Source organism: Palaemon carinicauda, chromosome 43, assembly GCF_036898095.1.
Source record: "Palaemon carinicauda isolate YSFRI2023 chromosome 43, ASM3689809v2, whole genome shotgun sequence".
Taxonomy (NCBI): Eukaryota; Metazoa; Arthropoda; class Malacostraca; order Decapoda; family Palaemonidae; genus Palaemon; species Palaemon carinicauda.
Genome location: NC_090767.1, coordinates 60441775 through 60513863, shown reverse-complemented (window position 1 = coordinate 60513863; position 72089 = coordinate 60441775). Strand labels below are relative to the sequence as shown.

The 72089-nt window shown below is 40.0% G+C and overlaps 1 pseudogene; it reads right to left on the bottom strand.

The window, feature by feature from the left end:
• Positions 1-42403: 42403 nt before the first annotated feature.
• Positions 42404-43326, bottom strand: LOC137633913 (uncharacterized; annotated as a pseudogene).
• Between the last annotated feature and the right edge of the window lie 28763 nt (positions 43327-72089).

Below are 72089 nucleotides of genomic sequence, written 5' to 3'. Positions count from 1 at the left end.
AGATCTCAAAATACGGAATTATCCTATTATAGCCTTTAAAATTAAAACTACTTTGGTATGTTAAGCAAAAAGTTTACGGTACTGGAGATTATAACCCTTTTACCCCCAGGCTCTTTGGAAATTTCCAACCCTTAACCCCCAAGGGGTTATTTTTTCCCCCAGCACATTTTTTTTAAATTGCTCTAACAGCCTTAATTTTTGTCATAGAGAGGTCAGGTTGGTCTCATTCTCTTGGAAAATGCCTGAATTTTTTCAAAAATTTATCAAAAATATGAAAAAAAAAATTCTTATAGCATTTTTTTGCAAGGGGGTAAAGGGATGAGTTTTGTGAAACGTACCAGTACGTCTTTTGGGGGTAAAAGGGTTCCTAAGGAGATCTCAATCTACCAATATTGGGAGAAGAAATAAACGACTAAAATAAGATATTTTAAAAACAGTAACACCATTAAAGTAGATATTTCATATATAAAATATAAAACAAAAGAGGAAGAGAAATAAGAGTCTATTGCACCCGAGTGTACCTTCAAGATAGATGTATTATAGTTGTTTATGCAGTACATATTTAATTTCTCATAATAACTTTTTCTTAATTTTGAGTGAAAAATATATATAAAATACTACCTATCCAAAGCTTTTATAATCATTTTGTAGAAGAAATTCAGAATATATTGTATTCTTGTTTCTTTCTCTAGTAGTTATATTTATAATTCTGACTAGTAATAAAAATTTTCCAAGTCTACGCAATATGCTTGTGTAGTAAATTGATATCACTTTTTGTGGAGGACAGAGTCAGTTCTGCTCCTGATAAGTCTTTGCGGGCAAGTCCAAAACAGAAGGATGACCTATAAGGTGTTCGTGTGGGTGACGGTGGCGTGGTACAAGTGTGGTTTCTGTGGTCTTTGTTACGGCCCTTCCCTTTGATGAAGGAGTTATCTAATTGGAAGACAGCCTGTGAATAGTGGTTTTCACACGCCCCTGATGTATACACGACACCCACAAGGTGCTCGCGCGAGGGTAGTAACCTCTGCATTCCATGCTTTTATTTTTCTCTGGTATATTTGGAAGATTTATATCAGAAAAGGTAGAAAGAAGGCCTTTTCACCGGCCGTTACAGGTCTCTCCCCAGAAATAGATTTTTCCTTCGTCAAAATCCCCTTATTAATTCACCTCTTGTATGACTTACCAGCTTTCCTTATTTCATTGATACTTAACAGAAAGAACACGATGTGCTTCCTTACTCAATTAAAATCAGTTCCAAGACTGACTTTAGTCCTGAAGGAGGGCCACAAAGTGATCCGAAACACGTATTGACACCAAACAATAAATGGGAAAAAAAATAGTCACAGAGCAGTTGGTGTGAAGGAAATACAGGACTTCCCAACAGCATAGATGTAACATAATAAAACATGTTATCATAACATTACTGGGTATTATCCCTAAGTTATTTAGTGATGAAGATTTGGCATAGCCACACTATTAAATATTAATGAATAAAATTCATTGTACTGACGCTTCCTTATTCCAGGTTTCCCACATTTTGGATTTTATTCTCGCTGCACTTGCAAGCAAATTTTGAATTGGGGGATTTTCACTAAATCGCAGGGGGGAGGTGAGACTTTCTATAGAGCGTTGAATGATGGTTTTTAGGTTATCCAGTCTATTTTCAACAAACATCGCTGAAGCTGAATGGTGCCTCGGGGTATTGGTGAGGCGCCTTAGGATATCATTGTGAATGACTGTGATACGTCTCATCGATTCACACGTATAGTTTGCCCATAGCGAGCAGTCGTATACGTTATAGCAGGAGGTTTGAAATAGGAGTTTTTTTTATATCTTGGCGGCAGAAGCAAATCTTCTCGTTACCATGTTCCCTAGACAACACAATTTACGTCGCATGTTTTCAATGTCAGATGTGTCCTTTAAATCTTTCGTAATGACGTGACCTAGGTAAGGAAAATCATTGACAAATGCTAGCTGATGGTTTTGGAGGAAAATATGTGGATCATCTGCGAATTGGAGCGCTCTAGGAAGGACAGACATGCACTGTGTCTTCGATTCGTTATAGATTATATCATGTTCATTAGCGTATGGGTTGCAGGTGTCGATAAGACGACATAGGCCTTGGGCAGAGGGGGAGATGAGGACCATATCGTCAGCGTAGCAAAGGTTATTTATGGTAAAGCCATTAACCGTACAACCAATGGGAAGTGAATTCAGTCTGATATTCAAATCGTCTGTGTAAACATTAAATAAATATGGTGAGAGGAAGCCTCCTTGCCTGAGTCCGTTAGATGAACCGAATCTCTGGGAGAGGACATTTCCCCATTTGACACAGAACTGTTGTGTTGTGAACCAACAGTATAATATACCGATGAGATATAGAGGAGTTCCCCTTTTGCGTAGTTTCAAAAAGAGTTTCAGATAGTTTACACTATCAAATGCCTTCCGCACGTCTACAAAACATAAGTAGAAAGGGGAGGCCGAGGATATATAGAAATTCAATAACTCCTTTAAAATATATATACAGGTGTCAGTCGAGTGGTTAGTCTTAAAACCACATTGATTGTCTGCGGTGTGGAGAAATGGTGCAAGGCGACGGAACAGAAGAGATTCAAATATTTTCGATGAAATTGTTGTAATGGCGATGGGGCGGTAGTTTCCTGGGTCACTGGCATCCTTCAGTTTGTTTTTTATGAGAGGTATTAAGTGGACAAGTAGAAGGGTTTCGGGGAGATATTGGTGTAATATTATAGGGTGGCAGAATTTGAAAGCCTCGGCAGGAACGCCATCGCAGCCGGGAGCCTTGTTACTAGGTAATTTCTTGATAGCCTCGCACACGTCACTCGGGGAGATACGGTCACTATATTGAAAATCCATATTGACATTGATGAGAGTATCCACTTCATTTCGGATATCTTGGTCATTTATACAATTTAGGATGGTACTAAAGTGATCCCCCCACATTCTCGCGATGGATTCTTCGCCAACTGCATCCCCTACTCTTTGGGATAATTTGTTTGACTTTGGGTTTAGTGACTTAATATCTTTCCAAAGATGGGAGAAGTCATGGTTGGTCAATTTTCTGGACAATGCATCGGCTCGTAGCTGATTTTCGTTGCTACGACATTGACGAAGAGCAAGTTTGAACTGGGCTCTCGCTTGTCTCATCTGTTGAGCAAGGGGACCTTCTCTCTGGCTACCATCGTTCCTCCAAAGAAGGAACATTTCTCGAGAGTGTGCATAGAGGTCTTTAACTAAGTCATTCCAAACAGGTATGTTTCGATGGTTACCTCTAGAGAGTCTAAACGTGTCTCTTCCCGAGCTCCGTAAGGCATTTATTATATTTACGTAGAATTCCTTTAGTTTTGTTTTATGCTGTTCGTTGCGGCAATTAGGATTATTGCAGAGCAGGGCTTCAGCAGTTGAGTTATCGAGCGGAGATTACTTTCAGATAAGCGTTTGAATGCAGTGGATTTTTGGAGGTGTGGAGAAATCCCATGAGCTGGATGGTAGCCTCTCCCTCTGGATGTGTACCGCAGGGAGGGAGGGTGTGTGAAATGTGATCTGTATGGGTATGTGAAGGAATGAATTATATATAAATAAAATGAAGATAGTTATGTGACACTTAGACCAAGAAGTTTTAAACCCTGGTGGCAGTTCTTGTAAGCGAGCTATGTAGTTTGAAGAACGAGTGATGGCTATTTATCAAGATTTATTTCAGATATAGAATTTCTCTCGCAATAATCGAATGCAGAATGGGATATTTGAATGTTTCAAAATTGTTTATAAAGATTTGATAACTATTTTCTAATTTTAAATCATACCAGTTTTAAAATGCTTTGTTATTGTAGGAATTAAAACGGTTGTTAACAGATTTTTCATTTTTGGGTGGCTGCAGCAGGATACATTAGTTGGTATGCTATTTTCATTACAGGGGAGAATCCTTTAAATCAGTGCCATTGTTAATACGTTTTTTATAATGCGCGGAGGGGAGGAAGCTTTATAAAGGGTCTACTACGGAAATATATAATATTGAATATGATAAGGAGCAGACCTTAGTCTGTCCTTGTCAAAAATGTCACTTTACTTTAGAGACAGGTATTGTGAAACAGCATTGGGAAGACCTGATTACTTTGAAAGATTTAAATACTAGAGAAAGAAATAGTAATGCAATATATTTTGTATTTCTTATTAAGTTTTATTTCAAATGTGTATATTAACTAGTATATTTCATATATTTTTATTTTGAATTAAGCATACTTATATAATACGGCTGTTTTTAATTAAAAGGTTGATGTGCAATCAGGGAGAATCTTCGCTCAAGAAAATGTTGAGGATGATAAAGAACCGAAAATTAGAAGCATTTCACACAAGTTGGTCTAATTGCAGACTCTCTCTCTCTCTCTCTCTCTCTCTCTCTCTCTCTCTCTCTCTCTCTCTCTCTCTCTCTCTCTCTCTCTCAAGAGCATGGGGCTATGCAACTTTATCCCTGTCCTTAAGGTTCAAAGGTTACTCATGAATGGCAGAGGCAAGAGACCGTAATAATACCTTAGCTGAAGGACAATGCCCTTGAGACTGACCATATATGCATAACCCCCTCTCCACCCATAGTAGCAAAAGGCTGGACAATCTAACAAGCAAGCATAGAGGAGTTTTACAAGCAAGAGCCCGTGCCTTGCATAAGGCAAGGCAATCTCAGCTCAGTTCCCAGACTGAGAGGATCTCTCTTTGCTAGTGCAAGTACCTGCTTACCCGGCACAGGGGACACCAAGTTACCCCTACCAGCCTACCAAGCACATGGAATACCAGTCTCCCGTCTGTGCCTGCCGGCACATTGGACTTGATTGCTTGCTTGTTAGATTGCCCAGCCTTGTGCTGGACACGGGCTCTTTTAGAATAGATTTTTATTATTGGACAGGGAGGTATAACGGTTCAATTTTCTTGGATTGCAGCACATGTAGGTGTGTCTGGGAATGAGAAGGCAGATTTATTGGCGAAGAATGCGGCATCCGAGATGCTACCAAGGAGGTATCCCATTCCCTGCAATGACCTCCTACCTTACATCAAGAAATTTGTTTGTAATAAATGACAACAGCACTGGGATAGTCTAGATGGCAATAAAATGAGGGAAGTAACAAATGTCATATCACCTTGGAGGTATGACATGATGCCCCGAAAATGGGAGACGACTCTTTGTCGTCTCCGTATTGGTCACACTCGGTTGACACACGAGTTTCTGCTGAAGGGCCAACACCAACCGTATTGCGAAGACTGTTTAGTACCTTTAACAGTGAGGCATTTGTTGACCGAATGCCCTAATTATAATAACTTAAGAAATAGATATCTGTTTGAGGTTTGAGGTGAGGATGGCAGGTTCATCCTTGCCAGGATTCTTGGACATTATGTGTCCTACTACACGAGCGACATTTTTAGATTTATTTCAGAAGCAGGTCTTCTGAAAACGATTTAACTTTTATAATGACATCTTATCTTTTATGGTTTTAATTGAATTCTCTTTTATTTTTCATTTATAATAAATGCTATCGGCGTCAATGATTTTAGATGTCAGGATTCCAGAAAACTTTCAATCAATCAATCAATCAATCTTGACCAATAAGGATGGAATGTCGAAGCAGGACTCTGTATATAAGCCCTCACAACAACACCTGCATTACAGCTCACTCTTGATAGTGAGCAGTAAGACTTCTCACTGCTCCAAACCAGTTTAGTTGAAGGATGCGTTATACTTAACTCCACATAATTTATATTTATTTTGTACATAAGCGACCATTAATTTGTGCACACATACATTTTGATGGCGTTTCATATTTTGTACGTATTATCTGTACTTTTAAAGCGTATTGTGATATATTGAAGATGAATTTGTGAATATGGTCTTCATCACCTTCCTAACGATATGTCCTTTCCCAGTTAGTGGCAGATTGTAACAATGAAGAGATAAAGATAAGGACAATAGATAAAGTTAATTACAAATTTAACACCACTGAGGCAGCAATAACAGTTTAGGGTAAACCTTCTTTCAAGAAGGTCTACTACCAAATGTATATGATATTGAATATATTAAGGAGCAGAACTTATTCTGTACTCCTCAAAAAGTATTGTAATTTCGCTAATGTTAAACGTCATTTAAGCAAATTGGGAAGACCTAATTACTTTGATATATTGAAATATTAGAATAAGAAATAGTAATGCAATATATTTTGTATTTTTTATCAAATTTGATTTTAAATGCAGATAGAAGCTAGGATATTTCATATATTTTTATTTTTATATAACATATTTGTGCAATTAAAAGGTTGATGTGCAATCAGGGAGAATCTTCGCACCAAGAAAATGTTGAGGATGATAAAGAGCAGAGAATTGGAAGGATTTCACAGAAGTTGGTCTAATTGCAGACTCTCTCTCTCTCTCTCTCTCTCTCTCTCTCTCTCTCTCTCTCTCTCTCTCTCTCTCTCTCTCTCTGGCTAACTCGTGGTTATTATGATGAGATATTCAGCTGCCTAAGAAAACCAAAAGTAAAATATGTGAAGTAATCAAATTTGTGAATTATTAACAAACCACCAATAGGTCTTCATAAATTCTGCTTCTATAAAACATTAATGCCCTGAATTACAATATATAAAACCTAATTTACATTCACAAATCTATTCGTAATAATTTATCAAACGTATCTGAATTATTTTGGAGTTAATTTCAGAATGTAACAATGAAACAATCTCTAACAGATTTAGTAGATTTTGAGGACAAAGTCCTCAGAAGGATATTGGGAGTTAAATGGCAGGACAGGATTAGAAATGAATCTATAAGGGAGATTACTCGAGAGCCTTAGGTCGCTGCAACCTCACCATCCTTGTGAGGTAGAGATGGGGGGGGGGAGCCATAGGCCTACCTGCTGAGTCATCAGCAGCCATTGCTTGGCCCTCCGTGGTCCTATCTTGGGTGGAAAGAGTGACCTTTAAACCTTTCCCCTTTGTAAGTATGTGTGGAGAGAGAGAGAGAGAGAGAGAGAGAGAGAGAGAGAGAGAGAGAGAGAGAGAGAGAGAGAGAGAGAGAGAGAGAGCTCTGATACGTTCGCAAAATTTTCTGTCTTTATACTTAGTTGTTGGATCTCAATTGATTCATTTTCCCTAACACAACAACTAATGCATTTTTTCTAGTCCACTGCAGGACAAAGGCCTCGGACACCTCAGTTTCTGTTTAGGGTTTGGTCCATATCATCACTTCGCTGGCCAACACATTCCTTATAAAATTGAAAAATAACTTGAATCTATTGCCTTATTTGGACAAAAATGACAGTTTTAGGCCTATTCCCGTTTATCTCATTATGACCTTTAGCCTCAATGTGCTTTTATTGCTTAGTAAAGCAGTACTTAGGCCTATTATCACTTTCATTTCCGCTTTATTCATTATCATTTTTCATAATTGAATTAGTCTCAGACTCGAAAGAACGCTTACAGCTTTGTTTTCAATATTCCAATGAAATGAATGAGGCAGTTCATAAAATGCTTTTAATATCTTTAATCAAAACAAATTTATTTAGAGAAAACAACAAAATATATACAATAAGTTGAATTATTATGCATTTTTTCACATAAATGTTTAGGATATTTCTCGACAGTTACCAATTTGTTATCAGTATTACACAAAAACAGTTCTCTTACATTTTTTAGTTTATTTATCTCTACATTTAAATCACTATTTTTGGGTTGAATTCCCATGAAATAATATGAGATTATCTCATAATACATGATAATGTAGCCATATATTGGGAATTCAATTCCCATTCGGGGAATTTGTCTTCATGATGGGGACTTTGGGTTGAAATTTGGGGAATCTTAGTTTTGAGGACAATTTATATAGGGAATATCCTTCACCATTGGTAGGAATTTCCGAAAAATACTGATTTCTATATATAAAGATGAAAGTGAGTCTGAGTAGAGCTTTAATGAGTTGCATCTAAATTGCCATAAAAATGAAAGTGACTGTCGAGAAATATCCCAAAAATTTATGTGAAATATGCATAATTATTTAACTTATTGTATATATTTTGCTGTTTTCTCTAAATAAACAGCAAAAAACGACATGTGTGAGAGAGAGAGAGAGAGAGAGAGAGAGAGAGAGAGAGAGAGAGAGAGAGAGAGAGAGAGAGAGAGAGAGAGAGAGAGAATACTTTACAAATGCACACTTATTCGGAGCGATTGCTTTAGGAATAAATGCTTTTGTTATTGACGAATAAGTGTGCATTTGTAAAGTATTCTCTCTCTCTCTCTCTCTCTCTCTCTCTCTCTCTCTCTCTCTCTCTCTCTCTCTCTCTCTCTCTCTCTCTCTCTCCTACATATATATATATATATATATATATATATATATATATATATATATATATATATATATATATATATATATATATATATATATATATATACACACACACACACACAATCTGCCGTAGATATCTCTGCTAAAGTAAAAGATCTAGGATTTAAAATCAACCCCTAAATAACTTTGTCTACTTAGGAGTCAATATTAACTGTAAATTTTCAGCTGCCCTCGGAAGGATCCCCTCTGTAGGTAGTAGGTTGGCCAGGGCACCAGCCTCCCGTTGAGATACTACCACTCCCCAGGTATTGGATCCTTTGACTGGCCAGACAGAAATGCATCGGATCCCTCTCTCTGGTCACGGCTTATTTTTTCTTTGCCTACACGTACACAGAATAGTCTGGCCTATTCTTTACATATTCTCGTCTTTCCTCATACACCTGACAACAATGAGATACTTAACACTTCTTCATCCAAGGGGTTAATTACTGTACTGCAATTTATTCAGTGTACTTTCCTCTTGGTAAGGAGGACACTCCAAAATAAAATCATTGTTCTCTAGTCTTGGGTAGTGCCATAGCCTCTGTACCATGGTCTTCCACTGTCTTGGGTTAGAGTTCTCTTGCTTGAGGGTACAGTCGGGCACACTATTCTATCTTAATTTTTTTTTTCTTCCTCTTATTTTTTTTGAAATGGTGTGTTGGGCAGGCTTAATAGAAGGGCCACGGATGCCTGGTGGTTTATCAAGAGGTTGTCTTTTCCTTTTTCTGACTTTTTCTTCTCAAAACCATCCTTACTGTCCTCCCTTCAGTTGAAGTGGCTATCCTGGAGGGTATTTAGCCTTGCATGGTGTATCGGCTCCTCCATGTTGACCAGTTTTTCCGACTTTTTACTATAGTCTGTGGGTTTCATCGATCACTTTATTTATAATTCTGTACATATTGTTTTTGTTATAATTCGTGTTAGTTTAGTTTTTAAGTATGATGTCTCTTTTTTTATTTCTATTAATTCTTATGCTGTCTGGAGACATAGAGCGAAATCCGGGACCAGTGCGTCCTAGATCTCGTCAATGTCGTCTTCTGTATTGCAATTTTCGTGGTCTTCATGCAAATATCCAAGACCTTACAGTTGCGTCCAGACAGTATGATATTCTTCTGTGCTCAGAAACTTTGGTTTCTAATATGAGGCACTCATCTGAGCTCCTTATAACTGGTTTTAAGAAGCCAATAATGTTGAAACGTGATGCCATCCCCAGGGCCAGGGGAATGGCGGTGTATATTAGGACCGAGTACCCTGCTTCTCATAAGTCCTGCTATCAACGTGGATGTCATGAGATTCAGGTAATAAAAGTTTGTGGCAGGCGTAACAACTTTTATTTGTGTTCGATATACCGGAATCCAGACATGGATGATCCTATCTTCGATTGTCATCTTACCATTATGGCTAAGATACAAGAAGATGATAGAAAGGCTTCTTTTGTCTTTGTTGGTGATTTCAATGCTCACCATAGGGAGTGGTTAAGTTCTGTTTCTCCTACCAATCGCCAGGGCTTAAGAGCTTTAGACTTTGCCTCTGAATCAGTCTGTGAGCAAATCATAAATGAAGCTACTCGCAGGTCTGGTAACTGCTTGGACCTCGTATACACTGACTCCCCTGGCGTTATAACTAGTAAGGTTGGTTCTCCAGTCGGGACATCTGTCTTCTTCTTGGGGTATTAAAGCCAACACTTGTTGTTGGCACGGGCCTTTCCCTTGGTTGGCCCGTAGGGGCCGGGACATCTGATCATGCCTTGATCTGATCATGCCTTGATTTCATTAGTAGTGAAGACTGAGCAGCCTGTCCCCTGATGTATCATACTCCTGTAAGATTTATAAGAAATCTCAAGCAGACTGGAATGGGATTTTGCATGATCTTTTTGGGCTATTTTTCCTTATTGGAGCTTTTGGGCTTATAGCATCTGGCTTTTCCAACTAGGGTTGGAACTCTTTAGTACCTTGTAGGCTACTTCGCCTGCTCGCTTTGGTGTCAATGCATGGAAAACTACAAATTTCGTTAAATGATCGTGATAAACCATTATACATTTGTAAGAATTCCAATTTATGTCTGTGAGGGAAGACTATTATGGTGGTTATTACATTTGGCTATTTAGCTACACAGCCATCTTGGCTCACAGTGAAAACGATTGACTCCAGTGGTTAGTATAATTGGCTATTTAACTACTCTGGAGACTCGAACCACGTGGAAAACATCGAACTCGTGGTTATTATGATTGGCTAAATAGTTTTTCAGTTCAAACTCAGAGCACACGGAAAATAGCAGACTCAGGTGGTTAGTACAATTGGCTATTTAACTACTCTGGAGACTCGAACCACATAGGAAACATCGAATTCGTGGCTATTATGATTGGCTATGTAGTTTTTCAGTTTAAACTCGGAGCACACGGAAAATAGCAGACTCAAGTGGTTAGTACAATTGGCTATTTAACTACTCTGGAGACTCGAACCACATAGGAAACATCAAATTCGTGGCTATTATGATTGGCTATGTAGTTTTTCAGTTTAAACTCGGAGCACACGGAAAATAGCAGACTCGAAGTGGTTAGTACAATTGGCTATTTAACTACTTGGGAAACTCACATAGGAAAGCAGCTAACTCTCGTGGTTAATATGATTAGATATTCAGCTGCCCAAGAAAACTAAAAGTAATTGGAAATATTATGTATCTAATTGCTACGAAGGAGGTATCCCATTCCCTGCAATGACCTCCTACCTTACATCAAGAAATTTGTTTGTAATAAATGACAACAGCACTGGGATAGTCTACATGGCAATAAATTAAGAGAAGTAACAAATGTCATATCACCTTGGAGGTATGACATGATGCCCCGAAAATGGGAGACGACTCTTTGTCGTCTCCGTATTGGTGACGCTCGGTTGACACAAAAGTTTCTGCTGAAGGGCCAACACCAACCGTATTGCGACGACTGTTTAGTACCTTTAACAGTGAGGCATTTGTTGACCAAATGCCCCAATTATAATAACTTAAGAAATATATATGTTTGAGGCTTGAGGTAAGGATGACAGGTTCACCTTTGCCAGGATTCTTGGACATGATGTATCCTACTACGCGAGCGACATTTTTAGATTTATTTCAGAAGCAGGTCTTCTGAAAACGATTTAACTTTTATAATGACATCTTATATTTTATGGTTTTAAATGTATTCTTTTATTTTTCATTTATAATAAATGCTATCAGTGTCAATGATTTTAGATGTCAGGATTCCAGAAAACTTTCAATCAATCAATCAATCTTGACCAATAAGGATGGAATGTCGAAGCAGGACTCAGTATATAAGCCCTCACAACAACACCTGCGTTACAGCTCACTTTGATAGTGAGCAGTAAGTCTTCTCACTGCTCGAAGCCAGTTGAGTTGAAGGATGCGTTATACTTAACTCCACGTAATTTATATTTATTTTGTACATAAGTGACCATTAATATGTGCACACAAACATTTTGATGGCGTTTCATATTTTGTACGTATTATCTGTACTTTTAAAGCGTGCTGTGTTATATTGAAGATGAATTGTGAATATGGTCTTCATCACCTTCCTAATGATGTGTCTCCCAGTTACTGGCGGATTGTAACAGTGAAGAGATAAAGATAAGGACAATAGAATAAGTTAATTACAAATTTAACTCCACTGAGGCAGTTATCACTTTAATATAACCTGCTTTTAAAAGGGTCTACTCCCGAAATATCTGATATTGAATATAATAAAGGAGCAGAACTTCCATCTGTACTCCTCAAAAAGAGTAACCTACTGAAGGTATATACAAGACTCGATAATGTTGTTGTTGGGGTATTAAAGCCAACACTTGTTGTTGGCACGGGCCTTTCCCTTGGTTGGCCCGTAGGTGATCTGTAAAAATTTATAAGGTAGTTGCATTAATGGAAATTTGAAAGGTTTTTAGTAGTAGAGAAAGATGTGGATAGGGTAAGGATGATGGTGGTAGTGGTAGAGGGCCATCATTTCTCGGATAGTGGTAGTTTGAAAAGTGGGGGTGTAAGGCTTTTGAAGATTAGAGAAAAATTGTGCAGGTGGGGTTGTCCAACCCTTTACTCCCTAGGGTCCCTGCAGAGAGATTTTTAAGTGGTAGATTAGTTGAGAAGTGAAAGGGGGTGATGTGAATAGAGCCTTACAATGAGGGGATGAGATGGTGCATGGAATGAGGAGGTCTTACCTTGGTGGAGGTAGTGTTGAAAGCAACTGTGCATGTGTGTCTATGCTTTCGACAATTGCTTTTGCCAGTGTGGCTGCCTCTTTCATGGCGTGTGGTGTGTTGATGTCTACAAGTAGATCACCTCGTAGCTGTGCTGTTTCTCTGCATTCTAGTAGGTAGTGCAGGAGAGGTTGTTGTGGTATGACATCACAGTGTTCACACCTTGTCTGGATGTCATCTAGGAGTTCCCAGTTTGCTTTGTAACCCAGCCGAAGTCTGTGTATGCATACTGCCAGTTTTCTTGGGGTGTATCTGTCTATGGGAGGGGGTTCTAGTTCCGATGCCCATTTGTACCATGTTGCAGAGGGAGAGCCATTCTCTATCCTCATATGTAGTTCCTTGATTAGGTTGTTCTTGAGCTGTGTCTTTATTTTGCTTTTGATTTGTTGCAGTGCAGGCTGTATGTGCACCTGTACATTGTGAATGTGTTTGGTGCTTTTGGCTAGCTCATCAGCCTTTTCATTCCCTGGTATCCCGATGTGACTGGGGATCCAGTTTATAGTTACTAGTCTGTTTCTTTCATTATGTTGATGTAAGAGGATTTTAATGTCCGCTATCAGGGATTTGTTTTCTTTGTTTTTGTCCTGCTGTAGGACCTGCACTGAGGATCGTGAGTCAGTATGGATGACTACTGGTCCTTCCTCATTTTCAATAGAGTATTTTAATGCTTGCTGTATTGCAACAAGCTCTGTCTGCAGGGTGGAGACATTGTTGGATGTTCTCCAGCAAGCTGTGAACTTGCAGGAGTGAACTGCCGCTCCTGCTGTTTGGGTTCCAGGATCTACTGTGCCATCAGTATAGTAGATCTGTGCCCCTGTTGTTTCTACTGAGGTTATTGCTGCTTCTGCTGCGTTTCTGAGTTCTTCTATTGTGCAGTTTTCTTTTGCCCTTGGGAGTTTGGTGTAGTTGAATTTAGCAACTTGTTTTTTCCATGGTGGAATGTGTATAGTACTTTGTGCTGTGTCAGGTTTTAATTGTAGGATTGTTTCTGTAAGGCCAAGTCTTTTGATGTTATTGCTATGGTCCTTGCCATAAGAATCTGGGGTTTGTACTTCAGGATGTTTGGATAGTTCCTCTCTTACTCGTCTTTTGGTGATTGAGTCTCTGTCTGACAGGAACATCTTTGCAACTATGCTTGCATTTCTTAGTGCAATTCTGTCTTCGAGGGTTGGTAGTCCGGTTTCCAACCTTAGGTTGCAAAGTCTTGTCCACATTGGGGCACCCAACATGAGCCTCATGGCATTGTTTTGAATCACTTCAATTGTGCTTGTTTGTAGATCTGTTAGTCCCAGGAGTGTTGGGGCGGCATAGTCTACTAGTGATCTGGAACAGGCTAGATGGTATTTCTTTTGGATGTGTTCATTTGCTCCATCCTTGAGCCTGCACATGTATCTCATAGCTGCATTTCTGGCATTTGTTCTTTCCTTGAGATTTTTTATCTCTTGCTTGAAAGTGAGCTGTTTGTCTATTATTACCCCGAGGTATGTGTATTGGTCCACCCATTCTAGGGGTTCCATTCCTATTGCGAGTGGTTGTACGGGGTTTGGGGCTTTGATTGTCATTGCTTTTGTTTTGGCAATGTTAATTTTTAGTCCAAGCTCATTGGATTTGTGGCTGATGGCATTGAGTGCTCTTTGCATTTTTATTGTCCTGACTGGCCCTCGAGCTATTACACATACATCATCTGCATAGATAAATATATTAACTCCTTCAGGTAGCTGAAGTGAGGCTATATTCTCCATGAGGATGTTGAAAAGGAGGGGGCTTAGAATTCCTCCTTGTGGCGTACCATTTTCCAAATCATGATATGTGGATATCACTCCTTGAAATTTGACTCTGGCTTGCCTTCCTAGCATGTAGAGACTCGATAACAAAATGGGAATACCTGATTACTTTGATGGATTTCAATACTAGAGAAGGAAATAGTTATGCAATATATTTCGTATTACTTATTAAATTTCATTTTAAATGTGGATAATAGCTAGTATATTTCATATATTTTTATTTTTATTTGAACATGCTTATATAATACGGCTGTTTTTACTAAAAAGGGAAAATCTATGCACCAAGAAAATGTTGTGGGTGTTAAAGAACCAAGAATTAGAAGCATCTATCTCTCTCTCTCTCTCTCTCTCTCTCTCTCTCTCTCTCTCTCTGTGAAGTTGAATCATGAGGTATTTCTTATGACCTTTTTCTTTCGGATCAAAATGGATTAATTACTTATAAACGGGAATAAATGTGACCTGCACTAAGGTGTCGACATTGACTCTCGCTGTGTGTGTGTATTCTAAGCTTAGCTTTGCTATTATTCACATTCTCAGCTACTGCTTATTACTTTACCAGTCTTCCACAAGTTCAGTTTTAGGCCTACAGTTAAGAACCATCGTCATTTCAGTCCTACAATTAAGAACCATTATCATTTCATTCCTTCAGTTAACACCAATTATCATTTTAGTCCTACAGTTAAGAACCATTATCATTTTAGTCCTACAGTTAAGAACCATTATCATTTTAGTCTGTCAGTTAAGATCCATTATCATTTTAGTCCTACAGTTAAGATCCATTATCATTTCAGTCCTTCAGTTAAGATCCATTATCATTGTAGTCCTAGAGTTAAGATCCATTATCATTTCCATCCTACAGTTAAGATCAATTATCATTTCAGTCCTTCAGTTACGATCCATTATCATTTTAGTCCTACAGTTAAGATCCATTATCATTTTAGTCCTTCAGTTAAGATCCATTATCATTTCAGTCCTACAGTTAACCCGAGAAATGTCGCAATGTCATTTTACTACAGTCCCAAGGTGCGGCTGCTATCTTGTCACAAGTACAATGTTTCAGAATCTAACCCATAACTGTACCAATGTTTTTGTAATATCTTCGTGCCTGTATCATCCATTTATTTTATCCTACATCCTGTTTGTTATTTTTAAATATTAAACTTAGCCGGTGGATATATAAATAGCTGACGTCTCCGGCGGCCCGACAGATTCCAAAAAACTCGCGAGCGATCGCCATGAAGGTTGCGGGTGTGCCCACCAGCGTCGACTATCGGCCAGATACCGCATATACCTCTCAACCACTCCAGTTCTTCTCTGTCGGTGTCACCGACAACATTGGTTCCGCTCGCTCTAGACCTCGAGTTTTCTACCGAATTGGTGAAGTACTTTGTTTTGGGTTTTATTGGCTTTCCCTGTGTTGGTGTGTTCCTTCAATAAAACTCTTGAAACCTTTTTTGCTTTTTGTTTTTTGTTGATGAACTTGGCTTTACTTTGGATTTTTTCTGGTTGTTCATAATGGCTGACCCTTCTGTATATCGCAAATGTGCGAGAGATTGTAACAAACGTCTTCCAAAAGCCTCTATCGACCCTCATACTGTTTGTTCTAATTGCCGGGGTAAATCCTGCCAATTAGGAGATCGGTGTGAGGAGTGCGTGGTTTTGTCGGAATTCGAGTGGTTAGAGTATGAAAAGTATACTCGTAAGCTCGAAAGAGATAGGGTGAGGAGAAGCTCATCTAGATCTTTAGAATTTTCCTCCTCCCATGCCCCTGAACCTAATCCTTCCCCTGTAGTGGTAGTTTCTGAACCCCCTATTAGCACTCATGAACCTTCAATGCGCGATATGTTTTTAGCCATTCAAGCATTAGGTGAGAAGGTTGAAACCTTAGCCTCGGACAGGAACCAGCTTATGTCCGATGTTAAGTTGTTAAAGTGTCAAAGTGGTAAAGTAGAAAATCAAAGTGGTAAAGTGGAAAGTGCGCAAAATGTGTTTAGTGTTGCGACCGAGGGTTCGTCTGTTCGTGCTTGTCGCTCCCCTAGTCCGAGACCTCTTTCAGGCTCCCCTGCACCAGGGAGAAGGAATGTCGTAGGACTTAAGGGAGCGAGAGGTGTAAACCGACGTACAGACGTTCCCTCTTTGGTATCAGACGTTTCTCATCAAGAACGTCCTTACCATAAGACGGGGGAGACTAAGTTCTCCTCGTCTTCCAACGACTTGTCGCATAAGAAACCCTGGCGTAAGGTTTCTAGACCCTTAAAGCGCAAGTCAGTCCCTTCAGGACAGGTTCAGCGTCCTGGCTGTAGCCATTGGGGCAGCTCTGACCACTTTCAGTCATCGGATGGCTGTTCGCCTGTTGAAAACGTAACACGGAGTCCGAGGGTCTCGGTAGGTGCGATGATTTGCATGCACAGACGTTACCTACGTCACGGCCCGTTCCGACTCCCGTTGACCCGAAGTGGGTTGTCCTGCGGGACATGCAGTCTAAACTTTCCTCTTTAATGGAGGTTTACGAGCATGAACAGGTTCGCAAAGATCCTTTGCTTGCGGTTCGCCAGTACGATAAGCGTGACTCTGGCCTTCAGCCGCCTAAACGAGCGTTTTCTCGTCCTTATGATGTTAGCGCTAACGTTTCTAGTGCTTTTAAACGCGATTCTGATCGTGTTCCTCGTCATTCACGTCAGTCACGTGACGTGGAACCCCCTTTGCCGCAGTCTCGAGGTGACGTTCAGCAGCTGTCACCGCAGCCCCGCACTGACGTTCGTCTACCGACTCCGTTGCCCCGACGTGACGTTGAACGTCTGTCACCGCAGTCAGATGTTGTTTTTCCTGCTCAGACCTTGCAGTCAATGCAGTCTCGACGTGATGTCGAACGGCAATCAACTCAGGCTGTTGTTGTTTGTCAGTCACAAGACTTTCAGTCTTTGCAGCCGCGGCGTGACGTCGTTACCTCAGCTGTTGCTGCTGCTCCGTCGCATGTTGACATAGCCTGTCAAGCGTTGCCTCCTCGGCATGTCTCTCCGTATCACGAGACTCGGCAGTTGTCAGACGAAGTTCCGTCGGATGAGGACGTCGTTGATCCCCTTCCAACTGATATTCCTTTGGGGATTTTTTCGGACGGAGAGGAGCCTAAAGTTGCTCAGCCCTCTCTTGATTTTAAGAAGATCATGCTTATTTTTAAGGAACTTTTTCCTGATCATTTTGTGTCTGCTGCTCCTCGTTCGCCCCCATCAGAGTTCACGCTGGGCCTAGCTGCTTCGACTCCGTCGTTCACAAAGTTAGTGCTCTCTCGCTCTTCTAAGAGAGCTTTGCGTTTATTAGGCGACTGGTTAATGACCAGGAGGAGTTTGGGGAAGTCAGCTTTTGCTTTTCCCCCTTTCAAACTGGCTTCTCGTGCGAGCGTCTGGTATGACACGGGAGAAGTTCTCGGCTTGGGAGTACCTGCCTCTGCCCAGGGAGACTTCTCAATCCTCGTAGACTCTCCTCGTCGTCTGGCCATGAGACGCTCGAAGGTTTGCTGGTCCTCTTCAGACCTAGATCATCTCCTCAAAGGAGTTTATTGGGCCTTTGAAGTTTTCAAATTTTTGGATTGGTCGCTGGGAGCCTTGAGTAGGAAGATCTCCTCAGCAGACCGTGATGTCTCTGTGCAAATTATGTCCTGCATGGACAAGGCTATCCGAGATGTCTCTAATGAACTCGCTGCTACTTTTACAGCAGGAGTTCTTAAGAAGAGAGAGACTCTTTGTTCTTTCCTGTCTGCAGGTGTCACTCCTTGTCAAAGGTCAGAACTACTCTTTGCGCCGTTGTCTTCTGCCCTGTTCCCGCAGCAGCCGATTAAGGATATCGCAGCGTCTCTTGTGCAGAAGGATGCTCATGATTTGATGGCCACGTCTGCGCGTAAGGCTGTACCTTCGTCCTCTTATGTCAACAGACCTAAATTTGATACTCCAGCGACAAGGTTTATCCCGCCCTTTCGTGGCAGAGCTCCTAGTAAGGGAGGCTCTCGTGCCGATAGTAAGAGAGGTAAGAGGAGAGGATCTAAGTCCTCCCGTGGCAGAGTCTGACTGCCCACGTCCTCAGACAGCAGTAGGGGCCAGATTGACCAACTTCTGGCAGGCCTGGGAGAAGAGGGGTGCAGACCGGGAGTCTGTTTTGTTGCTTAAGGAGGGTTACAAAATCCCTTTTGTACGGAGACCTCCTCTAGTAAACGATCCGATAGACCTCACTCCCAGGTATCGAGAGGAGTCGAAGAGACAGGCATTACATCTGCAGGTGTCTCAGTTGTTAGAGAAGGGGGCGGTGGTGAAAGTCTCGGACCTTCAATCCCCAGGTTTTTACAACCGTCTCTTCCTAGTTCCAAAGCATACAGGAGGTTGGAGGCCGGTGCTGGATGTCAGTGCTCTCAACGTGTTTGTTGTCAAAACAAAGTTTACGATGGAGACCACCAAATCCGTTCTAGCAGCAGTCAGAGAGGGAGACTGGATGGTCTCTCTCGACTTGCAGGATGCGTACTTCCACATTCCTATACACCCAGATTCTCAGCCGTATCTAAGGTTTGTATACAGGAACGTGGTGTACCAATTTCGAGCACTGTGCTTCGGCCTCAGCCCTGCTCCTCTTGTTTTTACGTGGCTCATGAGAAATGTAGCAAAATTCCTACATTTGTCGGGGATCAGAGCCTCCCTGTACCTGGACGACTGGTTACTCAGAGCGTCGTCCCGTCATCGCTGTCTGCAGGACCTACAGTGGATGTTGGATCTTGCGAAGGAGTTGGGCCTATTGGTGAACATAGAGAAGTCTCAGCTGACTCCCTCCCAAACGATTCTCTATTTGGGGATGGAGATACAGAGTCTAGCTTTTCGGGCTTTTCCGTCTGCCAACAGGATAGAGCAAGCTTTGCTCAAAGTCCGTCTCATGCTAGAGAAAGACCATTGCTCTGTGAGAAGCTGGATGAGCCTCCTAGGGACGCTTTCATCCCTGGAACAGTTTATCTCTCTAGGGAGACTTCACCTACGCCCTCTCCAGTTCCATTTAGACTCCCATTGGAACAAGGAGAAAACTTTGGAGGCGGTCTCGATCCCGATCTCCGAACCAGTCAAGACTTGCCTGGCCTGGTGGGACAGCAATATAAGACTTCGAGAAGGTCTGTCTCTGGCAGTCAAGAACCCAAACCACGTGTTATTTTCAGACGCGTCGGATTTGGGTTGGGGGGCGACTCTGGACAGTCTGGAATGCTCGGGTCTTTGGACGGCAGACCAGAGGAGCCTTCACATTAACTGCAAGGAGCTGTTGGCAGTCCATTTAGCACTGACGAGTTTCGAGAATCTGCTTCGAAACAAGGTGGTAGAAGTGAATGCGGACAATACCACGGCCTTGGCTTACATCTCCAAGCAAGGAGGCACTCACTCCCACGCTCTTTTCGTCATCGCAAGGGACCTCCTCATCTGGTCAAAAGATCGGAACATCTCACTTTTGACGAGGTTCGTCCAAGGGAAGTTGAACGTCTTGGCGGACTGTCTCAGTCGGAGAGGTCAGGTGATCCCTACAGAGTGGACCCTCCACAAGGATGTGTGCAAGAGTCTTTGGATGACTTAGGGTCAACCCACCATCGATCTCTTTGCGACCTCGCTGACCAAAAGGCTCCCAACTTATTGCTCTCCAGTCCCAGATCCAGAGGCGGCCCACATAGATGCCTTTCTGTTGGACTGGTCTCACCTGGACGCTTACGCATTTCCACCGTTCAAGATCCTCAACAAGGTGTTGCAGAAGTTCGCCTCTCACGAAGGGACAAGGTTGACGTTGGTTGCTCCCCTCTGGCCCGCGAGAGAGTGGTTCACAGAGGTACTTCTATGGCTGGTAGACGTTCCAAGGAGTCTGCCTTTACGGATGGATCTCTTACGGCAGCCTCACGTAAAGAGACTTCATCAAAGCCTCCCCGCGCTTCGTCTGACTGCCTTCAGACTATCGAAAGACTCTCAAGAGCTCGAGGATTTTCGAAGGAGGCAGCCAGAGCGATCGCGAGGGCTAGGAGATCCTCTACAATCAAGATCTACCAGTCGAAGTGGGAGATATTTAGAGATTGGTGCAAGTCCTCCTCTATTTCCTCCTCCAGTACCTCTGTAGCGCAGATTGCGGATTTTCTCCTGTATCTAAGAAACGGTCGCTCCCTCTCTGCTTCCACCATTAAAGGCTACAGAAGCATGTTGGCTTCTGTTTTCAGGCATAGAGGCTTAGATCTTTCAAATAACAAAGATCTCCAAGACCTCCTTAAGTCTTTCGAGACCTCTAAGGAGCGTCGTATTTCAACTCCTGCTTGGAACTTAGACGTGGTCCTACAGTTCCTAATGTCAGACAGGTTTGAGCCTTTAAATTCAGCCTCCCTGAAGGATCTTACCCTCAAGACACTTTTTTTGGTGAGCTTGGCTTCGGCTAGAAGGGTCAGTGAGATCCATGCTTTTAGTAAGAACATCGGCTTCTCGACGAATAAAGCTGTATGTTCTCTTCAACTTGGTTTTTTGGCCAAGAACGAACTTCCGTCTCGTCCTTGGCCTAAATCTTTTGAAATACCTAGTCTTTCAGAGATCGTAGGTAATGAAGTTGAAAGAGTGCTGTGCCCCGTTAGAGCTCTTAAGTTTTACTTGTCTAGAACTAAACCAATACGAGGTTGTTCTGAGGCTTTATGGTGCTCCGTTAAGAAGCCCTCTTTGCCCATGTCTAAGAATGCGTTATCTTACTTTGTCAGACTTTTAATCCGGGAGGCACATTCTCATTTAAGTGAGAAGGATCGTAGTTTGCTTAAGGTCAAGACTCACGAAGTGAGAGCAATAGCGACTTCGGTGGCTTTTAAGCAAAATAGATCCCTTCGAAGTATTATGGACGCGACCTTTTGGAGGAGCAAGTCAGTGTTCGCTTCATTTTACTTAAAAGACGTCCAGACTCTTTATGAGGACTGCTACACACTGGGTCCATTCGTTGCAGCGAGTGCAGTAGTGGGTGAGGGTTCTACCACTACATTCACTTAATCCCAATATCCTTTTAATCTTCTCTTGAAATGTTTTTAATCTTGTCTTGGGTTGTACGGAAGACTAGGAAGTCTTTCGCAATCTTTTTGGTTTGGCGGGTGGTCAAATGTTGTTTCTTGAGAGCGCCCAGATTAAGGGTTTTGATGAGGTCCTGTTATAGGGGTGTTCGCCCTGGATATAACAGCTCCTGGGAGTCTTTCAGCATCCTGAGAGGATGGCTGGGCTTCGTGAGGAAAGCGGACTAATGAGGCAGAGTAATCATCAGAGTCAGCTTCCTTACCAGGTACCTATACTTGTTTGTTTTTTTGAATAATTGTCAAAAACTCTTGAGCATATACGCCTTTATTGTATTAATACTGGTCTCTACCCACCACCATGGGTGTGAATCAGCTATTTATATATTCACCGGCTAAGTTTGATATTTAAAAATTATATTTTCATTATAAAATAAATTTTTGAATATACTTACCTGGTGAATATATAATATTAAAGGCCCTCCCTTCCTCCCCGATAGAGACCCTACGGACTGAGAAAAACTGGTTTGGTTGAGAAGTATATGCGGTATCTGGCCGATAGTCGGCGCTGGTGGGCAGACCCGGCATCCTTCATGGCGATCGCTTGCGAGTTTTTGGAATCTGTCGACCGTCGGAGACGTCAGCTATTTATATATTCACCGGGTAAGTATATTCAAAAATTTATTTTATAAGGAAAATATCATATTTGAATGTTTCGAAATTGTTTATAAGGATTTGATAACCTTTTTCTAATTTTAAATCATACCAGTTGTGAAATGCTTTGTTATTGTGGGAATTAAAACGGTTATTAACAGATTTTTCATTTTTGGGTGGCTGCAGTAGGATACATTAGTTGGTATGCTATTTTCATTACAGGGGAGACTCCTTTAAATCAGTGCCATTGTTAATACGTTTTTTATAATGCGCGGAGGGGAGGAAGCTTTATGAAGGGTCTACTACCAAAATATATAATATTGAATATGATAAGGAGCAGACCTTAGTCTGTCCTTGTCAAAAATGTCACTTTACTTTAGAGACAGGTATTGTGAAACAGCATTGGGAATACCTGATTACTTTGATAGATTTAAATACTAGGGATAGAAATAGTAATGCAATATATTTTGTATTTCTTATTAAATTTTATTTCAAATGCGGATAATAGCTAGTATATTTCATATATTTTTATTTTGAATTAAGCATACTTATATAATACGGCTATTTTTAATTGAAAGGTTGATGTGCAATCAGGGAGAATCTTCGCACCAAGAAAATGTTGAGGATGATAAAGAACCGAAAATTAGAAGCATTTCATAGAAGTTGGTCTAATGGCAGACTCTCTCTCTCTCTCTCTCTCTCTCTCTCTCTCTCTCTCTCTCTCTCTCTCTCTCTCTCTCTCTCTCTCTCTCTCAAGAGCATGGGCCTATGCAACTTTATCCCTGTCCTTAAGGTTCAAAGGTTACTCATGAATGGCAGAGGCAAGAGACCGTAGTAATACCTTAGCTGAAGGACAACGCCCTTGAGACTGACCATATATGCATAACCCCCTCTCCACCAATAGTAGCACAAGGCTGGACAATCTAACAAGCAAGATAGAAGAGTTTTACAAGCAAGAGCCCGTGCCTTGCATAAGGCAAGGCAATCTCAGCTCAGTTCCCAGACTGAGAGGATCTCTCTTTGCTAGTGCAAGTACCTGCTTACCCGGCACAGGGGACACCAAGTTACCCCTACCAGCTTACCAAGCACATGGAATACCAGTCTCCCGTCTGTGCCTGCCATATGTCTTCTATTTAGGTGTCTGGGCATGGACTCACTTATACAATGAGAACAGACATGGCAAGAAGTATTCAGAGAACTGCAGATGGCAATCCTGCAGGGATTATGAATGGCACAGAGTCAACATATTCAGTCTTGTTGTGGTAGGAATTGAGATTAAAACTGTCCAGGATGAATTTTCCTCTAATCACCAAGTCACATGCAACTGCAGAGCCTGCAAGTTTGCATCAGAAAAAGTATGCAGCCACTTTGAAAAGCACAGATCCTTTGACCTTTCAAACATCAAGTGTAAACCTCGTCCAACTGCCCGAACCACCTCTTCAAAGGACAACACCTCGATGACCACTGCTGCATCTCCTGCTGTAACCAGAACTCCTATACAGGCCTAATCCCCTGTGCCTGTAGGAGCACCAGCGACTAAGAAGAAGAAAGCTAAAGACCCACCTGCTGGTTCCACACCTTCCCCTGCTGCCGCACCACTGACCAGTGCTCCTGCACAAAGCGCTAATACATCAGCCATGGACACCAACCCTTCTGCTGCCACTCCCGAACCATTGCTGAATGACATTTACTTCACCGTGAAACAAATGGCTTAGACCCTGATCGAAAGACTTCGTCAGGAAGATCCAGTGACGGTTCTACTCCTTGATAAAACGACTTCCGCTCCAACTCCAGCTGTTGAACCAGACTCAGAGTCATGACCTTCATTTAGGTCGTATCTCTTTTCTTTGTTTTACTTTGGAAATATGGTTTTTCATATTTAATTTTTTGTTTCAAACATCTTTAGTTGAGAAATGCAGTCTCGGACAAATGTCAACATTATAATCTCTTTTCGTTAAAATTATTTATTTACAAAACATCAGAGGAAGAAATTTAGGTTAATAAATAAGTTTTGGTTAAAGTAATGTCTTTGTGGTATAAACAATACAAATAAATTGTCTTTCCAGTATGAACAGTACAATTTGATCAGACGAACAGTTTAAAAACTTTGTAGCTAAATTGTAGGTGAGGTGACTACTGTCATGAACCATTGCAGGGAAGATTATTAAGATATATTAATATGATGATGTAGATAATAAGGAGCAGGAATTAACCTGTACTCCTCAAAAATAGTGGAACTACAATTCCATCTTTACCAAAATAAAAACCCATTGAGAAGACCTAATTACTTTGATATATTTAAATACATGAGAAAGAAACAAGAATGCAATATATTTTGTACTTTTTATTAAATTTAATTTTAAATGCATATAATAGATAATATTTTTTATATATGTTTATTTTAATTTGAATATACATATATAATACTGCTATTTTTACTTAAAATGTTGATGTGCAATCAGGGGAAATCTTTGCACCGAAAAAAAATTGTTGATGATAAAGAGCCGAGAATTAGAAGTATCTCTCTCTCTCTCTCTCTCTCTCTCTCTCTCTCTCTCTCTCTCTCTCTCTCTCTCTCTCTCTCTCAAGAACATGGGCCTATGCAACTTTATCCCTGTCCTTAAGGTTCAAAGGTTACTCATGAATGGCAGAGGCAAGAGACCGTAATAATACCTTAGCTGAAGGACAACGCCCTTGAGACTGACCATATATGCATAACCCCCTCTCCACCCATAGTAGCACAAGGCTGGACAATCTAACAAGCAAGCATAGAAGAGTCTTGCAATCAAGAGCCTGTGCCTTGCATAAGGCAAGGCAATCTCTGCTCAGTTCCCAGACTGAGAGGATCTCCCTGCTAGTGCAAGTACCTGCTTACTCGGCACAGGGGACAAAAAGTTACCCTTCCCAGCTTACCCGGCATAGGGTACACAAGTCTCCCGTCTGTGCCTGCCGGCACATTAGACTTGCTTGCTTGCTTGTTAGATTGCCCAGCCTTTTGCTGGACATGGGCTCTTGCGTTGGCCCGTAGAAAGGCACATTGGATACCAAGTTACCCCATCCAACTTACCCGGCACAGGGGACACCAGTCTCATGTCTCTGCCTGCCGGCACATTGGACTTGCTTGCTTGCTTGTTAGATTGCTCTGGGCACCTTTTGTTCCAAGCGGGGTGTGGCTGAGAACAGTTGGGGCACTTTGGCTGGGTTTCTCTCCCAGCATTGTGCTCATCAATGCAGATTTCAGTGAGGTGTTTTCCGCTGCCTGCTCCGCAGATAGCCTGGCTCCTGCAGTCAGACTTGTAGTGTCCGAAGCGTAGACAATTGAAGCAACGAAAGTGGCTCACTTTTGAAGTTCTTGATGGGAAAGGTAACCCACAGCTTGAGCTCCAAGGCAGGTGGAATAGGTCCGATGAAGGTGACAGTAACCTCACTGGTGGGTGCCTTGCGACTGCCCAACTTCCGTTTGGCTAAGGCAACATTCTGGCATTCTTCGATGAGGGAGACTGGCATGTTGGTAAGGTAGTTGTATACCACAGCTTTCCTATGTTTCCTGGTAGGATCAAGGAAAGTGAGGGTGGCATCGTTGCTTAGGTGTCTTGCGCTGTCCTGATCTTTGGGAGTGATAATATCACCCGTTAAGTTGGTTCTGGCAGTGATTCTTAGGCCAGGGTTGGCAGCTGCCATAGCAGCAACAGCCACATAAGACAGTAGCTTAAATTTTGGCTATTGAGTTGCTGTTGGCTGTGAGGCCTCAATTGAGACCTGATTGCTGTTGATGGCAGTGGCTTCAGCTAGTAGATGAGTGAGGCACACAGTGCAGTTGCATTCTGACATGTGCGTCTATGTAGGCTATGTTGTGGGCAGTATTCCAGGGTCCAGGTCCATGGCAGACACGTCTGCATTCTGCGCGGAGGTGGCTGCACTCGTAGTCTCTTCGGGGCCAGCTTGTGACACCGAGGAGGGAGGAAGGGTGTCCTGTGCTGAAGGGTGATCAGTCTTCTTTTTCTTGGCAGATGGCTGGGTTGGAGAAGGTGGAGGCTGTTGTTCAACAACTGGTTCTTGTGGTTGGACAGAGAGCCAGTACTCGTGCAAGCACTTTGAGCAGGTGCATGATTGGTGGTGTGGTTTATCTGGGTCTGGTACGTAGAAGTCTGTGTACTTGAGGTCGTGCTCGGGCTGGTGCAGGATTGATTGGAGCGGGCCTGTGGTAGGTGGAAAATACACCCAGTTGTTGGGTCGCTGGGATGCATCTTAGGTGTGTATCGAGCTTATTCTTAAACACATCTTCGCTCACTCCTGATATGTTTCTTAGATGAGCTGGCAGCGCATTAAATAGTCGCTGCATTATCGATGCTGGTGAGTAGTGGATTAGCGCAAAAGGAATTTTCCCACCACAGAGGCTGATTAATGTGGCCGCGCAATGTACGAGAGACTTATCAAGGTAGACTATTCAAAAACTGTTCAGTGGGGACATTACTGTTTGGAAAAGACACAACTAAGCATTATTGCATGGAATTTTAACTTTTAAAAATGCGTTCAAATAGTTCGTTTCGAAGATTCCGGCTTTAGTGACTTCGAGTAATGAAAGCATAACTATACTTGTTTTGGTTAATATATATTATGGGGTGAATGTAGTTTGTTGGGACAATTGCAATGTTTCTTATTACTTGTAAAATCTATTTCCTTTTTAAAATATGATTGTGTTATTTTGCCAGGGGTGAAGCCGTTGGAAAGCTAACACATGGTAGGCTAAGAATACAGTAGGCTAAGAATACAGCAGACTAAGGGCAGTTGCAGGGGATTGTCAGACCCCCTCCTCCCGTAGGTAAGGACCCGGCTCTTAGGTTAGGTTAGGTTAGGTTTGGTTGTGTGGTATTTATATGTAGAGGTTTTGCACGCAAGGAGCCTGGGCCGTGAATGTGCAAAGACCCCGATGCTTTTATTTATTTATATATATTTATTTAGAAAAAATAAAGTTCACTTTATTTTGTAGATATTTACCTGTGAAATTGCAATTGATACAAAGGTACCTGACATTATACCATAACCCAAACTGGGATGTACTTACATAAAGGTTTTTAAGAAGAAAGAGCCTGTGTTTGGCAAAAAATTTTTGAATCAATTATGAAAATAATGATGAATTTATTCATCAATTGTTTTCAAATTGTGTTATTTTGAGATTTACTTACATAGGAATATTGCTTCATGCTTGAAACGGGTTAGTCAAAGTTAGCGAGTGATTCTGAGAATATTGTTAAAGGTTTTCTTTACTCTTTTTCTGTATATACTTTAGTCTTTTTCTGTATATACTTTAGTAGCGTAAGATTCTAGAGTGATCTTAATGACTACCTTAATACCTTTGAAATATAGTAAGGAAGTTACTACTAATCTTAGCCCACTTTACTTCAGACTGCGCAGAACGAAGTACAATTTTAATGACACAAATCCTTCATTTAACTGAATCGTAATTCCTTTAGACTCTCATTAGACTGAATAGGCGAATTGGTTTTCATCTTGTCATAATGTTAAGTTAGCCATACATAGTAAAGATTGTGTAGGATCTAGTGTGTATACACAGAGGTGTAAGGCAAGCGTAAAAAAGGGAGTGTTGTGTTTGCAGTCGAGTCTTCATGAGATAGTGCACAAGGTAAACGAAGGCATAGTTGTGCGAGTTTAGGGGGTAGCTGCGCGACGTGAGCTCAGAGCGCACTCTTCGAAGCGACAACGAGGAGTAGCGAGGGGCAACGGTGTTGCTCCCCTTATTATAACGTGAAACTCTAAATTCTCCCTTTCTACTTATATTTATGTATACATTGGTTTTTTGTTATCATTATTGTTAATTTAATTTGCAAGTATAATGAATTCTTTTTTTTATTGCCACTAATTCTTATCTTGTCTGGAGACACTGAGCGAAATCCGGGACTAGCACGTCCTAGATTTCGTCTGTGTTGTCTACTGTTTGCAGTAAGCCCTATTTGTGGTCTCCATGCAATGCATGATACGATACGATATTCTTTTGTGCTCATGAACTTTAGTTTCTTAATAAGATACACTCAATGGCTGTCCCTAGTGCCAGCGGGATGGCAAGAGCTCCAACAAGATCTCTTTCACCTAGAAAAAAACACTTCTTAAAAAAAGACCTAATAAAGTTTCCATATAAAATTATTATTATTTTATGTATTTTTATATCGAAATATTGTTTTGAAAATATTACAAAATTTCATGTTTACGTTATTTAGTTTTAACATAAAAATATCAGTTCCGTAAAATACTCGTTTGAAATTCAGTGGTGTTTTAAAAATGCCGTGATACACCAAACTTTTAGCGAGGTGAATTCTTGACAGGTAGAGCAGTCAACTGCCCTACCTCCAAATAATCAATATCAATATAAATCTATTCCTTGAAAGGGAAGGAGTTTGCTACGATCAAGGCCTACTTAGATATCTGCATGGTGAACCGTGAATGCATTAAAGTTGTAGTTATAGATGGGAAGCTAACAGCTCTTCACAGTTAAACGTTGCCAAGGTTTATGAATCAACCATAATAAATATAACGCAGTTGAATCTCAATGTATCCCAATGACCAGTCTCCCGGACCTAATGCCTGACTACACAGACTAGATTCAGTATCATTGGTATTTTTACATAAAATATTATTAGTTACAACTAGAAAATTGTTTTGTTTGGTCTCCATTTTATATGTGGAAATGTTATTAAAATTTCTGATTAAATAAAATTATGGATATTCTATAAAATGCTCATAATGAAGTACTCTGATAAAACAATATCATATAACTTGATGCAGTAAGCAAGACAATGTTTACTATATGAAACGAGACTATTTGTAGACCTTTGCAGCTTAAAAACACATAGATGAGAGTTTGGTGAAGCTCGCCCTAGACTAAAATTTGACTTACAAACTTAATACGGTTCAAAAAGCTGTTTGTAAGTCGAGTGGTTCCTGTATACTGTACCGTTCACTACGCGTATCAAGAGCCGGTCAGAGAACGTCCTGACCTAGACACGAAGTAACCAGTGACCAACGCAGTCTTGGTCTTAGTTGTCCCCACAATGGCCAGAGAACTTCCTGACCTGGACACGAAAGCAGCAAGTGGCCAACGCAGTCTTGCTCTTAGTTGTCACCACAAATATATTCCTCTAATTTAAGTATTGCACATTGTTCTCACCAAACCCACCTAATTACTTCGAAGATGATGACAGTGAAGATGAAATAATAATGGTACAAATACTCTGGTCAGTGACATTAGAAATGAGAGGCCTAGAAAATCTCATTCACAGCTATTTCGAAGAGTGGCTCGCTGATCCCGACCTGAAAATTTGGCTAGAAAAGGAGGGAAGTGATCCTGGGAAAGGAAAATGCGCAATTGTTCTCTGAAGTCAAACTTGTCCATTCTACATTACCACATGAAGTTAGACAAGCACCAGGTAATCTCACACTTGACTGAAGAAAACAATAAGGTGAATTTTATCAGAAAGTTCTTCATTAACTACTGTTCACGACCCGTCAAAAATGAGGGCTAATATGTAGATGGATATTCACACGCATGAACCAACCTCTCTCCTGGGTATGGCAACTCCCTCTCCCCTTACCCTAGAGACGGAGCATGTTGATCCTCAGTCCACCGAAATGGCCTGAAGCCTTATAATCCTTCTGTCTCCTCTATTAGTCTTTTCAACGCGGTGGGACTCGCTGCTATAAGACTTTTCTCTACCACTAAAACTTTTTTTTCCAGTTCCATGAGGAGCTTCGTTGGGTGTATTCATGATGATGGCCATGGCCTATAACTCCCTTATTTTCAACCCTATCGCTAAGAATACGACAGTCTAAGGAGGGTCGCCCCCGTTAGTTGGTAAGGACGTGGCTTATAGGTTAGATTAGGTGGGGAAATTTAGGTAAAGTTGTGTTATAAGTCTGTCATTATACAAAGGCTCCGAGCCTGGTTTTTTAGGGTACTGTAACCCTTTCTTGCCATGACGATTCATAAGAAGGAATTGATTTTTTGCAGCTATGATCTGTGGGCCGAGTGATTGTACAATAGCGCTCTCTTTGTACATCTTGCTCAACCGGCTATGTCAGGCAAAACTACCCTTGGGGGCTAAGACCGCAGGTCTGAGAGGCTCCCTGTCCAGAGCGAAAGATCTTTGGAATCTGGATGTGTGTGTTAACTATTTCTAGCCTTGCAGACCTTTCAATAGGCCTATTTTGAAAAGCAGAATCCTGCAAGTCAAAAGGCTCCAACTATGTCCCTTGTGAGTGTCAGGACCAGGAAATGTAGGCCTAAATATGGATATAAAACTAGCATAAAAAAGATTTTTAAGGTAAATAACTTCATATATTTTCTTATTTTTATATTTTGTAAATGTTTCTTAGGAAATATTCCAAATGTATAGGGAGAATTATTGAATGTTTACATAGAGATTAATTTTCTGAAGATATAAGTTGGAAATGGGAACTTGGTTTATTAGATTTCTGGTTAGAATTTAATTACATAAGACTTAATCATTAAAAAGTTTTGTAAGGTAAAAGAGCTTTTAAACTCTTCCTATAAAAGTATCAAGTAAAAACATTCCTCGCGGGCAAACTCAACTTTTGAATAAGGTCGAGACTTCCTCAAGCTTAATAGCTACAGACTGGAGATCCTTGCAGTCAGTGTTACCAATGAGAATCAAAATGGGTCCCAGATGAATCAAAATTCTGTCCAGAAAACTCACATTATCACCCGTGTTGGAAATCATTAACGTTCATCGCAGGTGAAACTAAGAGCAAGACTGCGTTGGCCACTGGTTTCTTCATGTCCGGGTCAGGACGTTCCCTGGCCATTGTGGTGACAACTATGAGCAAGACTGCGTTGGCCACTGGCTGTTTCGTGTCCAGGTCAGGACGTTCTCTGGCCATTGTGGTGATGACTAAGAGCAAGCCTGTGTTGGCCACTGGTTGTTTCGTGTCCAGGTCAGGAAGTTCTCCGACCGGCTCTTGATACGCGTAGTGAACGGTACAGTATACAGGAACCACTCGACTTACAAACAGCTTTTTTGAACCATATCAAGTTTGTAAGTCAAATTTTAGTCTAGGGTGAGCTTCCCGTAACTCTCATCCCTGTGTTTTTAAGCTGCAAAGCTCAACAAATAGTCTCGTTTCATATAGTAAACGTTGTCTTGCTTACTGCATCAAGTAATATGATATTGTTTTATCACGGTATTTCCTTATGAGCATTTTATACAATATCCAAAATTTTATTTAATCAGGAATGTTAATAACATCTCCACATATAAAATGGAGACCAAACAAAACAATTTTCTAGGTGTAACTAATAATGTTTTATGTAAAAATACCAATGATACTGAATTTAGTCTGTGTAGTCGGGCATTAGGTCCGGGATACTGGTCATTGGGAAACATTATTGAGATTCAACTCTATTCTATTTATTATTGTTGATTCATAAACCTTGGCAACGTTTAACTGTGAAAAGCTTTTAGCTTCCCATCTATAACTACGACTTTAATGATTCACCATGCAGATGTCAAACTAGGCCTTGATCGTAGCAAACTCCTTCCCTTTCTAAGAAGAGATTTATATTATTATTGATTTGTCTATTGGAGGTAGGGCAGTTGACTGCTCTACCTGTCAAGAATTACCTCGCTAAAAATCTTATGTATCATTGCATTTTCAAGACACCACTGAATTTCAAACAAGTATTTTACAGAACTGATATTTTTATGCTAAAACTCAATAATGTATACATGAAATTTTGTAATATTTTCAAAACAATATTTCAATATAAAAATACATAAAATAATACTAATTTTATATGTAAACTTCATTAGGTCTATTTTTAAGAGATTTTATTTTCTTGGTGAAGGAGATTTTGTTGGGACTCTTGCCATTCCGCTGGCACTAGGGACAGCAATTGAGTGTATCTTCTAAGAAACTAAAGTTCATGAGCACAAAAGAATATTATATATCATGCATTGCATGGAGACCACGAATAGGGCTTACTGCAGACAGTAGACAACACAGACGAAATCTAAGACGTGCTAGTCCTGGATTTCGCTTAATGTCTCCAGACAAGATAAGAATTAATGGCAATTAAAAAAGAATTCATTATACTTGAAAACTAAATTAACAATAATGATAAGAAAAAAAAACAATGTATACAGAAATATCAGTAAAAAGGGAGAAATTAGAGTTTCACGTTATTATAAGGGGAGCAAAACCGTTTCCCCTTGCTACTTCTCGTTGTCGCCTCGAATAGTGCGCTCTCAGCTCACCTCGCACAGCTACGCCCTAAACTCACAAGACGGGCTGCCAACGCAAGAGCCCGTGTCCTGCCAAAAGGGCTGGACAATCTAAGCAAGCAAGTAAACTCACACAACTACGCCTTCGTTAACCTTGTGCACTATATCATGAAGACCCGACTGCAGACCCACAGACACAACACTCCCTTTTTTACGCTTACCTTACACCTCTGCTTATACACATTAGATCTTACACAATCTTTACTATGTATGGCTACCTTAACATTATGACGAGATGAAAACCAATTCGCCTATTCAGTCCAATATCAGTCTAAAGGAATTACCATTCAGTTAAATGAAGGATTTGTGTCATTACAATTGTACTTCCTTCTGCGCATTCCGAAGTAAAGTGGGCTAGGATAAGTAGTAACTTCCTTACTATATTTCGAAGGTATTAAGGTAGTCATTAAGATCACTCTAGAATCTTACCCTACTAAAGTATATACAGAAAAAGAGTAAAGAAAACCTTTAACATTATTCTCGGAATCACTCGCTAACTTCGACTAACCAGTTTCAAGCATGAAGCAATATTCCTATGTAAGTAATTCTCAAAATAACACAATTTGAAAATAATTGATGAATAATTTCATCATTATTTTCAATAATTGATTTTAAAATAACGTTTTGCCTAACACAGGCTCTTTCTTCTTAAAAACCTTTGTGTATGTACATCCCATGTAGGGTTATGGTATAATGTCAGGTACCTTTGTATCAATTGCAATTTCACAAGTAAATATCTACAAAATAAATTGAACTTTACTTTTTCTAAATAAATATATATAGATAAATAAAAGCATCAGGGTCTTTGCACATTGACGGCCCAGGCTCCTTGCGTGCAAAACCTCTACATATAAATACCACACAACCAAACCTAACCTAACCTAAGAGCCATGTCCTTACCTACGGGAGGAGGGGGTCTGACAACCCCCTGCGACCGCCCTTAGTCTGCTGTATTCTTAGCCTTCCATGCGTTAGCTTTCCAACGGCTTCACTCCTGGGAAAGTAACACAATCATATTTAATAAAGAAAATAGATTTTACAAGTAATAAGAAACATTGCAATTGTCCCAACAAACTACATTCACCCCAAAATATATATCAACGAACACAGATATAGTTGTGCTTCCATTATTTGGTCAATAAAGTCGGAATCTTTGAAACGAACTATTTGAACACATTTTTAAAAGTTAAAATTCCATGCAATACTGCTCAGTTATGTCTGGGGAGGAATACATTGATTCTAGCTTCCATCCAGCCACAATTTCTGTTGCCGGCTGTACTGCCGGTTACAGGGTTTGTGGATGGCAGTCCAAGAGAGGACTGAAGAATACTCAAAAGTATAATGGGTTTCCCACCGGCAGCCGTCAGGGCCGGCTCAACCTTTCCCAGAGCTTAGTTTCCATTAGGGAGTTGGTCGAAGCGGCAACCTAACCGTCTTTGTAGGAGCCCAGCCTTTAACCCAGTTAGCCCGGCAAGCGGGGTGATTGTAGAATAGCGGCCACAGGAATCGTGACGGCTAGGCCGTCACTAGAGGACAGAAGGGGAAGGGAAGGGGTCTTATATTATTTTACAGAGAAAGGTGGTGGCAGGTATGCTTCCTACTTTCGGCTGTAAATCAAGGAAACATGGTTTCCTATAACAGCGCCGTCTTGGGCGGCAGAGGAATAACGATTCCCTAGCCTGAGACATTGCCGGATACAGTATAAGATATGTCTTCTAGTCCACAAGGGAGAAAGGTGGCGGCAATTATACCACCCACTTTCGGTTGTGGACTAGGGAAGCCGAACTTCCTATGCCGACAACGATGTAACCGGCAGGGGAATGACTATTCCCCTATCGGTAGCATTATCGGCAACAAGAATACCTTGAGTTACTGTCTTATTCCAAAGCCGGGATACTTGCCGGCAAAGAAGATCAACAGAAAACGCTATCCGAGTCAAGCCGGAGTACACTACTCGATGGCGATGACAGAAGATAGGGTTGTCGCCTGGGCTGGCGGCACTCAGGGGGAAGGAAGGGTTTATCCTCATTTCTCGAAAAGAGAAGCATATTGAATTATACGAGTAATTCTAGGAGATATTTATATCCGACCGAATTAATAAAAACGATACAAGAGGTTAAACTGGGAGTAACGTTACTAAAGTAAACTAAAACGAGTTAGGCTAACCTAACCTGATTCGGGATCTCGGCTACGCTAGTACCACCGAGGCCCTATCGTAAACGATAGAAACGTTTATTAGGAAGAGGAAATATTACATGTGTAAAGCTTATCTTCATTAGTATAATTTTGCCTTACTAGCTAGAACTTCTTTAGAGCTAATTACTGGGAACGATTTGTAACACTGAAAAATTATCAATATACATTTATTTCATTTATCTTTTAACAATTATTCACATAAAATTTTATATTTCAGATGCATTGGGCTGATTTGCTCAATTAGGACTCTTACGAGCTGCCGATGCAAGAGCCCGTGTCTTACACAAGGTAAGGCAATCTACTCGCACTCTCTCAATTAGGATTTTGTGAGCGATATATTAGGATTTTTTCCCCCCTAATTTTTGGGAAAGTTTGAAATGGTAAGACTTAGGAGAATCCTGTCCACCACTCATATTATGTTTTGAGTAATAATGAAATAACTAACTTACTGGATAATTTAAGAATGTCATGCGTTGGGAACTATAGGAGGGGTTTTCTGGTAGACACTTGTGGACGAGATTGCCTAAGAGTTATACGTCTCAAAAGGTAGTAGACCTACTCAGAAATGTTTTATTAAACACATTCATAGGTCAGTCTGTCTAGATTGCCTGGTGTAACGGTCTGAACGATCCCCAGGTCTCAGAATTCTCCTTGATAATCTGCGCATGCGCGAACATTACCGTTTGCCAGTGCATACAAAGGTGATGTTTTATTTTCCTGTAATGTTAGCGTGCGCAGCTCAACATTACCGCTTGCCAGTACATACGAGCTTGATGTTTTATTTTCATGCGAGCGAAGCGAGCTAATGGCGGAAAATAACCATTATACAATGTCAAGGAGAATTCTGAGACCGGGGGATCGTTCAGACCGTCACACTGGGCCGTGTGCCTGGACGGGGCTCTATGACCAGCGGTCTTAGCCCCCAAAATCATTGATATTTCCATGGAATGTCTCACCACATTGACCCATAAGTTTTCATCATAGACAATACTTCTATGTATATATTCTTCTAAATAATGCAATTTGAAAATGTTTGATTTCTCTTTATTATTTTCAAAATTGATTCAATAATAGGGGTTAGCCAAACAAAGGCTCTTTCTTCTTAAAAACCCACAAGAGCTCTCTTTCTCTGTACATCACGCTGGATTATGAAATGGATATACTACTAACCCAGGTGAAGATGTGGGAGATCTCCACTTACTCATTTATCTATAAATAAGAAAATCTAACGATATATATCAGTGAAATTGTTCTTGAATCAAATGAAGCGGACAGTGTCATAACCCAACGTGATACGGAGAAGGAAAGCACTATTGGGTTTTTAAAAAGAAAGAGCCCGTGTTTGGCCAAACCATATTATTGAATCAATTTTAAAAATAATAACAAAGTGGAATCACTCATCGATTATTTTCAAACTGCATTTTTTTAAAGATTATTTACATAGAAGTTTTGCCTATCACAAAAACTTACCAGTCATCATGATGACACTTTCAATGAAAGTTTCACCCAATGTGTTAATAAGTATAGTTTTGAGACCTTTTGAGGGGTACGACTATTTGGGCGATCGAGTCCTATAGTATCTACCCTAAAAACCATTTGCATAGTCCACTGCTTGTAATATTCTTAAACTTCGTTCGCTCATTCGTTATACATTACCCGGACGGAGTGTTTCTTAACGGATTTTGAGCAAAGCGAAAAATCTATTTTTGGGTGAAAGAGCCATGTCGTCCTGATGGAAGTTCCTTCATTAGTAGCTTCCTAAAGAATCCTAAGTTATATGTGACTACAGTGATATATCCCATAGAATTTACCAAAGGTATCCAGAATTCTAACTCCTGGAGCGAGTATCCCTTAAATTTCTCCAAGGGATATAGCGTAAGGACGTAACTTGACACATCTCATAGCTATTTACACCCTAAATAGCTTTTCACTTCGAGAGGAAAAGTGGCAAGAAAATAAGAGAGTCGTTCAAGAGGTAAAAGTATTCGACTCTCCTAATGTACTGTCAATAGTTCGGCCATCCTCTTAATCTGTTTACATCAATAGTGTGTGCCTCGACATCTCTCATACAATTCAGTTTGTGATATTCTTAGGCCACATAATTCTTTTACCTGGTAGGTCATACTGAAGTGTGTGGAAGTTTCGAGGCGTTGTCTGTGGTGTTCACTACTTTGGGAACCCACGTAGCTTCTTGGGGAACACCGCCAAACCCAATGTTCCCCACCTAACCTAACCTATGCTCTGTCAAATTTACAAAGATCGAGCTGTACTTAATAAAAACATACGTTGGCATATTTCGAAAATAAAGAGAAACTGATGTCATTTGATGGTTATAATGAATACAATTACTTAAGATGTAAAATGCTAGTGTTATAAAAACTCTGTTTTTAATTGTTATAGTTTTGTATGTTTATTCAGTTGTACTGTAAAGAAACGTAGCACAAACGTTGCCACTTTTCCCATGTAGTTTCTCAGGTCAGCGATGGTCCTTTATTAATCGGCTTTTGTCAATAAATAGTCCCTGAAGGCAGGTACTGATGAGAATCAACCGCGACGATAAGTAGCCTCCACGCCCAGATGTAGGAGAGAAAAATTGGGAATGCTACAACAGAGATGTCCCAAAGGGGACAGAGTCAGTCAAAGGAGACAAACGTAAGAGTCTTAAACTGTTTGTGAGACAGAATGATTGTGTCGTATTTGAACAATGGTTCTGTTAGAATTTGCTACCAAATCTATTACCATCTTAAATAATTGCATCAAACAAGGCAAAAATAAAGGAACGACGCATAAAGAGGCATCATTTTGTATTACTTCTGTAGTGGCTTTTTGGGTCTGTCAGGTTTGTTAGGGTGGGAGCAGCGTAGTCCACAAGAGTTCTGGTCCAGGCTAGATAGTACTTCTTTTGAATATGTTCATTTGCTCCGTCTTTTAGTGTGGACGTGCATCCCATGGCTGCCAGTCTTGAATTTAATTTTTCTTTTAGATACTTGATTTCCTCCTTGAAGGTAATCCGTTTGTCGATGATAACTCCTAGGTATGGGAAGCTATCCACCCATTCTAGGGGTTCCATTCCTATGGTGAGTGGTCATAGGGGATTTGGGGCTCTTGTCATAGTTTGTTTCGTCTATGCTTATATTTAGACCCAGGTTATTTGAATTTTAGGCTGATGTCATTCAGTGCCCTCTGCATTCTCACCAGCTAAAGGGTTCCTGGTTTCTTATCGCTCACTCCGCAAAAACGGATTTTGAGCGAAGCGAAAAATCTATTTTTGGGTGAGATAGCCATGTCGTCCCGATGGAAGGTTCCTTCAGTAGCTTCCTAGGGTATATTGTAGTTAGATATCTAGGAAGCTACTGAAGGAACCTTCCATCAGGACGACATGGCTTGAGCCCAAAAATTAAGTTTGCGGGCACCCTATCACTTTATAGATAGGCTCAAAGCTTCTAGGCTTATTCTTATTGATATTAAGGTTATGTGAAGATGGCGTAACGACACTAACGAGTGTTATTAGGAGCAGAACTGGATCTGTACTCCACAAAAATGTCAAATAAAGCACCTCAAAGGGAAGTTGAAAATGGAAAGTTTAGTACTAGTCAGAATTATATTTATAACTACCAGAGAAGGAAACAAGAATATTATGTATTCTGATTTTATTTTCATAAATATAATTTTAAAAGCATCAAATAGGTAGTATTTCATATATATTCTTATTCATAATTATCAAAATTAATGCTTTCAGCTTCAGAGTATTTCTTCTCTCAATAATGGTAGATTAAGATCGTTTATCCTCTATCAGAGAGACTGCGACCAGAGCTTCTCTCGACGATGTTAGACGAGATCCTCACACAGTTTGATATAAAGTTATTATTACATTTATTGAATTTATTATTATAACTATTGATGAATATCTCCATAAAAACTCCAGTTCCATAAACTTTTTCCTTGAAATACAAAGTAGTATGATTTTAAAGGCTATAGTTTATAATTGCTTATCTTGATGTCTATATGTTGAATGCTTTTAAACGATTAGTTACAGCTGGAAATCTAACTGCTTTTTAATGTGTTAAAAGGAGTCAAGCAGCATTATTTAGCAGTAATAAACATAATACTTAATAATAGGTCTCTTCATTATGAAAGAATGCACTGTTTCCTCTTTAAGAGGGTTTTTTTTATATATATTGATTTCTTGGGAAGAACTACTTTGTCTCATATTGGTCAAGTCGCCCAACTTCGCCAGTCCTCAGATTGACCCTAAATTTCTCTCATCCTATTTCTATTATAATTGTTTTTTTGGGCTCAAGCCATGACGTCCTGATGGAAGGTTCCTTCAGTAGCTTCCTTGGGTAAATTTAACTACAGTGGATATTCCAAGAGAATTAAACCACAGGTTATCACAGAATTCTAACTTCTGGTGCGAGTATCCTAAAGGTTTCCCTTTAAGACATCGTATATCAACATGGGACGCATGTATTAACACGCCACATAGCTATCTGCACCCCATATAGATTTAACACTTCGATATGGAAAGGTGGAGAATAACTGGGGAGCCGTTCCACAGTTACACTCGTCCGTGGCTGCTTTTGGTACTCGAAACTTAAACAAACGGGCGCCATTACTAAATGACGTCACGTCCGTCCTCATCCTGAGTGACCCTAAATTTCTCTCATCCTATTTCTATTATAATTATTTCATTCTCCTTTTTTATCAACTGTCTCCAACCTCGCTGTCAACATTCTCTTATCCCTTCCACTGTCCAGAGTTTCTTTTAGAGGACATCATATCCGGGATTAGAACTTTCTTTCTCAAAATTAATTGTGGGAGCTCCGAAAGTCTTGTCAACTACCCGATAATATTTGGACACCTAGGAGTGTCAGTATTTCCATATGTATAAATTTCCCCAAGTCGAACAAACTAAATTGCCATACAGTATAGGGAATCAATACGTTGCAAAGATTATGATCTGGAATTGAAGAGATCAGCAGAAAAGACCGGTGTGATGGTCTGAACGATCCCCCGGTCTCAGAATTCTCCTTGACATTGTATAATGGTTCTTTTCCGCCATTAGCTCGCTTCGCTCGCCTGAAAATAAAACATCAAGCTCGTATGTACTGGCAAGCGGTAATGTTGAGCTGCGCACGCTAATATTACGGGAAAATAAAACATCAACCTCGTATGCACTGGCAAACGGTAATGTTTGCGCATGCGCAGATTATAAAGAAGTATTGAGACCGGGGTTTGGTTCAGACCGTCACACCGGCCACGGAGACGAAGGATGTTATGAATCATGGTTATGGAAATATTCAGTCTTTTGGTAATAATTCTAATGGATAATTGAGAAATATTTTGAAATAGCATTATCTGAAATATGGCTAAATGACTTTGAAAAGGTTAAGATAGCCACTTTGGTAAACAAAATGGGATTATGAATTGTAAAATGCCACTTTCTCTAAAGAAGTAAATTGTGTATATGTATGATAGCGGCCACCTGTATGTATCATAATGTCTAACTTAGAATACAGCAATATAATGGGGTTGGAAAGGGGCCATTGACCCCCCAGGTAGGAAAGTAGGTAAGGATACAGCTTGTAGGTTAGGTTAGGGGGGAAAGTTTAGGTTAGTTGATGTCCATTTTTAAATGAATGCGCGAGGAACTGGCTGCTGATATACAAAGCCTCCTATTATTAAATTTAAAAGCCAGATATTCCCTCAAATTCAGTTGAATACATTATAACAGATGTAAAAAAAAATATAAACATAGTTTGCGAATGGTATATTGTTAACAAAATTAAAACGGCATCAAAATTTAACGATGTACAAGAAGAGACGTTCATCGAAATATTGTATAAAATGGATTTTTTAATAATTGGGTAGTACTAGTAATGAAATATCTGCTAATTTCTCATTATAGGGCAAAATTTTTATTATGTTACATGTTCGTCAATGTAGATCTAATATTGAAAATTTGCAATACATACTTTGGAAATGTTGCGAACTTATCGTAATTACATAAGTAAAGATTGCAATACATGTAATTTAATATCTATAAAAAACAATTCTAAAAGCAACGGTAAAGAAACATTACTGGTACAATTTAGATATCTCTGCGATATATAAAATTTTGGCTATGGCACTACCCAAGACTAGAGAACAATGGTTTGATTTTAGAGTGTTCTTCTCCTAGAAGAGCTGCTTACCATAGCTAGAGTGTCTCTTCTACCCTCACCTAGCAGGACACTCCAAGATCAAACCATTGTTTTCTGGTCTTGGGTAATGCCATAGCCTCTGTACCATAGTCGTCCACTGTCTTGGGGTAGAGTTCTCTTGCTTGAGGGTGCACTCGGGCACACTATTCTATCTTATTTTGTTAACTCCATTCTTTAAAGTTTTTTTTTATAATTTATATGTGAAAGTTCTCCTTAATGTTACTGTTCTTAAAACATTATTCTTTAATTGTTCACTAACTACTTCTTTGGTAGTATATTTCCTTTCCTTATTGGGCTAGTTTTCTCTGTTGAAGCAGCAGCCCTTGTGCTTATAGTAACTTGCTTTGCAAACTAGGATTGTAACTTAAAAAGTTGGAGTAATTTTAGCGATTATCAAGAGATTTACGAAAATCTCTTTGCAAAAATAGACTAACACACTAGGTAACAGTGTTGATGAAGGTCTCAAACGTACCCTTCACTTTTTTCTTAATGCATTTAAATCATGAACAATTTTATATAAAATTTCTCTTATTTATGTAATAAAAAGCTATATTTTGAAAATTTTATGAACAATGTATAATTATTCATATAATGATTAAATTAGATATATGTAACATTACTTATTTTTACTTTTAATCTGAATAATTATATTTAGTTTTCTCCGGATTCCTTACGCGCTCTCCCCGCCCCCTTCCCGGTCTACGGGCTGCCAACACAAGAGCTTGTGTCCAGCACAAGGCTGGGTAATCTAACAAGCAAGCAAGCAACCTTTCCCTGTAGCCTACACATTTCTTACTTTTACTTACTTTTACGGCTGGTTTTCCAATCCGGTACAGCAGGGGAACCCTACTCTCTACAGGTCTTTCAAAGTTGTTTTATCTTGTTTGTTTGAGAGCATTCAACATTTTGGGTGCTGTTCTGGTATGCGATCTCATTTATGGCCTGATCTCAGGAAGAATGCTAGCTGCTATGTACCGTCGGCTGCGATGTACCGGCTCCTACGTACCACTTGTTTGGCTTATATGTACCATTGTTAGGCTGCTATGTACTGGCGCTTATGTACCACTACTTTGGCTTGTATGCACCAAACAAGGCTACTATGGACCAGATACCAAGTAAGGAAATAAGAACACACAAGGATATAAAACACAAAACCATAAACATATTGAAATTACATACAATAATTAAAAGTTGTGAAGCAATAAAATTCAGCAAGCTGCATATTGTTGATACATTCTTATTCATCTACATGATCCATCAGTTCGGCACAGCGGTTTAGAAAGTCTGATGTTGATATGAATTTGTTCTCATATTTCATTCAGAGCAATTTGCTTTTTGACAGCATGCTTCCTTTGGTATCTGTGCATTTTCTTTTGTTTATCTAGTTTTACAATGATGGGAATTCTACTGGCTTCATCATGGAGAATACTAATTAAGAACTACATGTTAATTGAATTGGTTTTTGCTACTCTGTTAATCGCATGGTGCCACCTTTCTACATCGTTGTTAGTTCGAACAGGGCGTTTGTAACGGCTCCAAGAATGTGGAGGATGCATCTCATTCCTATTCCATATTTTATCATAATAAATAATGAGATCTTTTAATCGTTGATCAGGAAGTGGATGGCTAGTGATGTGATAAGAGGTAAGTTTGCCCGCGCCATTAACTGCTGAATGAGTTGTCTTACAGCGAGTTGATTAATATAGGCATTTTGTAGACCTGGTGTTTTTACTCTTCGGTACACTGCTTGGGCCCAGTGAAACCAGCAGCCATGAATGAAAGCCTAGGGAAGGCACACTCGCACTGCCGACCATAGTGCTTTCTCAAAATCCACAACAACCTCACAAACTGATGGTGTTAACTCAGTGATTTTTCTTAGGACAGCTACATAGTAATTTTTCTTTCTTCTTGACATTAGGACAAAGCACAAAGGAACCTGTTTCAAAATTTCATCCTTCTTTATAAAACTGTGGACACTTAAAAGTTGAACAAAAGGGGTACGAACAAGTTTAAAAGTGCTGTCCACGTGTGTTGCAACTGAATAGACGTTGCAAATATGAGATGCCTTTGCCCATTTTCAAATAGATCCACTTTAAGAAAGTCCTGGGGAACATGATCTCTGTTTAATTCAAAACTGGTATCTTCAGGGTGTTTTGGACGTTGTCCTTCTCTGGCGAGATTGGTGCATCTGACTAGAGTGTTTATATTTGGTAAGGGAACATCTGAATTTTCACAGCTTGAGAGTGATTTCTTTACTATTTCCCCAGATGATGCAAATGGGCATTCCAAAGCTGACTTTTTAACGAAAGCTCGTGTTGATGCTGAGTCAGGACAGTCTGGGCAACACCACATGAAAACTTGACCAGCTTTCAATCGTCTGTTTATATTCCGGTACTCAGATTGTAATATTTCTGTACCAGATAATTTGTGGCGCCACTTGTTGCATCCGTCACAGATAAGGGTTTCCTGTCTAGGGCGAAAACACAATCCACATCCGGAGCAAAAGGAAACTGCTGATGCCATGGTGGTATAAAAAGGATGAATAAGAGTGCAGGTCCACTAGAGTTAGGAAGTAAATGCTGAGCAGATCCACTAGTCTCAAAGGAGCCATGGTGGGGGCTTCGAACCTTGTGTCTCTGTCTACTCTATCTGGCATAGAGTTCAGTAACTGTTCACCTCCAGCCATCAACAAACTAGATGCTGGCTCAGCTAGCTTGTTGTTTTTTTTTCTGTTGTTAGGTAGTTATGTAGGTTCAGAGTCCTCCACCGTTCTGGGTATAACTTTGTAATGGTTTATATTAACTTTTTAAAGTTTAATATTACAATTTACATAAGGTACTTATGTGTTAATCCTATTTGAGGTACACAGCAGCCATGCATGGTACATAGCAGCCATGCATGGTACATAGCAGCCAGGGATGGTACATAGAAGCCGGTGGTACATAACAGCCAACGGTACATAGACGCCTGTTCCCCTCAGGAATTATTCTTTTGCTTTGGCATGCAATCAATATTTTTAATAGGTAATAAAAATAAAAGCAATAGAAAATCTAATGGTTCTCGCTTCGGCGTGCGCTAGCTTCGCTCGTGAAAAAATTAAATTCTCAAGCTTCGTATGTACTGGCAAGCGGCAATGTTGAGCTGCGCACGCTAACATCAATGATTATTATTTCTTGGGTAATTATTCCCGGTGTATATTTTTTTTTAGAAAATCTAATGGTTCTTGTTTTGCCGTGAAGTGAAATGAGATCGCTACAATCAGATGAGATAGCGTACGAAAGCAAACGCACGACTTTGAGATCGCATACCAAAACAGCACTAACGTTTCATCTCGCGTATTGCTCGCTTACTGTTAAATCCTCACTATCGTAGCCCTCCCAGAGTCAGAAAGTCTTCAGTTTCCTCTTGAAAGCCTTAATATCTTCAATCCTTCAGATATCTCCTAGGAGCTTATTGTATAGTCTCGGGGCCTCATATTTAAAGGCTCTAGAGCCTACAGTAGACATATATCTAGGTTCAAATAGTTTGAAACCATCTGTAACTATTCCCGAGTGAACACGATTTGTTGGCTGCACGACATGTAGCATGCTTGCTTGCTAAAGATTGCCCGGATCTTTGTACGGACGGGGGCGACTCACCCTATTCTTGCCTCTCTTTCCCCTCGTAGTGAAAGCACTACTGTATTGGGGGTGTAGATAGCCATGAGACGTGTCAAGAATACGTCCTCTGATATTACGCGATATCCCTTCGTAAAATTTTAAGTGATATTCGCTCCAGGAGTTAGAATTCTGAATACCTTTGGTAGATTCTCTGGGATATATCACTGTAGTCAAATATACCTAGGAAGCTACCTTTGAAGGAACTACCATCAAGACGACATGGCTACCTCACCCAAAAATAGATTTATGGCTACGCTCAAAATCCGTTTTATGGACAATATGCCCTAGCCCCCCAAGTCAAAATCTTTGCTCTGCACCTAGAGCTCTTGAGAAATGATACCTTTCTTTTGGGGGCACTCACAGAGTGCACCCATGTCCATTACTCTGCCCCTAGAGCTGGACTTTACTCTGCACCAGAGCATAATTCTCTTGGCCCGAAGGCCAGTTGAGTGTGTGGCTCGCCCCTGAGCATCCAAAATCAGTCCCCTTTCAGGGCCCGAAAGAAACCTTTTAGTAGTAGGGAATAGTGGTATAGAAATAAGTCCCAGTAAGTAGGAGAGACTGGGAGAGGAGCGGAAGAAATTTTAGTAGAAGGAGAAAGGAACAGATTTTATTATAAGAACTTATCTCTGCTCTAAGGGTAGTTGTGGCGGTGGGCTAGGTTGAAGGAGTGAGAGGATGGGATTTAGGGTCTGACCGAGGTCAGAAGGATTGAGAAGGGATAGGACTTTGGTGATGAGGTGGGTGGTAATGTGTATGAGATCCTGCAAGGACATAGAGTCAAATTCTTGGCTGAAGGTCGACGTGGACTTCTTTGGAGCAGGATGCAAACTGGGTGTTGCTACGGGAGTTGGGGAGGTCAAAGGGTAGGTGGTAGGTTGGCTGCCGCTGATACTGAAGCTGGGGCCGCCTTGCGACGGGTTCTCTCGCGAGGTTTCCTCTGTGGCTTTGGTGGGTTATTGTACATATTCTATATTCAATTCTTGCTTTAATTGGCAACAAACGTAGATCAATTTTTTGGGCTCAAGCCATGACGTCCTGATGGAAGGTTCCTTCAGTAGCTTCCTAGGGTATATTTAACTACAGTGGATATTCCCAGAGAATTAAACTAAAGGTTATCACAGAATTCTAACTTCTGGTTCGCTTCGCTCAAAATCCGTTATATGAGTGATCCTTTCTCTAGGTGGGACACCTTTTATCAGTCTTGCTCCTCTGTTTATTATTTTTTTCAACTTCTTAAGCTGTCCTGTTGGTAAATTATAGTAGATGGAGTTATATTATAGATGCATAATGATGAGAACTATTATTATCTTTATTACTGCTAAATAATGTTGTTTGACTGCTTTTAACACTTTGAAAAAGCAGTTAGCTTTCCAGGTGTTACTACCAGTTTAAAAGCATTCAACTTACAGATATCGGAGCCTTTGTAGGGTGACGGCCAGATCCCGTAGAAAACGGGAATATTCTCAACTGTGGCCGTCGTTCTAAAGCCGATTTTGGCGGGAGAAGCTAACTTAAAAAACCCACCTAACCTATGCTAAATGCCGTATCCTTACCCAGGGGGGCTGCGCCCCTCCGGACCCCCCATTACACAACAGTTTTCTTACCTACGAGTACGACGGGAGAAGCTAACTTAAAAAAACCACCTAACCTATGCTAAAAGCCGCGTCCTTACCCAGGGGGGCTGCGCCCCCCCCCCCCCCCCGGATCCCCCCTTACACAACATATTTAAGATCCGTAGACCATTTCCAAACGTTTTTATTCTATACAAGATAACAGTCGGAGCGATAATAAGCAAATTAGGACGCTTGGCCGTAGCGCTACAAACTACCCCAGATATCAACATACGCATTTATCCTTTTATAGCCTTTAAAATGACACTACTTTGTATCTTAAGCAAAAAGTTTAGGTACTGGAGTTTTTAAGATGTTCATCAGTAGTTATAATAATATAATAAATGTAATAATAATTTCATATCAAAACTGTTAAAGGAATTCCTCGTCTACCATTGTCAAGTGAAGCTCGGGTCGTAGACGCGTAGCCTCTCTGCAACCGATAATCTCAATCTACCATTATTGAGATAAGAAATAAAAGACTAAAATAGGATATTTTAAAAACAGTAGCACCATTAAAGTAGATATTACATATATAAACTATAAAACCCTAAATAACAAAGGAAGAGAACTATAGTATATTGTACCAGAGTGGACCTTCAAGATAGATGTATTATAGTTGTTTATGCAGTACATATTTATTTTCTCATATCTATTCACTTTTTTGTAATTTAAATAAAAGTATATAAATGAAATACTACCTACTTAATGCTTTTGTAATGATATTTGAGAAGAAATTCAAAATATATTGTATTCTTGTTTCTTTATCTAGTATTTGAATATGTCGGTTTAAGAAGTACTTCCCTTTCCATTCTTGCAGTGCGTGTCAAGAATAAAATTTTGCGGAGTACAGAAAAGGTTCTGCTCCTAATAATATTCATTCAATCATCATCACACTGTGAGCTTCTTTAGCTTTCCTTTAGTGACACATGCCATATTTCCTTATTTCATCGATCATTGACAGAAAGGACACAATGTGCTCCTTTCATGAAAATATATCCTTCATAAATTCGCAATTTGATGTACTGGGCTAAAACAGTAGTAGGTCTAGCTTGTGCCGACATGAATTTACTTAGCTCGTCAATTCATTGTTTTCTCTTCCTTCTCCTGCTTCCTTCGCAATCTCTAGGGACTCATTCTGTTATTCTTTACGTCCATCTGTTGTCAGCCATTCTCATTATATGTCCTGCCCAAGTCCATTTCTTTTTCTTGCATGTTAGAATACCCTCCACTTTAGTTTGTTCTCGTATCCATGTTGCTCTTTTCCTGTCTCTTAGTGTTATTCCCATCATTATTATTTCCATAGCTCTTTCAGTTTTAACTAGCTTATGTTCTAAGGCTTAAGTAAGGCTCCAAGTTTCTGATACATATGTTAGAGCTGGTAGGAACACTTCATTAAATACTTTACTTTTTTAGAGAAAGTGGCATTTTACAATTCATAATCCTATTTTGTTTACCAAAGTGGCTATCTTAGCCTTGTCAAAGTCATTTAGCCATGTTGCCGTAGATGAATTTGGGCGTTTAGGGTCCTGGCAGGGGGGCTGGTCTCTCTTAAGATCATAAAAGGACACTCATACTTCAGAGCCAAAGATTTTGCCTACTGGGAGCTTTCAATGATGGAATAAACAAGAAACCCTGTAGGCAACTTGACCTTGTACCTTACACTTGAGGTTAAGAAGAAAGAGAGGGTCTGATCCTGTTAGTTTCCTTACATGTAGCCTGATGGCATCTTCAGTCACTGAGGAATGTAGGTCGTGGACAACAACGTGGCATCTCATCTGTGGGTGGTGGTGAGGGGAGATATTCCCAGGTGAATGCTGGCTGACCTGTCTGCGGTTGCTGTCGGGTCGGAACTTTATTTTTCGCTAAGACGTCTGCTAACCCTCGTCGTCGTCTTGGCCATTTGACATTAGCACCCTGGCATATCTGTTGGTCGCAGGGAGGGAGGGTGGAGAGGTAGGAGTGGATGGTACTTCTCTTGAATCTCTCCTGTCTAACGATGGGGAGGAGGAAGTGGTTGTATCCAAACCTGGTGTTTGCTCTGTAACGATCCTTGGCCCTTTATGTGACAGGCCAGAGAGGGTGTTTTGTGGGTCCGAGGTGGGCGTGGGGTCGGTCGAGGGTTGTTTATGAATTAAGTGGGGTTGGCCCGTGGGGTCATTCAACTTATATTTTTCATGCAACTCTCCAAAATGATTCTTTATATCATTAATTTGCAGCCCCATTGCAGCAAATTCATCACTGATTTGTTGTCTCATTACAGTGATTGCATCACTGATTTGTTGCCCCACTGCATATCTGATTTGCTGCCTCATTGCAGCGATTGCATCAGGGATTGCACGTAGATCATCATAGTTATTTGACAGTGAAGTTGACAGCTCCAAGGCTTTTACTGCAATGTTATGTACAGTCATTATGTTGAGGTCAGCTGGCTGGGCAGGAGGTAGGGTGTATGGGTCATCCGTGCAAAGGGCAACCTTTGTTGTGGTTTTGAGCCAGTTTTGAGAGAGCTTTTCTTCTGAGAAGGCCGGTTCAGCATTTTGATCCTTCCAAATGCCGTCGGGCATGTGGTCTTTGCACGAGACATATGCAATTGTCATTTCTTCTTCCGAGAAAAGATTTCTCAGGACTTCTATGATAGACTTCGGATCGCTGTTGTTGAAGCGATAATTGATAAAATAAACACAATTGTTCTGTATGTGAGGGAGGGAGGGACAAGAGGCACTATCGACACTCGCGGTCATTCTTTTCATCATATAGATATCAAAATATGCAATTATCCTATTATAGCCTTTCAAATTACACTACTTTATATCTTAAAGAAAATATTTACAGAACTGGAGTCTTTATGGAGATATTCATCAGTAGTTATAATAATAATTTCAATAAATGTAATAATAATTTTATATCAAAATTGTTAAAGGATCTCCTCGTCTACCATCGTCAAGAGAAGCTCTGGTCGTAGCCTCTCTGCAACTGATGGAGGATTTCAATCTACCATTATTGAGAGAAGAAATAAACGACTAAAATCAGATATTTTAAAAACAGTAACACCATTAAAGTAGATATTTCATATATAAAATACAAAAACCTAAGTAAGAGTTAGAGAAATATGATAGCATGTTGTACCCGAGTGTTCTTTCAAGAGAGATGTATTATAGTTTATGCAGTAGGCTACATATTTAATTTCTCATATTTATTCAATTTTCGGTGATATTCATTGAAAAATATATATGAAATACCACCTATTTAAACTTTTATATTATATTTTTAGCAAAGATTCAGAATATATTGCATTCTTGTTTCTTTCTCTAGTATTTGAATATATCGGTTTAATCAGTCATTCACTTTCCACGAAGCAAATTACCCGAATAGCGTTTACGTTTACACTTTGCAGAGTACAGAATTCAGTTCTGCTCATAAGAACACTTAATACTTCCTCTTCCTCATTTCACTGTGATCTTTAGTCTCACTCTGGTGAGACATATGAGATTACCTTGACAGAAAGAACACACTGTGCTTCTTTACCTGTAAATATGTCATTCTTATAAATAGAAAGCCTTGAGTAAAACTGCAGTAGGTCTAGCTTGTGCTGACAAATTTCCTTAGCTCGTTAATTCATCATTTTCTCTTCCTTCTCCTGCTTCTTTCGCAATCTCTAGGGACTCATTCTGTTATTCCTTACGTCCATCTATTGTCAACCATTCTCATTATATGTTGTGTCCATTTCTTTTTCTCGCATGTTAGAATACCCTCCACTTTAGTTTGTTCTCGTATCCATGTTGCTCCTTTTCTGTGTCTTGATATTCCCATCATTATTATTTCCATAGCTAGATCATTGGTCAGCCCCTCAAGGGCTCTCATAGCTCCACCATGGCATTACGCAGAACGGTTTCCAAACTTTCTGCAGCTCCTGATAGAGACTCCAAGAGAACCCTTTCTATATCACAGACAACCACACTTTGACATGTACCACAAGCTACAGCTTTGCTATGATTGTACGCCCGGAGACTAACCAGTACCTCCTCTCTCACAGAGGCTTTTCGCAGTAAGTTGCAAAAAGGTTGTCTAGATATCCGAGGAATTCCTCAGCATCAGTCTACCAGGAAGTACAACATCTTCTGTGATTGGTGTCATGGGAAAACGTCTCTCTCCACTCGATACCTCTATTCCAGCAATAGCGGAATGCTCGAGTATATGCCAGAGGAAAAGACCCCCTTTTCAGTTTCAACAGGTAAAGACAATCACTCAACCTTGAGCCTCGCCTTCAAACTGAAAGCAAGGAACATCCTCTCATCGCTAAATCTTTCCTCACTCATACAGACTTGCCTTTTCCCAGTCGGAATTGACACCTTCCTCTCGGAACATGGTTCAAGTTCTCCGGTGTCTAAGGAGACTTCCTTATGTTCCACTTCACAAGGCAACACATTTTCACCTGGTTTAGAAACAGTGTTCCTACACACTTTGACAGCAGCCATACGAGTCAAGGAACTTCATGGTCTCTTTCGACATCACCCATTAATAAGAAGGGTGAAAGTCAACGTTCAGTTTTGTCCTCGAGTATGTCGCCGGACACTTTCTCCAGAGGTGACGGATCTACACAACTCTCCACTCGGTAACTGATGATCCAGATCATCTGTTACTGTCCCCGGGGTAAGGTTTGAGGCTCTAAGAGAACAGCAGCAGCCCACCTGGGTCCCTTCTCTCGTCATTAGCACTGGGAGAGACTAAAGGAGGATCCCCAAAACATCATCTATGATGGATTCACAGAGTCACCAATTGTGCCCTGAATCCAGATCCTCACCCAACATGTCGACTCACGATTTCGGGGGCATAGCTATGCCCCTGACCCTTTTAAGTAGATTGCTCTGTGATGCAGGTTTTACAAGAAACGGTGTAAATGCTCCACGTGACTTTCACGACCTTTCTCCTGCAAGACGTGACCCACAGGAACTCAATACGATCTCTATCGGTCCTGTGATGGCTGCACAACAGTTAGTTTTATACCTCAAGCTCCTTATTGGACAAGTAGCAGAAGGTTGAGGGCATTGTTACCCGGTTTTAGTCTGCGTGAATGAAAAGATTTCACTCTCTTATTCTTTTCTTCATACTCCCCTCTCTTGGGGAAAGCAGCATCTTGGGTTCTCTGCATAAGCTAACCTCAAACCACTGCAGGTAAACCCTGCTCCTTTATGTACCTAGTATTGAGCTAATACTATTGAGTCCCCATACCCTGGTGATGTGGTATTGGGAAAGTCTTGGTTACAACAGTTTTTCCTACAAAAGACTCTGAATAACTTTACCTAGACAGTCACACCTCTAAATATTTCAACACAGCTTGCGTAGGCCGCGGACCTTGCGTAGCAAGGTTTTAGCAAGGCATAGGGACTCCTTATTTTGAGTACTAACATACTCAGGTAAGGACCCCCCGGGGAAAGCCAAAAGCCAGATTGGCAGGGATGTCCACCCTTCCTATTGGGTGAGTCACCCCTAAATAAATAGCGTATGTTGTGTTCCAGTTACGGAACAAATGACAAATTTGTAGATCGTTTGTATTTTTCCTAACGATACAAACCTTAGCTATCTATAAAAACTTCCCCGCCAGCCCTATCCCCGACACTCGCCCACACTAATAACAACACTTGACCTGACGTCACTGTTACGTCATGTAAACTAATCCTTTCTTAACTAATTATCGCTCTATTACCTTTTTACTTATAAAAAATTTCTTCGTGTTTTTCTCACAATCTTCTTTATATATCTATATATCAACCCTTTCTAATAACACTACTTCTTCACTTAATAACCTTTCAACTATCATACTGTACCATTCTAAATTCTCTTACTTCGAATAAAGTATCAAAATAAATCCTCTAACTAATGACAATTAACATTACTAAGTTACCCACTGGTGTTAGCCTGGCCATAGCTCACTTCACTTGTAATTCAACATTATTCCACTGCTCTTGTCTGGCAAGCGTACTTAATTGTGCTTCTCACGCCAACCGTTTGGGCGAGTATTTTTCCTTTATTCTAATTAATTTATCACTCAATTGAGTGGGTTTGTGCTCAGCTGTGACTCGCTTCACTCACATTTTGAAAAAGATTGAAAGTTCAAGACTGATGATGTAGAGTGCAGGTAATGTTCAGGAAATCATGCCACTAAGGAATGTAACTCAGCAGATAAAATGTATAAATTGCCCTAAGACGAACAAACTATATGGCCATATAGGGGATCAATACATTGCAAAGATTATGATCTGGAATTGAAGAGATCAGCGGAAAAGATCGGCCATGGAGACGAAGGATGTTATGAATTGTGGCTATGGATATATTCAATCTGTTGGTAACAATTTGAATTGATAATGGAGAAATATTTTGAAATAGCATTATCTGAGACATGGCTAAATGACTTTGACAAGGCTAATATAGCCACTTTGGTAAACAAAATGGTATTATGAATTGTAAAATGCCACTTCCTCTAAATAAAGTAAAGTATGTAATGAAATGTTCCTATCAGTTCTAACATATGTATCAGAAACTTGGAGCCTTACTAAAGCCTTAGAACATAAGCTAGTTAAAACTCAAAGACCTATGGAAAGGATAATGATGGGAATAATACTAAGAGACAGGAAAAGAGCAACATGGATACGAGAACAAACTAAAGTGGAGGGTATTCTAACATGCAAGAAAACGAAATGGACACAACACATAATGGCTGACAATAGATGGACGTAAAGAATAACAGAATGAGTCCCTAGAGATTACGAAAGAAGCAGGAGAAGGAAGAGAAAACGACGAATTGACGAGCTAAGGAAATTTACGTCGGCACAAGCTAGACCTACTGCTGTTTTAGTCCATCAAATTGTGAATTTGTGAAGGATGATATATTTTCATGTAAGGAAGCACACTGTGTCCTTTCTGTCAGTGTCAAGGATCGGTGAAACTATGAAATTCGGTATGTTTCACTATAGGCAAGCTAAAGAAGATGATGATGATTAAATGAATGTTATTAGGAGCAGAAAGTATTCTGTACTCCACAAAATTTTAGTAATGGCGGTCATTGCAACAATTCATGGAAAGTGAAGTAGTTATTAAACCGACATATTCAAATACTAGAGAAGGAAACGGGAATAAAATATATTTGGAATTTCTTCTCAAATATCATTATAAAAGCAATAAATAGGTAATATTTCATATATACTTTTTTGGGCTCAAGCCATGTCGTCGTAATGGAAGGGTTACTGCAGGTAGCCTTCTAAGGGATATTTGCTACAGTGATACTCCCAGAGAATTAAATCAAAGGTCCCCAGGATTCTAACTCCTGGCGCGAGTATCCAATAAAGGATATCGCATAACAATCTTCTTTAGCTTGCCTGTAGTAACACATACCAAATTTTCCTTATATCAATGATCCTTGACAGAAAGGACACAAAGTGCTTCCTCACATGAAAATATATCATCCTTCACAAATTCACAATTTGATGGACTAAAAAAGCGGTAGGTTTAGCATGTGCAGACATGTTTCCTTAGCTCGTCAATTCATCATTTTCTCTTCCTTCTGCTTCTTTCGTAATCTCTAGGGACTCATTCTGTTATTCTTTACGTCCATTTATTGTCAGCCATTCTCATTATATGTTGTGTCCATTTCTTTTTCTTGCATGTTAGAATACCCTCCACTTTGGTTTGTTCCCGTATCAATGTTGCTCCTTTTCTGTCTCTTAGCGTTATTCCCATCATAATTCTTTCCATAGCTCTTTCAGTTTTAACTAGCTTATGCTCTAAGGCTCTTGTAAGGCTCCAAGTTTCTCATACACATTCAGATCTCCCTGGACAATTCTATCTTGTTCGTAATACAGTACTAGGCAGGCAGTTAATTCTAATAGCCAGGCCTTCTCCATCACGAGGCTCAATACTACGCAGTATTCTAGAAGTTTTATTCCAGCTGTTACCAAGTTGTGGAATGATCTTCCTAATCGGGTAGTTGAATCAGTGGAACTTCAAAAGTTCAAAGTTGGAGCAAATGCTTTTTTGTTGACCAGGCGGACACGAGTCTTTTTTATAGTTTATTTATGACATATTTGTTTTTGACGTGTTAATAGTTTATATGTGACATGTCTGTTTTGACGTTATTACTTTTTTTAGAATGATTTATTGTTAATTTGTTCTTTTCATTTATTTATTTCCTTATTTCCTTTCCTCACTGGGCTATTTTTCCCTGTTGGAGTCCCTGGGCTTATAGCATCTTGCTTTTCCAACTAGGGTTGTAGCTTGGATAGTAATAATAATAATAATAGTACTGGTAGGAACATTTCTTTAAATACTTTACTTGGAGCCTTTGTATATAAGCGGCCAGTTCCTCCCGTGTGGATAAAAAATGGACATCAGCTAATGGAAACGTTCCCCCCGTTTCGGACCCCAAAAATAGGGTCCTTTTTCAATAAAAACTCATATATCTTCTATAATTTTAGCCGGAGAGCGAAAATATGCGATGACCACATTTATACCCATAAAACGACTCTATGCTGTAGTCTAACACAAAATCTGACACCGAAAAATTTCGGGCATTATCTCTGACCCCGGCCCTTACTCGTTTCGGACCCCAAAAATAGGGTCCTTTTTCAATAAAAACTCATATATCTTCTATAATTTTAGCCGGAGAGCGAAAATATGCGATGACCACATTTATACCCATAAAACGACTCTATGCTGTAGTCTAACACAAAATCTGACACCGAAAAATTTCGGGCATTATCTCTGACCCCGGCCCTTACTCGTTTCGGACCCCAAAAATAGGGTCCTTTTTCAATAAAAACTCATATATCTTCTATAATTTTAGCCGGAGAGCGAAAATATGCGATGACCACATTTATACCCATAAAACGACTCTATGCTGTAGTCTAACACAAAATCTGACACCGAAAAATTTCGGGCATTATCTCTGACCCCGGCCCTTACTCGTTTCGGACCCCAAAAATAGGGTCCTTTTTCAATAAAAACTCATATATCTTCTATAATTTTAGCCGGAGAGCGAAAATATGCGATGACCACATTTATACCCATAAAACGACTCTATGCTGTAGTCTAACACAAAATCTGACACCGAAAAATTTCGGGCATTATCTCTGACCCCGGCCCTTACTCGTTTCGGACCCCAAAAATAGGGTCCTTTTTCAATAAAAACTCATATATCTTCTATAATTTTAGCCGGAGAGCGAAAATATGCGATGACCACATTTATACCCATAAAACGACTCTATGCTGTAGTCTAACACAAAATCTGACACCGAAAAATTTCGGGCATTATCTCTGACCCCGGCCCTTACTCGTTTCGGACCCCAAAAATAGGGTCCTTTTTCAATAAAAACTCATATATCTTCTATAATTTTAGGTGGAGAGCGAAAATATGCGATGACCACATTTATACCCATAAAACGACTCTATGCTGTAGTCTAACACAAAATCTGACACCGAAAAATTTCGGGCATTATCTCTGACCCCGGCCCTTACTCGTTTCGGACCCCAAAAATAGGGTCCTTTTTCAATAAAAACTCATATATCTTCTATAATTTTAGCCGGAGAGCGAAAATATGCGATGACCACATTTATACCCATAAAACGACTCTATGCTGTAGTCTAACACAAAATCTGACACCGAAAAATTTCGGGCATTATCTCTGACCCCGGCCCTTACTCGTTTCGGACCCCAAAAATAGGGTCCTTTTTCAATAAAAACTCATATATTCTATAATTTTAGCCGGAGAGCGAAAATATGCGATGACCACATTTATACCCATAAAACGACTCTATGCTGTAGTCTAACACAAAATCTGACACCGAAAAATTTCGGGCATTATCTCTGACCCCGGCCCTTACTCGTTTCGGACCCCAAAAATAGGGTCCTTTTTCAATAAAAACTCATATATCTTCTATAATTTTAGGTGGAGAGCGAAAATATGCGATGACCACATTTATACCCATAAAACGACTCTATGCTGTAGTCTAACACAAAATCTGACACCGAAAAATTTCGGGCATTATCTCTGACCCCGGCCCTTACTCGTTTCGGACCCCAAAAATAGGGTCCTTTTTCAATAAAAACTCATATATCTTCTATAATTTTAGGTGGAGAGCGAAAATATGCGATGACCACATTTATACCCATAAAACGACTCTATGCTGTAGTCTAACACAAAATCTGACACCGAAAAATTTCGGGCATTATCTCTGACCCCGGCCCTTACTCGTTTCGGACCCCAAAAATAGGGCCCTTTTTCAATAAAAACTCATATATCTCCTATAATTTTAGCCGGAGAGCGAAAATATGCGATGACCACATTTATACCCATAAAACGACTCTATGCTGTAGTCTAACACAAAATCTGACACCGAAAAATTTCGGGCATTATCTCTGACCCCGGCCCTTACTCGTTTCGGACCCCAAAAATAGGGTCCTTTTTCAATAAAAACTCATATATCTTCTATAATTTTAGCCGGAGAGCGAAAATATGCGATGACCACATTTATACCCATAAAACGACTCTATGCTGTAGTCTAACACAAAATCTGACACCGAAAAATTTCGGGCATTATCTCTGACCCCGGCCCTTACTCGTTTCGGACCCCAAAAATAGGGCCCTTTTTCAATAAAAACTCATATATCTTCTATAATTTTAGCCGGAGAGCGAAAATATGCGATGACCACATTTATACCCATAAAACGACTCTATGCTGTAGTCTAACACAAAATCTGACACCGAAAAATTTCGGGCATTATCTCTGACCCCGGCCCTTACTCGTTTCGGACCCCAAAAATAGGGTCCTTTTTCAATAAAAACTCATATATCTTCTATAATTTTAGGTGGAGAACGAAAATATGCGATGACCACATTTATACCCATAAAACGACTCTATGCTGTAGTCTAACACAAAATCTGACACAGAAAAATTTCGGGCATTATCTCTGACCCCGGCCCTTACTCGTTTCGGACCCCAAAAATAGGGTCCTTTTTCAATAAAAACTCATATATCTTCTATAATTTTAGCCGGAGAGCGAAAATATGCGATGACCACATTTATACCCATAAAACGACTCTATGCTGTAGTCTAACACAAAATCTGACACCGAAAAATCTTGGGCATTATCTCTGACCCCGGCCCTTACTCGTTTCGGACCCCAAAAATAGGGCCCTTTTTCAATAAAAACTCATATATCTCCTATAATTTTAGCCGGAGGGCGAAAATATGCGATGACCACATTTATACCCATAAAACGACTCTATGCTGTAGTCTAACACAAAATCTGACACCGAAAAATTTCGGGCATTATCTCTGACCCCGGCCCTTACTCGTTTCGGACCCCAAAAATAGGGCCCTTTTTCAATAAAAACTCATATATCTCCTATAATTTTAGCCGGAGGGCAAAAATATGCGATGACCACATTTATACACATAAAATGTCTCTATGCTGTAGTCTAACACAAAATCTGACACCGAAAAATTTCGGGCATTATCTCTGACCCCGGCCCTTACTCGTTTCGGACCCCAAAAATAGGGTCCTTTTTCAATAAAAACTCATATATCTTCTATAATTTTAGCCGGAGAGCGAAAATATGCGATGACCACATTTATACCCATAAAACGACTCTATGCTGTAGTCTAACACAAAATCTGACACCGAAAAATTTCGGGCATTATCTCTGACCCCGGCCCTTACTCGTTTCGGACCCCAAAAATAGGGTCCTTTTTCAATAAAAACTCATATATTCTATAATTTTAGCCGGAGAGCGAAAATATGCGATGACCACATTTATACCCATAAAACGACTCTATGCTGTAGTCTAACACAAAATCTGACACCGAAAAATTTCGGGCATTATCTCTGACCCCGGCCCTTACTCGTTTCGGACCCCAAAAATAGGGTCCTTTTTCAATAAAAACTCATATATCTTCTATAATTTTAGGTGGAGAGCGAAAATATGCGATGACCACATTTATACCCATAAAACGACTCTATGCTGTAGTCTAACACAAAATCTGACACCGAAAAATTTCGGGCATTATCTCTGACCCCGGCCCTTACTCGTTTCGGACCCCAAAAATAGGGTCCTTTTTCAATAAAAACTCATATATCTTCTATAATTTTAGCCGGAGAGCGAAAATATGCGATGACCACATTTATACCCATAAAACGACTCTATGCTGTAGTCTAACACAAAATCTGACACCGAAAAATTTCGGGCATTATCTCTGACCCCGGCCCTTACTCGTTTCGGACCCCAAAAATAGGGTCCTTTTTCAATAAAAACTCATATATTCTATAATTTTAGCCGGAGAGCGAAAATATGCGATGACCACATTTATACCCATAAAACGACTCTATGCTGTAGTCTAACACAAAATCTGACACCGAAAAATTTCGGGCATTATCTCTGACCCCGGCCCTTACTCGTTTCGGACCCCAAAAATAGGGTCCTTTTTCAATAAAAACTCATATATCTTCTATAATTTTAGGTGGAGAGCGAAAATATGCGATGACCACATTTATACCCATAAAACGACTCTATGCTGTAGTCTAACACAAAATCTGACACCGAAAAATTTCGGGCATTATCTCTGACCCCGGCCCTTACTCGTTTCGGACCCCAAAAATAGGGTCCTTTTTCAATAAAAACTCATATATCTTCTATAATTTTAGGTGGAGAGCGAAAATATGCGATGACCACATTTATACCCATAAAACGACTCTATGCTGTAGTCTAACACAAAATCTGACACCGAAAAATTTCGGGCATTATCTCTGACCCCGGCCCTTACTCGTTTCGGACCCCAAAAATAGGGCCCTTTTTCAATAAAAACTCATATATCTCCTATAATTTTAGCCGGAGAGCGAAAATATGCGATGACCACATTTATACCCATAAAACGACTCTATGCTGTAGTCTAACACAAAATCTGACACCGAAAAATTTGGGGCATTATCTCTGACCCCGGCCCTTACTCGTTTCGGACCCCAAAAATAGGGTCCTTTTTCAATAAAAACTCATATATCTTCTATAATTTTAGCCGGAGAGCGAAAATATGCGATGACCACATTTATACCCATAAAACGACTCTATGCTGTAGTCTAACACAAAATCTGACACCGAAAAATTTCGGGCATTATCTCTGACCCCGGCCCTTACTCGTTTCGGACCCCAAAAATAGGGTCCTTTTTCAATAAAAACTCATATATTCTATAATTTTAGCCGGAGAGCGAAAATATGCGATGACCACATTTATACCCATAAAACGACTCTATGCTGTAGTCTAACACAAAATCTGACACCGAAAAATTTCGGGCATTATCTCTGACCCCGGCCCTTACTCGTTTCGGACCCCAAAAATAGGGTCCTTTTTCAATAAAAACTCATATATCTTCTATAATTTTAGGTGGAGAGCGAAAATATGCGATGACCACATTTATACCCATAAAACGACTCTATGCTGTAGTCTAACACAAAATCTGACACCGAAAAATTTCGGGCATTATCTCTGACCCCGGCCCTTACTCGTTTCGGACCCCAAAAATAGGGTCCTTTTTCAATAAAAACTCATATATCTTCTATAATTTTAGGTGGAGAGCGAAAATATGCGATGACCACATTTATACCCATAAAACGACTCTATGCTGTAGTCTAACACAAAATCTGACACCAAAAAATTTCGGGCATTATCTCTGACCCCGGCCCTTACTCGTTTCGGACCCCAAAAATAGGGTCCTTTTTCAATAAAAACTCATATATCTTCTATAATTTTAGCCGGAGAGCGAAAATATGCGATGACCACATTTATACCCATAAAACGACTCTATGCTGTAGTCTAACACAAAATCTGACACCAAAAAATTTCGGGCATTATCTCTGACCCCGGCCCTTACTCGTTTCGGACCCCAAAAATAGGGTCCTTTTTCAATAAAAACTCATATATCTTCTATAATTTTAGCCGGAGAGCGAAAATATGCGATGACCACATTTATACCCATAAAACGACTCTATGCTGTAGTCTAACACAAAATCTGACACCAAAAAATTTCGGGCATTATCTCTGACCCCGGCCCTTACTCGTTTCGGACCCCAAAAATAGGGTCCTTTTTCAATAAAAACTCATATATCTTCTATAATTTTAGCCGGAGAGCGAAAATATGCGATGACCACATTTATACCCATAAAACGACTCTATGCTGTAGTCTAACACAAAATCTGACACCGAAAAATTTCGGGCATTATCTCTGACCCCGGCCCTTACTCGTTTCGGACCCCAAAAATAGGGTCCTTTTTCAATAAAAACTCATATATCTTCTATAATTTTAGCCGGAGAGCGAAAATATGCGATGACCACATTTATACCCATAAAACGACTCTATGCTGTAGTCTAACACAAAATCTGACACCGAAAAATTTCGGGCATTATCTCTGACCCCGGCCCTTACTCGTTTCGGACCCCAAAAATAGGGTCCTTTTTCAATAAAAACTCATATATCTTCTATAATTTTAGCCGGAGAGCGAAAATATGCGATGACCACATTTATACCCATAAAACGACTCTATGCTGTAGTCTAACACAAAATCTGACACCGAAAAATTTCGGGCATTATCTCTGACCCCGGCCCTTACTCGTTTCGGACCCCAAAAATAGGGTCCTTTTTCAATAAAAACTCATATATCTTCTATAATTTTAGCTGGAGAGCGAAAATATGCGATGACCACATTTATACCCATAAAACGACTCTATGCTGTAGTCTAACACAAAATCTGACACCGAAAAATTTCGGGCATTATCTCTGACCCCGGCCCTTACTCGTTTCGGACCCCAAAAATAGGGTCCTTTTTCAATAAAAACTCATATATCTTCTATAATTTTAGCTGGAGAGCGAAAATATGCGATGACCACATTTATACCCATAAAACGACTCTATGCTGTAGTCTAACACAAAATCTGACACCGAAAGATTTCGGGCATTATCTCTGACCCCGGCCCTTACTCGTTTCGGACCCCAAAAATAGGGTCCTTTTTCAATAAAAACTCATATATCTTCTATAATTTTAGGTGGAGAGCGAAAATATGCGATGACCACATTTATACCCATAAAACGACTCTATGCTGTAGTCTAACACAAAATCTGACACCGAAAAATTTCGGGCATTATCTCTGACCCCGGCCCTTACTCGTTTCGGACCCCAAAAATAGGGTCCTTTTTCAATAAAAACTCATATATCTTCTATAATTTTAGCCGGAGAGCGAAAATATGCGATGACCACATTTATACCCATAAAACGACTCTATGCTGTAGTCTAACACAAAATCTGACACCGAAAAATTTCGGGCATTATCTCTGACCCCGGCCCTTACTCGTTTCGGACCCCAAAAATAGGGTCCTTTTTCAATAAAAACTCATATATTCTATAATTTTAGCCGGAGAGCGAAAATATGCGATGACCACATTTATACCCATAAAACGACTCTATGCTGTAGTCTAACACAAAATCTGACACCGAAAAATTTCGGGCATTATCTCTGACCCCGGCCCTTACTCGTTTCGGACCCCAAAAATAGGGTCCTTTTTCAATAAAAACTCATATATCTTCTATAATTTTAGGTGGAGAGCGAAAATATGCGATGACCACATTTATACCCATAAAACGACTCTATGCTGTAGTCTAACACAAAATCTGACACCGAAAAATTTCGGGCATTATCTCTGACCCCGGCCCTTACTCGTTTCGGACCCCAAAAATAGGGTCCTTTTTCAATAAAAACTCATATATCTTCTATAATTTTAGGTGGAGAGCGAAAATATGCGATGACCACATTTATACCCATAAAACGACTCTATGCTGTAGTCTAACACAAAATCTGACACCGAAAAATTTCGGGCATTATCTCTGACCCCGGCCCTTACTCGTTTCGGACCCCAAAAATAGGGCCCTTTTTCAATAAAAACTCATATATCTCCTATAATTTTAGCCGGAGAGCGAAAATATGCGATGACCACATTTATACCCATAAAACGACTCTATGCTGTAGTCTAACACAAAATCTGACACCGAAAAATTTGGGGCATTATCTCTGACCCCGGCCCTTACTCGTTTCGGACCCCAAAAATAGGGTCCTTTTTCAATAAAAACTCATATATCTTCTATAATTTTAGCCGGAGAGCGAAAATATGCGATGACCACATTTATACCCATAAAACGACTCTATGCTGTAGTCTAACACAAAATCTGACACCGAAAAATTTCGGGCATTATCTCTGACCCCGGCCCTTACTCGTTTCGGACCCCAAAAATAGGGTCCTTTTTCAATAAAAACTCATATATTCTATAATTTTAGCCGGAGAGCGAAAATATGCGATGACCACATTTATACCCATAAAACGACTCTATGCTGTAGTCTAACACAAAATCTGACACCGAAAAATTTCGGGCATTATCTCTGACCCCGGCCCTTACTCGTTTCGGACCCCAAAAATAGGGTCCTTTTTCAATAAAAACTCATATATCTTCTATAATTTTAGGTGGAGAGCGAAAATATGCGATGACCACATTTATACCCATAAAACGACTCTATGCTGTAGTCTAACACAAAATCTGACACCGAAAAATTTCGGGCATTATCTCTGACCCCGGCCCTTACTCGTTTCGGACCCCAAAAATAGGGTCCTTTTTCAATAAAAACTCATATATCTTCTATAATTTTAGGTGGAGAGCGAAAATATGCGATGACCACATTTATACCCATAAAACGACTCTATGCTGTAGTCTAACACAAAATCTGACACCAAAAAATTTCGGGCATTATCTCTGACCCCGGCCCTTACTCGTTTCGGACCCCAAAAATAGGGTCCTTTTTCAATAAAAACTCATATATCTTCTATAATTTTAGCCGGAGAGCGAAAATATGCGATGACCACATTTATACCCATAAAACGACTCTATGCTGTAGTCTAACACAAAATCTGACACCAAAAAATTTCGGGCATTATCTCTGACCCCGGCCCTTACTCGTTTCGGACCCCAAAAATAGGGTCCTTTTTCAATAAAAACTCATATATCTTCTATAATTTTAGCCGGAGAGCGAAAATATGCGATGACCACATTTATACCCATAAAACGACTCTATGCTGTAGTCTAACACAAAATCTGACACCAAAAAATTTCGGGCATTATCTCTGACCCCGGCCCTTACTCGTTTCGGACCCCAAAAATAGGGTCCTTTTTCAATAAAAACTCATATATCTTCTATAATTTTAGCCGGAGAGCGAAAATATGCGATGACCACATTTATACCCATAAAACGACTCTATGCTGTAGTCTAACACAAAATCTGACACCGAAAAATTTCGGGCATTATCTCTGACCCCGGCCCTTACTCGTTTCGGACCCCAAAAATAGGGTCCTTTTTCAATAAAAACTCATATATCTTCTATAATTTTAGCCGGAGAGCGAAAATATGCGATGACCACATTTATACCCATAAAACGACTCTATGCTGTAGTCTAACACAAAATCTGACACCGAAAAATTTCGGGCATTATCTCTGACCCCGGCCCTTACTCGTTTCGGACCCCAAAAATAGGGTCCTTTTTCAATAAAAACTCATATATCTTCTATAATTTTAGCCGGAGAGCGAAAATATGCGATGACCACATTTATACCCATAAAACGACTCTATGCTGTAGTCTAACACAAAATCTGACACCGAAAAATTTCGGGCATTATCTCTGACCCCGGCCCTTACTCGTTTCGGACCCCAAAAATAGGGTCCTTTTTCAATAAAAACTCATATATCTTCTATAATTTTAGCTGGAGAGCGAAAATATGCGATGACCACATTTATACCCATAAAACGACTCTATGCTGTAGTCTAACACAAAATCTGACACCGAAAAATTTCGGGCATTATCTCTGACCCCGGCCCTTACTCGTTTCGGACCCCAAAAATAGGGTCCTTTTTCAATAAAAACTCATATATCTTCTATAATTTTAGCCGGAGAGCAAAAATATGCGATGACCACATTTATACCCATAAAACGACTCTATGCTGTAGTCTAACACAAAATCTGACACCGAAAAAATTTCGGGGCATTATCTCTGACCCCGGCCCTTACTCGTTTCGGACCCCAAAAATAGGGCCCTTTTTCAATAAAAACTCATATATCTCCTATAATTTTAGCCGGAGAGCGAAAATATGCGATGACCACATTTATACCCATAAAACAACTCTATGCTGTAGTCTAACACAAAATCTGACACCGAAAAATTTCGGGCATTATCTCTGACCCCGGCCCTTACTCGTTTCGGACCCCAAAAATAGGGTCCTTTTTCAATAAAAACTCATATATCTTCTATAATTTTAGCCGGAGAGCGAAAATATGCGATGACCACATTTATACCCATAAAACGACTCTATGCTGTAGTCTAACACAAAATCTGACACCGAAAAATTTCGGGCATTATCTCTGACCCCGGCCCTTACTCGTTTCGGACCCCAAAAATAGGGTCCTTTTTCAATAAAAACTCATATATCTTCTATAATTTTAGCCGGAGAGCGAAAATATGCGATGACCACATTTATACCCATAAAACGACTCTATGCTGTAGTCTAACACAAAATCTGACACCGAAAAATTTCGGGGCATTATCTCTGACCCCGGCCCTTACTCGTTTCGGACCCCAAAAATAGGGTCCTTTTTCAATAAAAACTCATATATCTTCTATAATTTTAGGTGGAGAGCGAAAATATGCGATGACCACATTTATACCCATAAAACGACTCTATGCTGTAGTCTAACACAAAATCTGACACAGAAAAATTTCGGGCATTATCTCTGACCCCGGCCCTTACTCGTTTCGGACCCCAAAAATAGGGTCCTTTTTCAATAAAAACTCATATATCTTCTATAATTTTAGCCGGAGAGCGAAAATATGCGATGACCACATTTATACCCATAAAACGACTCTATGCTGTAGTCTAACACAAAATCTGACACCGAAAAATCTTGGGCATTATCTCTGACCCCGGCCCTTACTCGTTTCGGACCCCAAAAATAGGGCCCTTTTTTCAATAAAAACTCATATATCTCCTATAATTTTAGCCGGAGGGCGAAAATATGCGATGACCACATTTATACCCATAAAACGACTCTATGCTGTAGTCTAACACAAAATCTGACACCGAAAAATTTCGGGCATTATCTCTGACCCCGGCCCTTACTCGTTTCGGACCCCAAAAATAGGGTCCTTTTTCAATAAAAACTCATATATTCCTATAATTTTTAGCCGGAGAGCGAAAATATGCGATGACCACATTTATACCCATAAAACGACTCTATGCTGTAGTCTAACACAAAATCTGACACCGAAAAATTTCGGGCATTATCTCTGACCCCGGCCCTTACTCGTTTCGGACCCCAAAAATAGGGTCCTTTTTTCAATAAAAACTCATATATCTTCTATAATTTTAGGTGGAGAGCGAAAATATGCGATGACCACATTTATACCCATAAAACGACTCTATGCTGTAGTCTAACACAAAATCTGACACCGAAAAATTTCGGGCATTATCTCTGACCCCGGCCCCTTACTCGTTTCGGACCCCAAAAATAGGGTCCTTTTTCAATAAAAACTCATATATCTTCTATAATTTTAGGTGGAGAGCGAAAATATGCGATGACCACATTTATACCCATAAAACGACTCTATGCTGTAGTCTAACACAAAATCTGACACCAAAAAATTTCGGGCATTATCTCTGACCCCGGCCCTTACTCGTTTCGGACCCCAAAAATAGGGTCCTTTTTTCAATAAAAACTCATATATCTTCTATAATTTTAGCCGGAGAGCGAAAATATGCGATGACCACATTTATACCCATAAAACGACTCTATGCTGTAGTCTAACACAAAATCTGACACCAAAAAAATTTCGGGCATTATCTCTGACCCCGGCCCTTACTCGTTTCGGACCCCAAAAATAGGGTCCTTTTTCAATAAAAACTCATATATCTTCTATAATTTTAGCCGGGAGAGCGAAAATATGCGATGACCACATTTATACCCATAAAACGACTCTATGCTGTAGTCTAACACAAAATCTGACACCAAAAAATTTCGGGCATTATCTCTGACCCCGGCCCTTACTCGTTTCGGACCCCAAAAATAGGGTCCTTTTTCAATAAAAACTCATATATCTTCTATAATTTTAGCCGGAGAGCGAAAATATGCGATGACCACATTTATACCCATAAAACGACTCTATGCTGTAGTCTAACACAAAATCTGACACCGAAAAATTTCGGGCATTATCTCTGACCCCGGCCCTTACTCGTTTCGGACCCCAAAAATAGGGTCCTTTTTCAATAAAAACTCATATATCTTCTATAATTTTAGCCGGAGAGCGAAAATATGCGATGACCACATTTATACCCATAAAACGACTCTATGCTCTAGTCTAACACAAAATCTGACACCCGAAAAATTTCGGGCATTATCTCTGACCCCGGCCCTTACTCGTTTTCGGACCCCAAAAATAGGGTCCTTTTTCAATAAAAACTCATATATCTTCTATAATTTTAGCCGGAGAGCGAAAATATGCGATGACCACATTTATACCCATAAAACGACTCTATGCTGTAGTCTAACACAAAATCTGACACCGAAAAATTTCGGGCATTATCTCTGACCCCGGCCCTTACTCGTTTCGGACCCCAAAAATAGGGTCCTTTTTCAATAAAAACTCATATATCTTCTATAATTTTAGCTGGAGAGCGAAAATATGCGATGACCACATTTATACCCATAAAACGACTCTATGCTGTAGTCTAACACAAAATCTGACACCGAAAAATTTCGGGCATTATCTCTGACCCCGGCCCTTACTCGTTTCGGACCCCAAAAATAGGGTCCTTTTTCAATAAAAACTCATATATCTTCTATAATTTTAGCCGGAGAGCAAAAATATGCGATGACCACATTTATACCCATAAAACGACTCTATGCTGTAGTCTAACACAAAATCTGACACCGAAAAATTTCGGGGCATTATCTCTGACCCCGGCCCTTACTCGTTTCGGACCCCAAAAATAGGGCCCTTTTTCAATAAAAACTCATATATCTCCTATAATTTTAGCCGGAGAGCGAAAATATGCGAATGACCACATTTATACCCATAAAACAACTCTATGCTGTAGTCTAACACAAAATCTGACACCGAAAAATTTCGGGCATTATCTCTGACCCCGGCCCCTTACTCGTTTCGGACCACAAAAAATAGGGTCCTTTTTCAATAAAAACTCATATATCTTCTATAATTTTAGCCGGAGAGCGAAAATATGCGATGACCACATTTATACCCATAAAACGACTCTATGCTGTAGTCTAACACAAAATCTGACACCGAAAAATTTCGGGCATTATCTCTGACCCCGGCCCTTACTCGTTTCGGACCCCAAAAATAGGGTCCTTTTTCAATAAAAACTCATATATCTTCTATAATTTTAGCCGGAGAGCGAAAATATGCGATGACCACATTTATACCCATAAAACGACTCTATGCTGTAGTCTAACACAAAATCTGACACCGAAAAATTTCGGGCATTATCTCTGACCCCGGCCCTTACTCGTTTCGGACCCCAAAAATAGGGTCCTTTTTCAATAAAAACTCATATATCTTCTATAATTTTAGGTGGAGAGCGAAAATATGCGATGACCACATTTATACCCATAAAACGACTCTATGCTGTAGTCTAACACAAAATCTGACACAGAAAAATTTCGGGCATTATCTCTGACCCCGGCCCTTACTCGTTTCGGACCCCAAAAATAGGGTCCTTTTTCAATAAAAACTCATATATCTTCTATAATTTTAGCCGGAGAGCGAAAATATGCGATGACCACATTTATACCCATAAAACGACTCTATGCTGTAGTCTAACACAAAATCTGACACCGAAAAAATCTTGGGCATTATCTCTGACCCCGGCCCTTACTCGTTTCGGACCCCAAAAATAGGGCCCTTTTTCAATAAAAAACTCATATATCTCCTATAATTTTAGCCGGAGGGCGAAAATATGCGATGACCACATTTATACCCATAAAACGACTCTATGCTGTAGTCTAACACAAAATCTGACACCGAAAAATTTCGGGCATTATCTCTGACCCCGGCCCTTACTCGTTTCGGACCCCAAAAATAGGGCCCTTTTTCAATAAAAACTCATATATCTCCTATAATTTTAGCCGGAGGGCAAAAATATGCGATGACCACATTTATACACATAAAATGTCTCTATGCTGTAGTCTAACACAAAATCTGACACCGAAAAATTTCGGGCATTATCTCTGACCCCGGCCCTTACTCGTTTCGGACCCCAAAAATAGGGTCCTTTTTCAATAAAAACTCATATATCTTCTATAATTTTAGCCGGAGAGCGAAAATATGCGATGACCACATTTATACCCATAAAACAACTCTACGCTGTAGTCTAACACAAAATCTGACACCGAAAAATTTCGGGCATTATCTCTGACCCCGGCCCTTACTCGTTTCGGACTCCAAAAATAGGGTCCTTTTTCAATAAAAACTCATATATCTTCTATAATTTTAGCCGGAGAGCGAAAATATGCGATGACCACATTTATACCCATAAAACGACTCTATGCTGTAGTCTAACACAAAATCTGACACCGAAAAATTTCGGGCATTATCTCTGACCCCGGCCCTTACTCGTTTCGGACCCCAAAAATAGGGTCCTTTTTCAATAAAAACTCATATATCTTCTATAATTTTAGCCGGAGAGCGAAAATATGCGATGACCACATTTATACCCATAAAACGACTCTATGCTGTAGTCTAACACAAAATCTGACATCGAAAAATTTCGGGGCATTATCTCTGACCCCGGCCCTTACTCGTTTCGGACCCCAAAAATAGGGTCCTTTTTCAATAAAAACTCTTATATCTTCTATAATTTTAGCCGGAGAGCGAAAATATGCGATGACCACATTTATACCCATAAAACGACTCTATGCTGTAGTCTAACACAAAAATCTGACACCGAAAAATTTCGGGCATTATCTCTGACCCCGGCCCTTACTCGTTTCGGACCCCAAAAATAGGGTCCTTTTTCAATAAAAACTCATATATCTTCTATAATTTTAGCCGGAGAGCGAAAAATATGCGATGACCACATTTATACCCATAAAACGACTCTATGCTGTAGTCTAACACAAAATCTGACACCGAAAAATTTCGGGCATTATCTATGACCCCGGCCCTTACTCGTTTCGAGCCCCAAAAATAGGGTCCTTTTTCAATAAAAACTCATATATCTTCTATAATTTTAGCCGGAGAGCGAAAATATGCGATGACCACATTTATACCCATAAAACGACTCTATGCTGTAGTCTAACACAAAATCTGACACCGAAAAAATTTCGGGCATTATCTCTGACCCCGGCCCTTACTCGTTTCGGACCCCAAAAATAGGGTCCTTTTTCAATAAAAACTCATATATCTTCTATAATTTTAGCCGGAGAGCGAAAAATATGCGATGACCACATTTATACCCATAAAACGACTCTATGCTGTAGTCTAACACAAAATCTGACACCGAAAAATTTCGGGCATTATCTCTGACCCCGGCCCTTACTCGTTTCGGACCCCAAAAATAGGGTCCTTTTTCAATAAAAAACTCATATATCTTCTATAATTTTAGCCGGAGAGCGAAAAATATGCGATGACCACATTTATACCCATAAAACGACTCTATGCTGTAGTCTAACACAAAATCTGACACCGAAAAATTTCGGGCATTATCTCTGACCCCGGCCCTCACTCGTTTCGGACCCCAAAAATAGGGTCCTTTTTCAATAAAAACTCATATCTTCTATAATTTTAGCCGGAGAGCGAAAATATGCGATGACCACATTTATACCCATAAAACGACTCTATGCTGTAGTCTAACACAAAATCTGACACCGAATAATTTCAGGCATTATCTCTGACCCCGGCCCTCACTCGTTTCGGACCCCAAAAATAGGGTCCTTTTTCAATAAAAACTCATATATCTTCTATAATTTTAGCCGGAGAGCGAAAATATGCGATGACCACATTTATACACATAAAAGGACTCTATGCTGTAGTCTAACACAAAATCTGACACCGAAAAATTTCGGGCATTATCTCTGACCCCGGCCCTTACTCGTTTCGGACCCCAAAAATAGGGCCCTTTTTCAATAAAAACTCATATATCTCCTATAATTTTAGCCGGAGGGCAAAAATATGCGATGACCACATTTATACACATAAAATGTCTCTATGCTGTAGTCTAACACAAAATCTGACACCGAAAAATTTCGGGCATTATCTCTGACCCCGGCCCTTACTCGTTTCGGACCCCAAAAATAGGGTCCTTTTTCAATAAAAACTCATATATCTTCTATAATTTTAGCCGGAGAGCGAAAATATGCGATGACCACATTTATACCCATAAAACGACTCTATGCTGTAGTCTAACACAAAATCTGACACCGAAAAATTTCGGGCATTATCTCTGACCCCGGCCCTTACTCGTTTCGGACCCCAAAAATAGGGTCCTTTTTCAATAAAAACTCATATATCTTCTATAATTTTAGCCGGAGAGCGAAAATATGCGATGACCACATTTATACCCATAAAACGACTCTATGCTGTAGTCTAACACAAAATCTGACACCGAAAAATTTCGGGCATTATCTCTGACCCCGGCCCTTACTCGTTTCGGACCCCAAAAATAGGGTCCTTTTTCAATAAAAACTCATATATCTTCTATAATTTTAGCCGGAGAGCGAAAATATGCGATGACCACATTTATACCCATAAAACGACTCTATGCTGTAGTCTAACACAAAATCTGACACCGAAAAATTTCGGGCATTATCTCTGACCCCGGCCCTTACTCGTTTCGGACCCCAAAAATAGGGTCCTTTTTCAATAAAAACTCATATATCTCCTATAATTTTAGCCGGAGGGCGAAAATATGCGATGACCACATTTATACCCATAAAACGACTCTATGCTGTAGTCTAACACAAAATCTGACACCGAAAAATTTCGGGCATTATCTCTGACCCCGGCCCTTACTCGTTTCGGACCCCAAAAATAGGGTCCTTTTTCAATAAAAACTCATATATCTTCTATAATTTTAGCCGGAGAGCGAAAATATGCGATGACCACATTTATACCCATAAAACGACTCTATGCTGTAGTCTAACACAAAATCTGACACCGAAAAATTTCGGGGCATTATCTCTGACCCCGGCCCTTACTCGTTTCGGACCCCAAAAATAGGGCCCTTTTTCAATAAAAACTCATATATCTCCTACAATTTTAGCCGGAGGGCGAAAATATGCGATGACCACATTTATACCCATAAAACGACTCTATGCTGTAGTCTAACACAAAATCTGACACCGAAAAATTTCGGGCATTATCTCTGACCCCGGCCCTTACTCGTTTCGGACCCCAAAAATAGGGCCCTTTTTCAATAAAAACTCATATATCCTATAATTTTAGCCGGAGGGCGAAAATATGCGGATGACCACATTTATACACATAAAACGACTCTATGCTGTAGTCTAACACAAAATCTGACACCGAAAAATTTCGGGCATTATCTCTGACCCCGGCCCCTTACTCGTTTCGGACCCCAAAAATAGGGTCCTTTTTCAATAAAAACTCATATATCTCCTATAATTTTAGCCGGAGGGCGAAAATATGCGATGACCACATTTATACACATAAAACGACTCTATGCTGTAGTCTAACACAAAATCTGACACCGAAAAATTTCGGGGCATTATCTCTGACCCCGGCCCTTACTCGTTTCGGACCCCAAAAATAGGGTCCTTTTTCAATAAAAACTCATATATCTCCTATAATTTTAGCCGGAGAGCGAAAATATGCGATGACCACATTTATACCCATAAAACGACTCT